We start from the raw sequence: 72,089 nt of genomic DNA on the forward strand, positions 1-72,089 counted from the left end.
GGGAAGGAGGTGTGGCCCTTCAACGCTTGACAACTGAAGGACATTCTCTCTGCAACGGAGGAGCACCTATCAGAAGTCGCAGAGGCTAAAGGAGAGCACTGGGATCCCAGAGCTCCAAACTCCGACCTGGAGAAAGCGGGCATCGATCCCACTACCTTTCACATGCTAAGCGAGCACTCTACCATTTGAGCTAATCCCCCTCGCCTCATGCTTCTCGGCATCATGTCTTACCACCTCTGCCCCTCTTACCAGGCACCGCCCACTGCCCTTGGTCTGCAAGGCAGTCTTTTCAAGTGCGATGACGATGCTGGGACCTTCGTTGCCTATTGTACGAGCTGAACTTTTGTGCTCATCAATTCAACGCTCTTTCCATCAACTCATCTTGTCTTTTGACGCTTCGTGTTTTGCGCTCCTTTGACTATCGGCATATCGGGTGACTGCAAACACTGAAATTCTTGCTTACGGAGTGTGGAACATTGTTTTCAAGTGATCGCTGTTCTGTCATGTTGACGCCGAGTGAATCTTTCTTTGGCAACATGGGCAGGCTGACAGCAGTGCGAGCGAAAGTAATGGCAAATTTCTTGACTTATTTCTGAATGTGAATGTTCTTTAGAAAAGGGATGCGGCGTTGCTTCTCGCCCGTGTAAAGGTCATGCATTCCAGACGTGGTTATGAGTGAACAGTTGCCGCAAGTGTCTGAAAAGAGCAGGAGAGGATGTAGCCCTGCCCTGAAACTCATGACTTTCTGATGATGAGATTATGAGGGTGCGAGAGGTCCCTCATTTGTAAGGAATCCAAAGTAACAGCTGCTGCCCTGTAGTCGTTGGTGAGGTAGGGGACTAAGCAGAACACCAGATGATATGAGAACGTTCCTGAATATAGTGGAAATAATATCCTCAGTCAGAAATGAACTTGCATCAGTCGCTTTAATTTTATTGTAATATTTCCCTAAAATTGCTTTAAATACATGCCAGAAATATACAAAATGAAGTTTAATTAATTCATGTTTTTTAATCAGTGCAATTTAGCAATGTATTTTAATGTCTATAAGATTCAATATTTTAGCTAATAGATGTAGAGCCTTAATATGCAATAGTAAATTTTCAGAATACCTGGGGAACAACGAGAACAAAAATTAAATAAATATTTAAATCCAATGTACAGATGCAGCCATTCAAAGTGTGCGGCACAGACACGTACCGCGCGTAATTGACTACGTCCTTGCGCATCATGACGCGCGGTGACGTGAAAGCCACTGAGACATCAGGTACTACTGTTGTATTTATGAAGAAGAAACAAAACAAAAAGTGTACTAACAACTGTGCCATCCTACTCCTTGGTTAATACATTTTATTATTTATAAACAGTAAAAAGAGATGCTTCATATTGCTTGACTAATTTTAAAACCTAAGTTATAAATGCAGACGCGATTGGTGTATTAAGTGCCCAAGGCAGAAGAACTGAGCTCCGCGCCTCCTCCTTCTCTTGGTGCAGCGCCGGGTCTAAATATCTAAACATATGTATCTACAGTATATAGCAGGTAGTGTCACTGTATTCCACTTTCTTTGTAAATGTGGAAAAACAGATTCACAACGCGACGCTGTGTCACTGTGTAAAAAAAAACGTAACACCCTATATTGTAAAGAGCTGCTGAGCTACTGTAAGAATAGGAGTTCCTGCTGTCAGAGGGGCTGGAAAGTGCCCGCGGTCATTTAATTAGCATTACAATTCGCACTGAATTGACCCATTACATTTCAGCATTTCATTCACGTCAGAAACCCTCACACCTGAAGAAGGCTTGAGTTTTCTCTCTTCTCTTTTAAAAGTGTGTACAATGCTGTAATACAGTTTAAAATAACATTTTAAACAGTATCAACTAAACTCCATTAAGGAACAAGTAATAGGTTTATTCCATGCTGAAAAAAAGAAGAAAGAGAACACAACGTTTCGGCCGTGGAACCTTCTTCAGGTGTCAAACTCCATTAATATAAGTATAGAGTGGTATTAAATAAATACATCTTTTTAGTATAAATTACACTTTTCTAAAATGTATTTAAAAAATAAAAACGATTACAATCTAATCTTTCAACGTTTGATCCCAAAATCCCAAGAAAAATAAATCTAAACGGGGAGAAAGCTATGCTGAAAGTTTATTAAGATACTTAGAAGACAAAGATAACAATTTATGTTGCATTTGTCTGATTGTGAATCAAAAACTACATATAATGAAACACACGTTTGCGATTTACTGTACTGTACTATACAGCCTCCATTTCTCTAAAAAAAAAATTAAAAGATTGTTTGTGCAGCCTAAGAGGGGGGGTCTACTCTCAGTGACAGCTGACAATCCTCCATACACTCAAGTGAAAAATTAATTATGTTAACGTCGTATTTACAATTTGCTGATAATAGAAATGTTAAGTTCTCTAAAGCTTTGTGATAGTTTACCCAGGCAGCAAAAGATCGGCTACACTGGGAAGATGCAACACAGAACATATGATTAATAACCTTTTAAATCTGAAGGGAGATGTAAAGGGATCTCTCTCACACACACACACACACACACAACACTAGAAGCAGGAAGCAGAAGAAATGTTTAAGAGAAAAGTCATGGCACCAGCTGGATTTAAACACACAACTTTGGGTTCAGAAGTCAGAAACATAGACCACAGAACCACTCAGAGCAATCACATGAAGCCAGGTGTAACAGCCCTACACATACAGAATCAACAGACATTGTACAGCGTGTATTACTGTGTTGCAGTACACAAATATAATTATATCGTTATTAATTTCTTTAGATATGTGATTCCATATTATATTAGCAGAAAAGCTTAAAACTACCACTTTTTATACACGCTATTTCACATGTTAGTTAAAGACTTTGATGCTTAAAATGTTTAGGGAGAAATGGAATACTGGTGTGAATTTTTTTTTAAAGTACCGAGACCAGCCATATACTGTATGTTTATGTTCCAAAATTAATATCGTTCATGGCCTTCACACGCGTTACAGTATGCTCCTATTCTTTTTATGCTCAGCTACTAAGACTTCCCTTCAGTGGTAAAATTCCATATAAATACTATAATACTTAAACGGGCACAGTAAAGACATTAAATTTACATATACATAATGTATACAGTACAGTTTGCATACAGTAATATGTTTATGTTCCTAAATCAATATCTTTTATGAGCATGTGAAAGGCATGGTGAATCGGAGATTCTCAAAAATTACTGTACTTTGCATGATTGGAAACAAATGCGTGATTGCGAAATGCTGTGCTGTTACTTTTACAAAGACGGTCAATGAAAAAAAGAACATGGACCAGGGCAATACTTTGAGTTTACAGCTTGTCCAAGTTCATTCATTATTAATACTATTAGTAATATCTTCGTTAAAGACTTTGATGGCGACAGCTCAAACATGAGAGGTTGGGCTTTATTAGCTCCACCTTGCAGAAATTCCGGATACTATTATGTTACTGGCGGTACCACGTGGTATCATGCGGCACTATGTGAGAATTTAGAGTTATTAATACTGTAACTTGCGGTAAATTGCGTCAAACGCAACGCAGAATAATGCGGTATCGCCCGCTTTTTTTGAATGGCTGCATCTGTACATGTGGCTTGATTTTGTTTAATGCAAGTTTTCATTTTCTTTCTGGAACAACTTGCTTTTCATGAAATTCACACAGCTTGCGAAAGATTAAATACAAGTCTTACCTTGTATATCGCAGGCTGGCAAGAAATAAGCATTATTTTCTTTTTTTTAATCAGAAGCTTGCAAATGGAGAAAAGGGACACACGTGAGTCTCTGTTAATTGAAAGGTTAGTGGTTTGAGCCCACCCAGAAATGTACTTCTCATTATTGTGATGTAAACCTCATCTCTACTTATTTGGATTTCTTAGCAAAACCTTAACCCACTTCATATTTGCAGGAAATGTGATTTTTTTTGTTAAACAATTAAGTACGTAAGTTAATATCACTGGGAATGGCCAATAATGACCAACATTCAAGGACGTCATATTCAGCCATGGCTGGCAGGAGAATTCATTTATGCTCTCGTTGCACCCTTAGTTAGAATATTTAAAATTAAAACAGAGATTTGTTGGAGAACTTGACAAGCAAAAAAGACAGTTCAACAGCATGATTATGTTAGGACTTTACATTTGTATTTTAATAGTTTTGTATATTTATCTTAATTTTAATATACATGTAAAAATAAATGCTGTGCTATGTAAATAAATGTTGTGGTATTTTATCATATTTTAGCGGAGGGCACAAGGTGGTCTATTATACCTTGATTTTGGACCAATGTTTGCATCTGAACAATCCTTCCTCCTGGAAAGAAGAAAAAAAACAGGTATGTTTTGAGTCTCTTGATGATGCTTTTCTGGATACAAAAAAACGTGCAAATTTGTTTCAGATGTATTTTGGATAAAATTATAACTGTCATCGAAGAGAAATTTGATCAGTTGAATGCAGTCAAAACTTTCGACGTTTTATATGATGACAGGATGTACATTTAGGATTCAGTACCGATAACACCGCTGCTATTGATGGAATAGAAATAAGTGATGTATTGGCAGTTTTATCTGAGGCAAGAAGTACTAGAACACCTCCCATAAAAATGTTAGGATTCAGAGCAAGAAATATTTTTCCACCTCACCCAATGATATTGCGTTAACAAGGCTGAAACTGGCTTCTTATTCGCCAGCTTCTTCTTCTGCCTTAAATGCTGCTGCTGTGATGTTATGCCGGCTTTCGCCTGTAGATGGCTCTCTACAGTAATTTTTAAAAGTACTAATCAGGATGGATTACTGTACTTATCCTCAGTAAAGGGGAATATGTAAGTAGTGACTATCCAAATAGCATTTTTGTGTGAAACACATTTCAGAAAATTGTAAACCAATTTTCAAAACTCACAATAACACAAACACAATAATTAAATAAGACAAAGGCAAAACATAAGTTCACAGGCACTTTCTGCATATTTACCACGACCTTCCCTTCTAATCATAAAAAGTCTTAAAATCTTGCATTTTGCAAGAAATTGTAATATAAATGGGACATTTAGAACATGGCATATGAGAATATACGGTTAACCGAGGATGAGCAAAGGGTGATGGCACTTTCTGCTTCTTGCTATAAACCTACCCCCTGGTTATAAAAACATCTCAAAATTCTGACACTGAGGTGTGAGACACAATGTTACAGGCTCTCTTAATCTCGAAATACAAGAAATTTTACTGTACCATTTGAACATGGCATGTCCCTCCTTCCTCATTACCAAAACATCTCAATGTTCCAACACTATGTACATTTGTAATTACAACACTTCACTGTTGCATTTCTGAGTTGTGACATTGTGAACATGGCATGTTAAAGTATATAGAAAATCTAGATCTGAACAGGCTAAATGCAATTCATAGTGATTTATCATTTTCTTACATTCTAAATGAAAAAAAAAATCAGTGATTATGACACTTCGGTATGACATAAAATATGCTTAAGTGACAGAATAAATAATCATGGAAAAGATACCCACAGTGGACATTCATATTTGTGATTATAGGAATGTTAAACATCAGGTGAGTAGCTGCATCAGCATGCGTAGGCTGCAAAGGAACAAGTAAAGGGTTATTCCATGCTGAAAAGACAAGAAAGGAAACAACTTGTTGGCCATGAAGCCTTCTTCAGGTGTGAGAAAGACAGGGCAGTAAGCAAGGATAATTTTCTTTTTATCTTTGCTTACTGCAGTTTATCTTTGATGACAACATCAAAGACATTAAGTAATTTTTACCGCTAACAGCTCAACATCATCTTCCTTTTATATCTAACCTCATCAAATCTCTCAACTCCCTGCTCTTCCAGTTTCTCACTTCAGAGAAAGATAAAAAACTCAATCGTCCTCTACAGAGAAAAACCATCAACACCGCTACCACCTCCACCAATCCTAACCTTGTTGTTACTGTACCCTCTGACCTTTCCCTTTCACCCCTTTGCACCCTTAGCTAACATATTTTAATATTACAACACAATAGATTGTATTTATGTTTAAAATTAAGGTAAATATGTCAAAATATCAAAATCCAACTGCACAGTGCTAACGTAACAATGCTTGTCAAGTTCTCAAACAAATCTGCATTGTATTTTTAAAATATTTCAGCAGAGGATGTGACGGGAGTATAAATGATGATTCGACGATCATTTTTCTTGGGTGAATATGGTTTTCTGGGGAGTTGCGATGTTGGGCTTTATTGGACATTTTTGACACGTGTTGAACACTCGCATTTCCTGTAAATATTAAAATGGCTATGGTTTCGCTGAGAAATCCAATCTACCTAAGCGAAAACAATGTTTACATCGCAGAAGAAACCCGTCCCTGGGTGGACTCGAAACACCAACCTTTCGGTTAACAGCTGAACGCACTAACCGATTGCGCCACAGAGACTGACTACTGGGTTCTCGAATCACAAGTTTCCAGTTAAAAAAAAAATCTCTTACCATTCTTTATGCCAGCCGGTAATATTTCTTCTGCACTGATAACCAAGAATTGAATTTCATGTTTCGCAAGCTGTCAAAAGCAAGTTTTCCAGAAAGGAAATGAACACCTGCATTTAACGAAATCAAGCCCTTTGTGAGTGACCAAAATGGTACGTTCTGTACTTCAAGATAGGAAGAAATACACAGCTGGGATTTGAACCTAGGTTCTTTTGTTTAATAGAAAGGCACTTTAACCAACTAACCTATGGTGACAGGACACCTGTCCCCTTTTACAGCCACTTGGACACACCGCTCTGAGACATCTGCATTCAGAAAGCACTGAACCTGCTCTCAGAGCAAATTGCCTCTTTTTCATACAGTAGCAGCCCCGACACTGAGAAACGAAGAGAACTGGCTTTTATCTGGCATTTTTCATGTCCAATGGGTTTGACATCTCCCAAGGACGACAGAGTTCTTTTGCAACACTATTTCTTCTTCTTTTTTATTTCTGTACGCTTTGATAAAAAACGAGAAATCGTGCAAGGGAAAAATGTATTTTTTTCATAGAGAAAACATGCACCAGGAAATGTTGTGTTGAGAAGAAGTGATTTAACATGATACGTGACCTAATTTATCGGAGCAAATGCTCACCCAGCAAGGGCTGGAGAGGTTGGAGAGTCTGGTGGATGTGATAAATATACGGTGTTGTGGAAGAAAATAGTCTTTGTTTGAATTCTCAATCAATCGGAATTTCAGTGTGAAACATAAACCCTTTGTCTGATTTAAAGAGATGATATTTTAAAACTCATAAAAAATCAGAAAACACATTTTTCTCACTTTGAAATTTTAGACATGGAGGTGTATTACTAGTAGCAACGCTGAGCACACTATGGGGAAATTCAGGTTATGTGAAATACCAGCGGTTTAATAAATAACGCATCTGATTTCGGATCATAAGATTATAGGTTCGACTTCTACCTGGCTCGTGTAAATTTTATTCAAGCTCCTCAGTAATAGATGTCTATTATGTAATGAACCGCACTTGAAAGCAAACGTTGGGTCTGTTTCCTTTGTTTTCCAGCATGAAATAGCAAATCGTTACAAAAAGCACCTGCTAATGTCCAATAGCGTTTTTTTTTTTTCAAATTACATTTTCAGGCTTCAGACACTATTTAATAAAAGAAAAGTGTACGAAACTCCCTAACTTTCAGGTTTGCTTGAACCTGTATTTAAAAAAAAAAATTATCTGAAACTTCCGGGATTCCATTCTCTGATGTAGCTGTCTCTAAAGTCGGACATGATGTTTAGCAGATGTGAACTGTGCCTTTTCTCTTGTGTTCAAGGATATTGGCCGTGTGAGCTCCACACTGCGTGTCCTGTACTGCTCTATTTTGTTTAGATTATCTATGTGGTGTACAGATAGAACTCAACTGCATGGTGTGAATTCCGTGTTCAGGACCAGCAGAACCTGAAAAACTAACAGCTGACCTCAACACGATTTGAACACGGAGCCTTCTGATCTGGAGTCAGACGCACTACCATTGCACCACGAGGTCACAGCTGCAGCACTTTTGAATTCCCCAAAGGAGACAAATCAGTGTCCCAAAAAAATTATCCTGTGAAGAGCACCGCTCTTCCGAAGAGAGTCTCTTCTTCCCAGACCACATTTCATTCTTCCTGCGCAGCTCTTGTGCAGGTGTTGTTCTTGATAACGATCCAGGAACACTGATTGTTTTTCTATTTTTTTTTAATTAAGTACCCCATTGTGCAACGGTAGCATGTCTGACTCTAAATCCAGAAGTTAAGTTTTCAAAGTATATCGGAGTCAACTGATACTGATCAGGTTCTGCTGCTACTGAACCCGCAGTCTTCACCTTAAAGTTCAATTCCCCAAGCCTGCTGACCTTATACTGTATATTCAATAACGAAGAGTCACAAACCATGAGGGACATACATTCAGTATACCATTCATTTATACTGTTTCGTAAATGAACTTTGATTACAACTTCTAAACTAGATACTCAAAGGGAAGTACATCACTCATAGGCATTAAATTGATATCAACTGGGGTTGAGGTAACATTTGAATTCTCGAGCTGTAATGCAGAATGTTGAATACTCATTCAATCTGTGTGGATTCAGATCTCCCACGGACACAAGAGAACAGTGACAGGCTGTTGCTGCATCCAATCAGCATCCTCTGGACCAGCGCCAGGTAGTCCTGGTCCGGTGTAATGAGTGGGAGAAGGAGGGGAGTTAGTCCTGGCTCCACTAGCAGAGACTGTGGACATGAAAAGTGACTGTGGGTCCACTCTTTCGATGGGAAGAAGACCGTTTCATTCCCAGTGTAGTGCTAGCCCTGAATAATAAGATCCAGCTATTGACATTGTAGGGAAAACCGGTTCAGGGACGCCAAATATGTAATCATAGTGGCTCTCTGAAGGCACCAGTTCTGTAGGGTTTGGGCATTTACTGAGACAATTATTAATTGTAGCAGTAAATCACAAAGTTGATTCTTTTGATGGCTTTAGAATCCAACCATGCGACATAACTCAAACAACGCGCACACACAGGTACTAATACACGAGGATACATTTATTAATACATAGAATATGCATGTAAAACTAACAGATCTTATTGAGAGGGTTATCAGAATACAAAAGATATATATACAATCAGTTACAAAGTGTTACACATATCAAGAGGACATACGTTCAGTATATCATTCATTTAGACCGTTTCGTAAAGTGAACTTGGTTACAACTTCTACATTAGATACTCAAACAAGTACATAACTCTTAGGAATTAAATTGATATCAACTGGTTGGGATAACGATTGAATTCTCGAGCTGTAATGCATTGAAGTTGAATACTCATCCAATATCTGGGGATTCAGATCTCCTGCGGGCACAAAGAAACAGTTGCAGGCTGTTGCTGTCCAATCCACGCTCTCTGGCTCCGTGCCAGGCTGTGCTGTGCGGCTTGCGACGGTGCGCTGCTGATGCTCATTGTTGGCTTTAACTAACAAAGTTTGTGCACAGGAGAAAAGATGACTGTGGGTCCCAGCAAGTCAGGAAGAGGACCGGTTCGGTCCTGATGAAGAGCTAGTTCTGAATAGTAATTCAGCTGTCCACAGTTCCGACCTGTTCACAAGGCCTGCTGCTGGTTACTCTCTGGCAACCTCCACTCTAGACTCTTAGAACAAAGGAAAGTTCTGGCACTTGGACACACTGGCCGTTCCGTGGTTGTCCGGGCTGAGTCTCAGGATGGTCAGGAGGCGCGCTGCGCGAATGTCCTGCCCTTGGGAGCCTTCTGCTCCTGGGCCGTCCTGCCCTGGAATTCTCCTTTGAATTCCCTTTAGAACAGTCCACAGAATCCTCTCCAGAATCTTACTGAATCTTGTTGAATCTCCCTTTCTGAATCTGAATCTGAATCTGAATCTGAATCTCCCAGGCTCTCTGCGTTGCCTGTTTTTACCTGGAGGAACTTCAGCTCATTGATTGGCTGAAAGTTCCATGGGCATCAGAGTCCCACGTGGGTTACTCGGCCCTACCAGTCCCTGATTGGTTGATCAAGGTGAGATATGAGTCACTTAGTCCTGACACTTAGTAATGCAGTCCAGATGTCCAACTGGCACTCCCTAGACAGATAGGCGCCAATGGATGACCATTGATCATGATAGCCAGGCTTAGCTAAGTGCATCCCCCTTTGGGAGCTGTCCTTATCAAAAGAAAACATCTTGCATGAATGGTTTCTCTGTGGCTGCACCACAGAGATGAACAGAGAAATGGGGCCTCATTTGGGAAGGCTCAGAACACTTAATTCTTTCTTATTAATAAGCCTCGCCGCTACAACAGTTCCGACCTTAGTTCACTCGTTGATCAGGCGAGTGTTTGCGGTGGGTTCATGAGGCTTGCTACTGGGCTAACCTCGGGCGGATCCTTTGGTTACACGCGAACGTTCTCCGTTCTCGACTCCATCACGTGATTGTCCGAGCTGAGTCTGAGAATGTCCTGGAGGGGCATCTTCTGGGCCCTGTGCTGCCTGTTTTATCTGGAGGAACTACGGTCATTCATTGCTTGAATGTTCCATGGGCATTCGAGACCTATGTGGGGTTACCCTGCCCTACCAGTTCCTGATTAGCTGATCAAGGTGGAGGATGAATAACTATGCTCTCTGACATTAGGGTTGTAAACAACCTGGGATGAGACTCTCCCTTGGAATCTCCCAGACAGTAAGGCGCCAGAGATGACCATTTATTAGGGTGGCTGGAGAACCTCAGACTTGGGAGTTGTTCCTTATCAGGAAAAACATAGAAAAAACTCAAATAGAAAAACACCTTAAATCTGAACCAAATGGAATGGCCTCTCTGTGTCCAGCACCACTAGGATGAGGGAGAGCAAGGCAAGGGAGCAGAAAACTTAATTCCTGTATTATTAATAAGCCTTGCCGCTACACCAGCATGGAGCTTGAATTCACAACCCTGGGATTTAGAGCTTCGTATGAGTTGCTCCACAGAAGACTGAAATATCATATTTAGTGTATGTTACATACTGCAGGTCCTGTGCTTTACATCACTGAAGAGGTTGGTCTGCTCTCCAGGTTACCAACAATAAGTTCAGACATTACTTAAGTGGGGCAGCACTTCAATTCGATGATTATTTTCTGCACATACATGGTTTCCCCCCCTTCACTCAAATAAATATAGAGGAAGCTCTTTGGCTACTGTTCTCGTAAAGGAACACCAATGACAAAGAACAGTTTCAAATAGGAACAGTGAACACAACACAACGATAGGATTCTAACCCATGCGTGCAGAGCACAATGGATTAGCAATCATCACCTTAACCACTCAGCCACCTTGTCAGGGCACTGCCACTAGACTAGTCATGAGGTGGCGAGATCAAGATGATCATCTTTTCCTTGTACTTGAGTGTCATTTTCCTCTTCCACCTACAATTTCAACATATTCCTTGGGAGATGTCAAGCTTCTGAGTCTGTGCTATGCTTCAGTGGCAGCTGTATATGGAAAGCACATTGAAGTCCTTGGACACGAAAATTCCTGGATGGTAAAAGCTTCTCTCAATAAACAGGAAATCCTGTTTCTGAAATCCTGCGGTATCTTTCTTCTTGTTTTGTCCTATAGAATGTATCATAATTATTGAAGATCAAATATGGCTTGATTTGGTTCAATGCAAGTATTCATTTTCTTTTTGGACAACTTGTTTTTCAAAAATTGCATATAACTTGTGAAAGATGAAATACAAATCTTGCTCATTAGTGCAGAAGGAATTCTGCCAGCTAACAAGAAAATCCTGGCGATTTTTTTTTTACCAAAAACCTGCGAATGGAGATGTAGAACAAAAATCCACTTGATACGTTTTTTGTTAAGTAGAAGAGGAGTTTATTGAATACATGACCAAGAAGAAGTATCCTCCTTACAGTCAGGAGAGTAGTTCTGACAAGAAGAGTTACAGCTGACTTTTTATACACTTACCTGATATGGAAGATTAACAGTTTAAGTCTCAACAAGAAAAACTTCAGTTGTATTTGATTTCTACTGGTTAAGCAGACTCCAAGGTGACTGATCACAAAATGTATATATGACTGAACTGGTATAACACCTAGAAATACAGGTACAGTTTTGGTTAAGCTCTTGCACTAGAAAAATTCTTAGAATTATTACAATAGGCATATTTCTTTTCTGCAACATTGGCTACGCTTACATTTTGGAGGAAGAGCTGTTCTGTAGAAACAGATGAACAATATGGGGCCAGTCAACCTGTTGGACAGACTGAAGATGAAAACACTGTTTATAGCCTGGAAGGAAAAATAAATCAATTTAAACAGGTATGTGGCCTTGTTGAGACATATTTCATCTAAGATAAACAAAGCTATAAGTATGGAGAGATGTGAGAGATAAAAAAGATTGGGAAAAATAGTAAGGAAGGGAAAGAGAGGTGTATAAAGAAAATGAAAGGAAGGAAAAATGTATTAATTAGATAAGATGAATTTGAGTGGGTTGTGGAGGGGCAATAGAAGAATAAAATTTAAACCTGTTAAGTTATTGTCTGCATTCCGTCCTTTCAGTTGGTCTGGCCCAGTTCAGTGACTTATTCAGAGATTGCATTTAATATTATATCACAAAACTGAGCAGAGCAGGTGATAAGTGATGTGTGCTTCGATTTAAAAATAGCTTTACATGAAATCCTGCGCTGATAATAATGTACATTATAGTGTCCTGCAAGTAAAACGTGGAAATACATTTTCTGTTTCACAAAATTCACACTGCGTAACACGCAGGTGATTCACTCGTCCTGACTAGATGGCGCTAGCAGGTGTGGTGAGGTTTATATCTGTTGCAGGGGGTACAGAAATACAGACATACGTCTCAAAATTCCTCTCCTCAGTTGTTTTGAAGCTGCGGCAGCCCTAAAGAATGACGTCATCAAGCTGCGCGACTCAACACAACAGATATTTCACCCACGAGACAGTGATTGAGTCAGTTGTTTTAGCTAAATAATCAAGAAGAAAGTTATTTTGTTTTTTTACTATGCTACGATTTGTCAGCTGTGTTGAACGGAATGCTTGAACGGAATACAGGCCTGAATGCAGGATCTGTGAAGAATCAAATAAGAACGTTTTTGCGTTTAAACTCCACAATTTAGCCTTTGTTTCTGACCGACTCTGAAGAAGGATGGCGGAGTGTTTGTTGAATCTGCAAACTGAGCTTCACTCTTTCATGCAGGTTTTGCTCAAATCGATCGTGTATGAAGTTTCAGACGTTTTCAGAAACAGGATGTCTGATTCTGAGGACGCGTTTCAAGACAAACTCCGCAGCGTCTCCCAGATCCTGGTGAGACGGGCCGTGTTTAAAATCACACAGTGTGTGGAACACAGTGTCGGGAGTGAAATGGCGCAGCTGAAGAAGGAGAACGAGAGCCTGAAGTGGAGATTACAGCTGAGGGAGAAGGAGTCGGGAGCAGGAGGAGATCAGGAACAGACAGATCGTGTTGGACACACGCTTCTCTGTGAAGTCACTGCAGAAATAAAAGAAGAAAAGGACACGAAACTGGAGCTGGCAGGTCAGTGTGGTGACTTGTATGAAGTCAGTGTGTGTGTGAGTTTAAAAACAGTGTCCTTAACTTCCTCACTGGTGAGAATATAGTGGAGAGATACAAAGTGAAGTGGAAAGACTTGTGTGATATAGCGACAGGATGCTTTACTGGAAACTAAAATTGTTATAATCCGGTTACGATGCTAAAGACAACTCAGCATCTCAGCAGATTCAGCATCTGTTTCTCTAAATCGGTGTGTAATCCGATGTTATTAGGAAATATATATACAGTATATAATATTACACAATTATTATAATACAAATACAGTATTTGTTTAGCTTTTATATTTGTTTAACATTCCAGTCCACCAGGGTCTGTCTGTAGTAATTCCTCTGGAATATTCTGTCAGGAATATTCGGAATATTCGTGTTTTTATTAACCTTTTTCTCTCAGTGAAGTGTTAATGTACTGGAGTGTCCAGTCAGTGTGTCTGTATTAACCCCCCTCTCTCTCAGTGCAGTGTTCATGTACTGGAGTGTCCAGTCAGTGTGTCTGTATGAACCCCTCTCTCTCTCGGTGCAGTGTTTAATGTACTGTAATGTGCAGTCAGTGTTTCTGTATTAATCCTTCTCTCTCTCAGTGCAGTGTTAATGTACTGTAGTGTCCAGTTATTGTGTCTGTATTAACCCCTCATTCTCCTCATCCCCTCATCTGTATTTCAGTAACAAGGCCGAGAACACATTGTTTAGACGTTGTTTAGCCTATATTAGTCAGTAACTGTAGTAAAAAATGATGAGCTACTGCATTTACATCATTGTTTCAGAATACATTGGTATCTTGCTTGTTTGGTGTTTTTTATTTTTGGAATTATGTTTGATATATTTTTTATGTATTTAACTTATTTTTAATATAATCTTGGCCAAACGTTTTTTCAGTGAGTTAGGTTTTACAAAAGCAAATAAAATCTGGAAGTAAATGTGACATTTTAAACAGGATAAAAATGGTCAATCAGTTGATAGATATATGCAATCTTATGTTTTCTATGGGTCAGGGGTTTGAGGTGCAGGAGCAAGTCAATATTGGATTGTCTCTGGTGGGCTGCAGCATATTGGGATGTTTTAAGTTTGGGGATTCTGCTGTATTCATTGATCTTGGAGGAGTGTCCTGGATTTTGGAGGAATCTCTGTTCCCAGGGTTTTTTTCTTTGTGTTTCTGTGCTACAATGTCTGGCCAGTGTTGTCTGCTTTTATTGATCAGTTGAGTACCAGCACTGTTTTCTTCCTGACCTCTTTGGATTAGGCACAGAGTAGAATGTGTATGAGTCTTCTAGAGAGAGTCGTTTCCTCTCAGTTGAATTCACTACTCTATCCAGTACAGGGTCACGGTAGAGTCGGAGCATGCAAGTGGCACAGTTTGGGATACACCATGCATAGGATACCATCAGAGAATATTGTTGACACCAATGGATACAAATGGGGAGTTTTGAAATTAGAGAAACAGCCTGAAATGGCCCAGAGGGTAAATCAACAATTAAATTATATATCTATATCACCCATATATAGAAATAATTAGATTGACAAGCACTTGATTTCTTTGTGCTCCGACAGAAAAGAGTCAGAAGTAAGACACACTGGGCTAACAAATATTTATTAACAGTGACAATACACACACTAAACTACACACACAATAAACATACAAAATGCAAGTTATGCAATTTATAAATTAGGTGACCCACAGGGCAACCTCCTATTAACCAGAAAAACCTGACTGTTGCTAAGTATTCAACTCTTAAATAGCTCCTACAAAGACCAGCAGAAGAGATCAACTGCCTTCCAAACTAAAAACAATGTTACCTGCAGTTAAATCTCTCTCCCCCTCTTAACCCTGATGTTACCAAATTAATGGCAATTTACCTGCTTATTCTCAAAATCCACCCACTAATAAGGAAAAGGTGTTTTTAACCAAGGCATCCTTTACTCTGGCAATCAGAGATCTCTAAAAATTACAGAATAACAGGCTGTCTTAACAAGGTTCAAATACTTAGCTACAGTCTGGTCTTTCAGTTGATCTGAGACAAGGAGCTCTCGCCTTCATGTTCTCTTGTCTCCTCTGTTCTTATCTCTGTCCCTTTCTTTTAGGCTGTCTTTCTGGACTGTTTATTAACACTTAATCATTTACCTAGGATTTCATTAACTAATTTAAACCAAGGGAAATATTACAATTGCTTTGATCACTGAATCTGGGGCTTCCACATCCCAGCGAGCATCCCCTTTGCTGTGAAGCTTGAAATGTTGACAATAACCAGGAGTTACCTGTTGTATCTAGATTCACCTCATAATATTATTTTATCAAATTTGATATTTGTGTTTTTTTTAGAATCTATGCCCTCCACTTTCTAATGAATCAGGTTCAGATCATTTGTGTGTTTGGATCTTTGCTTTTTTGGGGGGTCTCGAATTTGTATTGTCATGCCTGGACTGGGTCTGACCCATGTCCTACGGTTGCCAGGGGCAACATGAGAGCTCTCACATTCTTACCCTGCCATCCAAACAGATCGGGACACCTTTCTCTCAGACTGCCCGTTTTTCAATGAGAATCTCAATCTAAATCTCAATCAGTTTAATCAAACTCCTTATTGCCCCTTTCAAACCCTCACTGTACCTGTTTAATTCTGATGCCTCCTCCCACTGTGTGGCTTTTTTCCTCTGTAAAGAGCTTTGAGAAGCCCCTTTTAAAGGTGTTATATAAAATAAAGTTTCTTTAGATTTAGATTCAATCCGCTGTTGTTAATAAGTGTCACTCACTCGTGTTAGCGTTATCTTCAGTAAAGTATATTCAGAACAACCCTTTCCCCCCCTTATCAAATCAAGTAATGATAAGTAATGATAACCCAGTGGAAAATCATCTCTGGTCTCATTTTCTCCCACTGGTTATCTCTGTGCCTTTTTGCCTTTTTTCCCCTCTTTGGTTTATTTTCTGGATCACCAGCTTGCCTCTTTCTGTTTCAGCTGGGAGCCTCTCTGTAATTAAACAGTTCTGTATTCTGTATCTCCCTTCCTGCCTGGTTCATCTCTCTCCCTCTCCGAATTCACTGTCTAAGGCTTCTAGAGTTCAACCTTAAACAGCACACTGAGGACTGCGCTTGGGCTTTGACCAGTCACTACAGATGCAGCCATTCAAAGTGCGCGGTACAGACACGTACCGGAGGTAATTGGCTACGGCATCGTGACGCGCGATGACGCAAAATACCGCGGTACGTGATTGGTTGACCGACAGGGGCACTCGTGGTCCATTGGTCTGTCGTAGAAAGACATACTGTAAACGTCTTTACTGTGCCCGTTGTAGATATTGAATTTTACCACTGAAGGGAAATCTTAGTAGCTGAGCATAAAAAGAATAGGAGCATACTGTAATGCGTGTGAAGGCCATAAACGATATTAATTTTGGAACATAAACATACAGTATATAGCTGCTCTTGGTACTTTAAAGAAAAAAATACACACCAGTATTCCATTTCTCCCTAAACATTGTAAGCTTCGAAGTCTTTAACGTGATACCGGAGTCAACAAGCATACTTTTAGAATTTGATTAAAAGGGAATATAATATGGAATCGCGTATCTCAAGAATTTAATAACGGTATTGATTATATCCGTGTACTGCGGCAGGGCTGTGTAGGGCTGTTTCGACTGCCTGTTCATGCGAGCTGTCTTGTAGCCTACTGGTCTAGGTGCGTGACTACCAACTGGCAGGTTGTGTGTTCGAATCCAGCTAGTGCTGGACTTTTCAATTTTATTAATTTATTTTTTAATCGCGTAACATAAACATATTACCGTATGCAAACTGTACTGTATATAGTATGTATATGTATATTTAATGTCTTAACTGTGCCCGTTTAATTGAATTTAAAAAAATTATTTAACACGAACATTAAGCTGTTTACATCTTCCGCCTGAGAACAGTCACCCGTTGCTACCCAACGCAGAAACACAGCCACTAACTAGCAAAGAGAGGACATTAGCTACCCAATATGATAAAGAAATAAATGATTATTTTGTTTATTTCTTTTGCACATTTATTTGAACATTTCCATCGATTGTACAAGCACTTGGAAACTGTCCAATCCCTAGTTCATCAGGCATTTTCTTTTACGCTGCGGGCATTCTCCCGGTCTGTGTCTTCTAGGATATAATGCCAGCGCTTTTTTGTTAAATTTGTGTTACCAATAACGCCACAGCAAACTCTTGTTTTTATGTCCACTATAACAGATCTCCTTTGCTTTTAACCGAGCATTTAATAATTTCTTAAAATGAAAATGATTTACTTTATTTCCCTCACGGGATCAATAAAAGTATCTATCATCTGTCTAAACTATGGGACAGAATTCTGGGGTCTCCCCATACCAGAGATTATGGTAGGGCTTCAGAATGGTGATTGGCTGACACCATCTGACACCCCTCTGATTGGAGAAAAAAGACGTGCTGGTTTGCTATACATACTGTACCAGGAAGAGGATTTCTTTCTATTCAAAACGTGTATTTTAAAAGTTTAAGAAGTAAAAACCTTACAGCGTACACAGATTTCTAAACTGATCAGGATCGTTATCTTTGTCTTATGCATAATAATGTTCACCGCTCTGTCCAGCAAATTAATAATAAACTTTATTTTATATGGCGTTTTAAACGAATAAGTAATTAGATTGCTCATAAACCTAATCACTTGCTTTTTCTTTTTATTTAGGCTCAGATTTCAACTATAGATCGTATTATTAATAACCATAATAACAACCAGCCAACAAAAACAACCATATAAACATAATACCAACCAAAAACATAGATAACAACCACAATACAAAATCAAATAATCAAACCATTTTACTCTCGCAAAGTCCTCCAATTATCATAATCCCGCCCCTTATGCAAAACCAAACCTTTCTCCCATCCCAGTTTATCCTGTTTATCATAAACAAAATCCACCTCAATTTTCAACATAAAGCATTACACAGAATCAATACCTCAACACTCCATACTCAACAACGATAATTCACAAACAGCCAGAACATGTAACTACACATTCCCAAACAGACCTAATTTCCATAGCCCCGGCCCTTATGCAAAACCAACATCCCTCCCCTGTTAAATTGTTATTATTTTCAAATAAATTTTAGCAAAGTCATGTATTTTAAAAATCTTAAGATTTTTATATTTATGTCTTTATTTAGTGGTTTCATTAGTGACAAAGGCTAAACTTTCTTGGAAAAATGTCTTTTATGTAAACCATGTTTGCTATTAATTCATTCAGGGCTAAAATATGTTCATTGTCTTCTAATGAAAGAAGGGTTCCTTTCACCGCAGTCGGGAGCCTAGCCTTTAACTAGTAAGTACTGTATTTACTGATTTTTTGAGGGGGGGGGGGGTGTCTTTCGCTGGAAATCTCACCTCCTACTAAATACCCGTGAATCCGGTTCAATTCGTCACAGCCAGCACTCCTGCAGAGAGGGGGGTTGTACTTGCAGTGTATACAGTACACGCGTTATGCTCTTCGTTAATGTCTGTGAAGTTTTATTTAATCTCTGAGCCATACTGATTCTTCTGGAAGCCAGTTTCCGCCAGGGAGTAAAAAAAAAACACACTATGGTATTCTCTCCAATGCAGTGCAGTTAAAAACATACCTCTGATGCTGCTTCTAAATTAATATCATTTATGACCATCAGAAGCTTTATGCTCCTTTTCTTTTTTCCAGTGGATTGAACAGGGAGAGGCATTTCATGATGTACTTTTCACTGATGAAACAACAGTGGCTCTGGAACAGTTTTCAACCAAGTCGTTTTATAAAAAGGGGAGATATGTACACGTTACTGAAGCTAAAAGTTTAGCCTTTGTCACTAATGTAACCACTAAATAAAGACATATAGAAATCCCTACGTTACAGACTGTATATGGCTGGTATTGGTAGTTTAAAGAAAAAATACACACCAGTATTCCACTTTCTCCCTAAACATTTTAAGCATCAGAGTCTTACATGTGGTTATTTCGAAAACATTTGTACGTGCTCCTTCTGACCATGTTACTGTTTACTGTTACTGACCATATTAAGTTTAAGTGCCTGTGGGCACTTTTCCTGTCCGTGGGGGGTGGACCGTCTTTCATTAGAAGGTTAGTCTGTTCTACTCTGAGAATGTAGAGGGGGTGGAAAGTGCCCGCGGTCATTTAATTAGTATTAAAATTCACACTGATTCCCTTGCGAAGATACGGACACAGGAATATTCGTGCATGGTCAAAAAATGGCATAAAAACGACAAAGTGAAGGCTGTGAAAACATTCACAATGTACTTTATACACAAAGCAAATATACCCCCCCCCTCTCTCAATTCAATTCAAGCTGCTTTATTAGCATGACAGTTGGGTACAATCAGTGTTGGGTATTTACTTTGCTTTGAGATGCCACTTTTAAAGGTGATATATAAAATCAAGGCTTTAACTTGCTTTAACTCCACAAGTCTGAGTTCTTGTGTCTGTCCTATCCGAACCCGAAAGTATTACAATATGTATCTTTATAGCAGGTGGTGTACAGCTTTTTAGTATAGATTACACTTTTCTAAAATGTATTTAAAAAATAAAAACGATTACAATCTAATCTTTGCACGTTTGATCCCAAAATAAATCTAAACGGGGAGAAAGCTATGCTGAAAGTTTATTAAGATACTTAGAAGACAAATATATCAATTTATGTTGCATTTGTCTGATTGTGAATCAAAAAACACATATATTTAAACCCGCATTTGCGATTTAAATCAAAACGTTATTTAAATCAATATAAATGTTTATATTGTAACGCCTAGGTGACTATTCATTGTTATTAAAATGACTTAAATTCGATCATGTTGTGATATTTAGAAATATAAATTTGTTTGGTGCGAGTGAGGTTTTATTTAATCTCTGACTCAGTGATGGCCTGGCATGGTGAGGTGCGCTGGCAGCTATGTGGTGTTACGCAGTGGTGGCCTGACACGGTGAGGTGCCCTGGCAGCTGTATGATGCAGTGGTGGCCTGGCACGGTGAGGTGCGCTTGCAGCTATGTGACGCTGTGGTGGCCTGGCACGGTGAGGTGCGCTGGCAGCTGTGTGATACAGTGGTGGTCGGGTATGTAGAGGTGCACTGGCAGCTGTGTGTTGTGACGCAGTGGTGGCCTGGCACGGTGAGGTGCGCTGGCAGCTGTGTGATGCAGTGGTGGCCTGGCACGGTGAGGTGCGCTGACAGCTGTGTGGTGTGGCGCAGTTGTGGCCTGGCACGGTGAAGTGCGCTGGCAGCTGTGTGATGCAGTGGTGGTCGGGTATGTAGATTTGCACTGGCAGCTGTGTGTTGTGACGCAGTGGTGGCCTGGCACGGTGAGGTGGGCTGGCATATAATGAATATATTCATGTGCATCCAACACACAGTTCAACGCTAGCAACTACACAAAATCTAAAATATGAGCTCTACTTGCCACTTACAATACCAACAGTACCAGCTAACTTTAGTAGTGACATTTTCATGGATCTTTTTAACAATAAAATTTACAACATCAGACTTCAGACACAATTAAACAGGCCTCAAAAAAGTCTGGTACAAACATTTTCAGCATGGTGAAACATGGTGAACATTTCCACCACTGCGTCACACCACACAGCTGCCAGCGCACCTCACCGTGCCAGGCCACCACTGCATCACCCAGCTGCCAGCGCACCTCACCGTGCCAGGCCACCACTGCATCACACAGCTGCCAGCGCACCTCACCGTGCCAGGCCACCACAGCGTCACACCACACAGCTGCCAGTGCACCTCTACATACCTGACCACCACTGCATCACACAGCTGCCAGCGCACCTCACCGTGCCAGGCCACCACTGCGTCAAACCACACAGCTGCCAGCGCAACTCACCGTGCCTGGCCACCACTGCATCAAACCACACAGCTGCCAGCGCACCTCACCGTGCCAGGCCACCACTGCGTCAAACCACACAGCTGCCAGCGCAACTCACCGTGCCCGGCCACCACTGCATCAAACCACACAGCTGCCAGCGCAACTCACCGTGCCCAGCCACCACTGCATCACACAGCTGCCAGCGCACCTCACCGTACCAGGCCACCACTGCGTCACACCACACAGCTGCCAGCGCACTTCACCATGCCAGGCCACCACTGCATCACACAGCTGCCAGCGCACCTCACCGTGCCAGGCCACCACTGCGTCGCAACACACAGCTGCCAGTGCACCTCTACATACCCGACCACCACTGCATCACACAGCTGCCAGCGCACTTCACCGTGCCAGGCCGCCACTGCGTCACACCACACAGCTGTCAGCGCACCTCACCGTGCCAGGCCACCACTGCGTCACACATATTTCAGCGCCATATATTTCATGGATATTATGGAATATAATGGATGGATATCTTAGTTATCTTTCTAGTTCACAGGTTTGCATGCATAATTTAATTTTGAAAGCCACTGAGACATCAGGTACTACTGTTGTATTTATGAAAAAGAAACAAAACAAAAAACATACTAACAACTGTGCCATCCTACTCCTTAGTTAATACATTTTATTATTCATAAACAGTTAACATTGTTAGCAAAATATTTTGAATTATATTTAACCCTATTTTTCTTTAGTTTTGTATTTAACTTATTATATGATAGTCAGACTTAATGTATATTTGAACAATGAAAATATATTTTTACAAGATTTTACATTAAGCACTTAAAATTAATATGGTTAATAATAGTAAACTGTAACATGCTGTAACAAGATCGGTTAAACTGCGAAGAAAATGCTTTCAGAGAAAATGTTTCAGGTGTGAAGAACATAGATCTCCAATGCAATTTCAACCAAACCTGTTCCCACACACCCTGCCCCCACTACCATTGGAATATACACAAACATTTTAGCGTTTCATTCTGAGCAGAAGACCCTCACACCTGAAGAGTTCTGGCTGTGACGAATTAAACTGGTTTTACAGGTTTCAATCACAGACCATGTGACATGGGACTCAGTAAACTAACACACAGCGCCACTGGATTTGATAATACCTAACCAAAGTCCGCAATATGGAAACAGAACCTGTGTAATTGTTGATAGATGATGTACTCGTAACATTTTTTCAAGACGAACTACAACATTTAAAAAATGACTTGTATGTACTTGATATCGCTAATCAATCCACGGGTCCCAGCACAAAACGGAACTAAAACGCATACCGTTTCGCGCTTCTTACTAGTTGCTCAAAAGTAATTTGACCGTATGAAATGCATAATATAAACCTAGAAACATATACGTGAGCAGTACTTAAGCACTGTAGTATCGGTGTTAAGACATACCTCTCAAATACTGTAAATCAAGTTAAAAATATCTCAAGACCGATTCTGGTCGTAATGAAACCATGTTTCGTGTATGTTTTCTTTTTCATCTTGAAATAACTCATTTCTAAATACCTTTTTCACTGTTAACATCTTGCAGCAACTTTGCGACAAAATATACACTCTGACAGTTCATCCTGCTACCATCATTAAATAAAACAAATCTTAAGATTTCTATATTTATGTCTTTATGTAGTGGTTTCATTAGTGACAAAGGCTAAACTTTCTTGGAAAAATGTATTTTATGTGTTGCGGAAAAAACTGACTTGCTTTAACAAAATATGTTTACAAATCCTTTCACCTGGCATTTTCATAGTTAGAAATTATGGAACGCTCTGTTAAAAGCAAGGGAGTTTTTATGTCCGTTGCAGTTCTTTTGCAACATGAATATAATTCTATCGTTATTAATTTCTTGAGATACGCGATTCCATATTATATTCCCTTTTAATCAAATTCTAAAAGTATGCTTGTTGACTCCGGTATCACGTTAGTTAAAGACTTCGAAGCTTACAATGTTTAGGGAGAAATGGAATACTGGTGTGTATTTTTTCTTTAAAGTGCCTATTCCTGGAACACCCCTCTGAAGTGGTTCCATAAAATCTGGTATACGGAAAATAAAGCGTTGATAAATACAATTGTCTTTTAATACACTCTTTGCTGTGCTCTTGAGGATCCTTGTGATATTTTAAGCTTTAGTTGAATGATAGGTGTCGCATTTTAAATCATTTTCGTAGTTAGAAATTATGAAATGCCCTTTTAAAAGCAAGGAAGTTTTTATGCCCGTTGAAGGCTTTGATGCATAAATATTTCTGATAAAGGTAGGTTGTGTACTTTTGTCCAACTGAGCAATCTTGCTTTCATAAAATATACCAACATTTTAATAACTGATGATTAACATGCTGTAATACACAGTTCAAAATTAAAGGCTCAAATGCTGTACATGAGAGGTTAAGCTCCTCCTGGCGGTTTTACAAGGCGACGCCGGATAGTTAGTCACGTGACACACGTGAACTGCGTGATACCCCGGTGGGCGTGTCTGTTTTGAACATCTGTTTTGGCACTGTTAATAATTCTGTACTTTTCTATAAGTCTTGTTTTGAAATTATGTTTTCAAAGAAGTGTTTTCAAAGTTTCAAAACAACATTATTTTCAGTTTATTTAGTAGAGGCTTCCACCAATACTGAATTTGTAATAACTATAGAGTAATTACTGCATGAATTACTTAAAATATTACCACAGAACAGAAAAAGTAATATAAATGTTCTTTATTTCACTGATATTATTAATACATAGGTCTTTTGATGCCATAATAATTCATCTGAAAAACTGCTGTAGTGATAGTGTTAATCATGTTTTGCTAGTATTATATTAAGTATAAGTATTATAACAGGCCTGTGTTTCAGTCTATCACAATGATTTTTAAAAGGCTGGACAAATGATTTTTTAAATATAAATAAGATACAATGATGTGTTCCAGCCTAACTTAAACATTGCATGACTTTAAAAGCTATAAAAAAAACGGGTTTAGTTAAAGAACACTTTGTAAGTGCAAAAAGTGGGCGATTTTTCTTAGGAACAGCTTAGAAAATTTGTGTTTGCAGTAGGTTTTTTACTTTTTAAGTAAATGTTTTAAATAGTTGAATTTCATAAATGCAACACACATTTCTTACAGGAAAAATCACATTCTCCTTTCTTCCTCTGGTGTGAATCGCCCAATTTTTGTTTCCCAATTGGAGGCTGGAAAAATAGCACACTGCCCTCTGCGCTCTCTCAGAGAGAGGAGGTGCGGAGCTCAGCAATACAGAATGAGTGTTCTATAGCACAAGTTGTGAATGGCACCCATTGGTTCTGCATTTATAACTTAGTATTTAAAATTAAACAGTGTAAATTTTCTTTGTCTTCTAAGTCCCTAATTTCTCACCATTTAGATTTATTTTTGCAGAAGCTTATTGTTCTTCCTTATGAGTGAATGAATAATCAATGTTAACTGTTTATAAAAATCAAATGTATTAACTAAGGAATAGGAAGGCAGGTGTTAGCATGCTTTTTGTATGTTTTTTCAGTAGCTGTGTAAGCATTCAGTCCATTAACTTGATCATCTTCTTCTGCAGTCTGTAACATCCATCTATCCATTCTCCTAACCACATTATTCCATTCAGGGTTGTGGGAAGAGCTGGAGCCTAGCAACAGCAAGCAACAAGCGCAAGGCAGGGTACACCCTAGATGGAGCGCTAGTCCACCGCGGGGAAAGAGCAAGCCAATTATACAGTGTCCCTGCCATTACAGTGGGACTTAGGACCCATACAGACTGCAGGGTGGGTACCCCCTGCTGGTCCCATTAACACCACTTCCAGAGGCAACCTTAGCTTCCCAGTTAGTCTCTCATCCAGGTACTGTCCAGGCTCAATCCTGCTTAGCTTCAGTGAATAACTAGTTGAGAGCTGCAGGGTGATATGGCCACTGGTGCAGTCTACAACATCTCCTGTCAATTTGTCAAATGTATGTCTAGCCCTTTTAGGAAGTGTTCTTGTTACCAGTGCATTCTTCAGCTTTCCCAAAATTATCTTTTTCCTACCTACGTCTCTAGTTTTGCATCCTGCAATGACTCAGCCTATACTTAAATCCTCAAAAACTGCTTGTATTAATTTGTTTAACAAATATCATATGTAAATACTGGCCATGTAGCACTCTGCATTGTGGAATATCACACTGATTCCCTTGCCTTTAAAGGGCACTAGAGAAACTGAGAGTTTTTTTTCTCCTAGAATTAGTGAGTGCACATCCTGTTCACTGGGGTAATTAAATCCACACTGAGCTATCTCCAAATCTGTTCAGCATTTGACAGCCAGATTCCTGACCGGGTCGCTGGCAAACAATCACCTTACACCTGTCTTCAAGTCCTTGCACTGGCTTCCTACGAGGTTCTGAGTCAACTTCAACATTCTCATCCTCATTCAGTACCTATCTGGCTTATTATCCATCTACTCCCCACCTTGCAACCTGTTCATCTGACTCTGGTCTTCAAGATTATCTACATTCTGTGGTTAACGGGGCTTTCTCTAGCTGCACCTCAGAGCTCTGAATTTATATCCCTAGTGATATCAGAATCACCTACCCTGAGTGCATTTAAATTTAAACTCAAAACCTTTGTTTTCAGTGTATGTACTTTGTAATTTGTGGTCCTTATAACTGTTTTTACACCTATTGTATTGCTTTGAGATGCTAATTTTAAAGGTGCTATATAAAATAATAAAAAACTTTATCATTATAGAGAAACATGATCTGGTTTTCCATGGTTCAGAAAAAAAGATCTAATGTATGCTGGTTTTTCTCTCTGCTAAATGGCTTTGCATACTAATCTGATACTAATCTAACTGCCTTTATCCTGTGCTTTCTCTATCCTGCTAGATTTGTAATTATTATGAAAATCTCCTTCCTGAAATGAGACACTTCTAAGTACCTGATTTCACTCTTAAAATCTTGCACTATCTCAGCGATAAAATATACACTGACCACTGAGCCTGACAGCTGTTGAATCCAAGTTTATCTTGCTACCAGCATTGAATTAAAAATCTTTAGTTTTCTATATTTATGTCTTTATCTAGTGGTTCCATTAGTGACAAAAGCTAAATTACTTTCTTGGAAAAATGTCTTTGTGTTGCTTGGAAAAAAAAATTATGTGTTGCAAAAAGAAAATGACTTGCTTTAACAAAATATATTTATAAATCCTTTACACTGGCAATCTACCTGAATGCCCAACCGATTGAGAAGCCTTTCATGAAACCATGTTTGCTATTAATTCATACAGGGCTCTCTGAACGAAGTGCTCTGTTTGTCATGTGAGCTGATTTTCTGGCTCTCTAGCCTATCAAACCTTCATACTGCCAAACATGCACCCGAGTATTCAAGTCCCTCGCTTTCTGCCAAATCTGCTTCAGGTTTACATGTTCTTTTCTAACACAGCTTTCTATTATTTTTATTTGTATGCCTGAGCTTTTGCAAGTGTTCCTGCATCCCTCTTCTTATTATATCTAATTATTTCTGATTGCTTATTTCAAGGTAACACCTGTTCCATTTATAAGCCTTTTGCTCATTTACATTTTTATATTTTTTCATTTATTTACATCTCTAACACCAACATTCTACATTTTTATTTGCCTTAATTTTTTAGACTGAAATATAGTTTCAGCCTTAAAAAGTTCAAGTTTTATCCTCCTTTTGTTTCTTGTACTACTGAGCTTCTTAATTGTGAAGTTTCAGCATTTTTACATTACTCTATGCACATTTTAAACTATGATTACTGCACTGAATTATTGCACTTGACATGGCTTATTCCTTTGCTGAACGTCTATGACAAGCAGAGCTACTGCTGTCTCTGGTGTGATCTTAATTTTAGATTAGATTGCTCCAATTTCTATGTAAATGTAAACACAAAGTAATTGCTCTCTGAAAATACTATTTGTCTTGTTCGTTTTGATCAAACCGATTTGAGATGTCAAAAAGCATTTGTTTTCTATTTGTATTTCTTCTCCAGAAAAATTGTGGATTTCCTACATTGCTTTGTTTGTCGAGATTTTAACTTTATATTTAGGCTCAGATGTGAACTATATATTTTGTACTAAATACTGATGTTTTGCTCCCCCTTACCATAAAAATATATTTGTATTGTAGTTGTGATTCCCTTTTTTCTGTCTATCCCTACTCTCTCACACCCTCTGCGATTCAGACACGGAACAGTTGGGGGGAGGGGGAGTCATCATCCTGACTCCATTACTAAAAAGCCAAATAGGAGTGGCTTTAGCGACATACAGAGTTGTGTAACTGACAATTTAAGGTAGCCTATCGTGTAAATTATGCTTTGTTGCTGATAAGTTAAGTTTTCAAACTCGGCCCCAACATCATGTACTGATTTTTTGCCCTGTTTCATCGGCTAAAAGCAAGGATCACATGCACTGCGACGTTAACAGGAATGTGTAGTTTTTAATTCAGTTTGAATTTTAACGGTATGTACTGTCTTCATATTTGGCCAGGGCTTTATAGAAGAATTCTGACCTTGAATGTTGGCAAGCACAATTATACTCCACACACACTCTTAAGAAATTAGTAGTAAATGCGTGCACATGCTATAATACGTTGTTACAAAATATTGTCTCGTTAGCTAAATACCCAGCCGCATACACAAACTACATGTGATTAAATAACATTCTTTTCTACTGGTTATTACATGCTGTGAAATGTACAGTACACAAAAAAACATTTTACTGTCGCTGTAAACTTATGAAAATAAAATATGACCAAAAATCACATTTCTGACAGAGCACCATTATGAAGCTGAAATGCAGCACATATAGCGCATTTGACATACATTTTAAAAGCGTAACTTATCTCTTGCACAATAATCTCGATCCAAGACAGGAAGATTGTAATTTCCTAATATACAAGCTTTAAAACTGTTTATTCCTGCTTAGCTTTCTAGTTAATGTGTTGACTAGCGGCAATGTAAATGTATCTTAATGCAGTGTCTGGGTGCTGCAGCTCAGATGGCGCTTCAGATTTATTGTAGATTTCAACTCATAATGTGTCTGAGTTCAGTAATGTTGTACAAGAATTCTTTGATTATTAACGAAATACTGTCCGACTCCAGATCTTTTTCTTCCAGCTGAAAGCATGGAGAACCAGAAGCATGTCTTTTTTCTCTGCAGCTTTTATTTTTCTTTAATCTGGTTAGCTGAGTGTATACATCTCATTGTACCAGTCAATTAATACATAATAAGAATTTATGACATGAGGTGCTGAAAAGACCATCCAGAAATGGGAGACGGCTAGAACACAGAAGAAGATGGAAAATGGCACATCCTGATAACTGCGATTCTTACACATTCGTAGCCATTAGGCACCGCACAGTCCACATACAGCCTCAGACTTAGGATTGTACCCGTTACAGCCAGCCTGCTATTTGCCAGACACAAAGTTAATACACAAATGGTGAATCTCATGTTGCAAAATTAATTTCAATAAGAGTTTTACTCCAGTTTGTCTCATCTTAGTGCACTGAAATAGAAATACAAAGCAATCAAGTCTTTGTCATTATCATTGTGGATTATATTTGTGTTTCATTTTCTTTCACTAAAATGAAAAACGGGTTGCTGACAAAACCTTTCGTACTAATTTTTGTCAACTAAATTAACACTTTCGACTAAATGTGTACTATAAAAGGATAAAGTGAACATTGGGATATTTTAGTATTCTGTGGTGGTCTGTGTAGATGCTAAAAATCCTTATATCTTAAAGTTTGTTTTCTTGTATCTCCATGGTGTTATTTGCATTTTAAATTCTACTGTCAGCCCATATTAAAGGTCTTGTCCTTTTGTCCTGTATTTGCAGGCTCAGAGGCCAGTGCTCTTCCTGATGCTGGGGAAAGGGCTCCTCTTGAACAGCAGCAAAGTGAGGAGGAGTTGGGCTCCAGTCTGAGGCAGAAGACAGAGCTCACTGCTGCAGAAGGGAGAGAGAAACTCAGTGAGCAGCACACAGAGAGTAGACAGAGTGTGGAGGATCTGGACTCTGCTGTGCCCATGATGAAGACAGAGCCTGAGAGTGAGACACCTGGGTTCCTACTATCTGATGATTTTATAGAGAAGATTACCAATCCGGACACAAACAATATTACGCAAGGTTGTAATGAACTGGGCTGTGTCTCTGTACAAGAGTACAGTGAAGAACTGGATGTTGTTAATATTAAAGAGCAGGACATGGAGCCGCAGTTGATTGACCTTGCAGAGCAGACGACTGATGTACCTGGTGAAGAGATCAGTACTGAGTTACAGAACCGAGAGGAGAGTCAGGACAGGGAGGAACAACAACCGCTCCAACAGGGCTTGATAATAATTAGGCCTTGTTCTGTTAAAGTGGAGAGACTGTCATTGCAGAGGTATTTTAAACAGTCATATGATCCCTTTGTATCTGATGACTTTACACACAGGTTTAATAATCTGGTTTCTAAGAAAATTGTTGAATTTAATGAACTGGAGTCTGTGTCTGTTCTTGGGCACAGAGACGAACAACTGAATGAACTGGCTGTTTTTAGTCTTAGGGAGCTGGAGAAGGAGCCCCAGGTGATTCACACTCCTAAGCAGCACACTGAGGGACACGATGGAGAAAACAAATCTCAGTTTCAGCACACAGAGCAAGACCATTCCATGGAGCATTTGCAGAATAAGAGACCACAACACAATCAGAGGATGAGGAAGAATCATTCAAGGCCTTGCTCAGAAGGAGTGGACAAACTACCATTACGGCAAAGACAGGAGCAGCGTTTCTGTCAGTCTAGCATTTCAAAACCCTATCAGCACCTTCACACAGGAGAGAGACCTTTCAGCTGCAGTCAGTGTGGGAAGAGTTTTAGTCAGTCACACCTCTTAAAAAGGCGCCAGCACATTCACACAGAAGAGAGACCGTTTAGCTGCAGTCAGTGTGGGAAAAGTTTTAGTCAGTTAAGCAACTTAAAAAGACACCAGCACATTCACACCATTCACACAGGAGAGAAACCATTTAGCTGCAGTCAGTGTGGAAAGAGTTTTAGTCGGTCAAATACCTTAAGAACCCACCAGCGCATTCACACAGGAGAGAGACCATTCAGCTGCAGTCAGTGTGAGAAGAGTTTTAAAGATTCAAGTTCCTTAAGAGCCCACCAGCGCACTCACACTGGAGAGAGACCATTCAGCTGCAGTCAGTGTGGAAAAAGTTTTAGTCAGTTAACCAACTTAAAATACCACCAGCACATTCACACAGGAGAGAGACCATTCAGATGCAGTCAGTGTGGAAAGAGTTTTAGTCAGTCAAATACTTTAAGAGCCCACCAGCGCATTCACACAGGAGAGAGACCATTCAGCTGCAGTCGGTGTGGGAAAAGTTTTAGTCAGTTAAGCAACTTAAAAAGACACCAGCAAATTCACACAGGAGAGAAACCATTTAGCTGCAGTCAGTGTGGAAAGAGTTTTAGTCGGTCAAATACCTTAAGAACCCACCAGCGCATTCACACAGGAGAGAGACCATTCAGCTGCAGTCAGTGTGAGAAGACTCAAGTTCCTTAAGAGCCCACCAGCGTACTCACACTGGAGAGAGACCATTCAGCTGCAGTCAGTGTGGGAAAAGTTTTAGTCAGTTAACCAACTTAAAATGCCACCAGCACATTCACACAGGAGAGAGACCATTCAGATGCAGTCAGTGTGGAAAGAGTTTTAGTCAGTCAAATACTTTAAGAGCCCACCAGCGCATTCACACAGGAGAGAGACCATTCAGCTGCAATCAGTGTGGGAAGAGTTTTAGTTACTTAAGGACCTTAAGAGACCACCAGCGCATTCACACAGGAGAGCAACCAGTCAGCCCACCATTCAGCTGCATTCAGTGTGGGAAGAGTTTTAGTGAATCAGGTAACTTAAGAGCCCACCAGCACAGTCACACAAGAGACCTTCAGAGTCCACCAGTGCAGTCACACAGAAGAGAGATCATTTAGCTACAGTCACCTTGGGAGGAATTTTATTCAGTCAGTTGACTTAAAAACACACCAAATTAGTCACCAGTTTTTGATTTAATCATGTCTTATGTCTAAAATGTCTTATTAGTTCAAGTAGGTAGATGAGTCAGCATGTAACACCCTCAGAAGGCTTCACAGCCGAAACATTATGTTTCCTCTCTTCTCTTTTCAGCATGGAATAAACCTTTACTTGTTCCTAAAATGTCTATTAGTCATAGTCACTTTGTAGTCACCCACTTTTGATTTTGTACCCTTACTTATGGTTAACTAAAACATAATATATGTATAATAGGACATAAGTTCTAGTCATGCAGTACTGTGTATAATAAAATGTATATAAGTTTTCGTTTTATTCGATTTTAAATTGAATCAAGTCTAAATTGAATTAATTCTTTATTTCTTTGTAGTCTTGGGATGTTAAGTTTAATCCTGTTTAATTTACAGTTAAGACTGTTCTCTTTGGATAGGCTCGTAATTGTGTAACAACTTTTAAGCATGAAACGTATAGAACAGAATAGGATCCTAAAGTATCACACTTAAGAGGAAAAAAAAAACAAATCTCATTAAATTCTACCAAAAACCTCAAAGTCTTTGTTGCACAATCTAAAATGTGTTTATACCCAGAGAGGATAAAAATTAAATACAATAAATATATCTGAACTAAAGGGGAAATAATAAAGAATCAAGAGATATTGTATGAATCTGTCCTAATATGAAAATCTATTTTGTCAGCATTAACATAAAAATATGGAATTATAAGTAAGTTTTGTTTTTTTCAATGCAACTATTTTTTTTTGTTTAATCTGGACAGGACAAGCAATATATATATATAAACTTTACCAACCACATAAACAAAATGTAATTAAATATTATTTCCTGATAATCTCTTAGCAATATGATTCGCAGTTCTCGCATAGCCAGAACCTGTCATCCCCACCTTAGTGAGCATCTTCGCTTTACTTTTAGATACACATCCACTCCACAAATAAGATGGATTATAAAAGCTGACACATTTGTTCAAAGTTTTAAATACTGGTGTCACTCTGGAGGTACGGGTTTGAATCCCACTCTTGACAAAGCTTGCTCTGTGGTCCTTCTAGTATCGTTCAAATGAGAAAGGCACTATGATGTAGATAATACGTTGACATATGCACAAACACACAAAATGCCCCTTTCTTATCCTGTTTCAATTTATGCTTAATAGGAGTGGAGCAATTCCTCCTTTTTCTCATACAAATATATCCTGACCACCACATAACAGATACCTGTGTAGCCTGACTCTGATTCAAGAATGACTCGCATGTTCAGCACTTTTTTTGTTTGCTGGAGATTATGATCAATAATGAACTTTTTTTGGGAAAAACAATTATCAAACACATAGGCATCATTTTAACCACTCGGCCACAACTACAGAGAGTGCCCCCACTCACAATGCTGCATTCTTGCTGCAATCCAACATGGAGTGCAAGGTGGCATCTGAAACCTTTTTCATATTTGATCTCTGTTTAAAAACAAAAAAAAATACAAAATACATGCTAGGACAGATAGGCCTCAGAGGATTAAAGGGTGACTTAAAGTTAGAATTATAAAGTCTCCAAGTTCGGACATGAAATGGAACTTTGTTAAAAAAAACATCAATAACAGAGAAATGTGTACAAGGATTTTAGAAGCTGCACCACACTGCAGTTTGAATAGCTTTTTTATGCGTTTTAGATGAAGGAATTGTCTTTGATTTAAGCTCTTACAAATTAGATGGAAAAAAAAACACCCCTGAAGTCCTGCAGTTGACTATAATGCCATTACATGTTAAAGCAGTATTTTACTTCATCCTACTATTCCAAAACAAGGAGTGTGTGGAAATGATCATACGCTATGATACGTCTCTGATCAGTTGTAAGGCACCTTGAAGGTACACCCCCATGATTAATATTTGTGCATCAGTGAAAGGTACACTCTTGGACAACCTTGAAGGAAACTAATGCTATTAGACATTGGAAGATCTAAAGAGTCTCTTTACACCACTGCTAGCAGCAAACTTAGTTTTTCCCAGGAAGTCTCCCCCATCCAGGTACTGACCAGGTTCACAGCTGCACAGTTTCAGTGCATTTTCAGTTGTGAGTTGCAAGGTGATGTAGCTGCAAAAAATCTTTAATTGGCTGAGAATCAAACCCAGGCCTCCCCCATGACAGGCAAGAATTTTACCACTGAACCACCATGATGATCTGTAAAAGGTTGTACTCAGACATTTTTTACACTCAGTCCTGGATTGTGGGGTCCAAAGGGAACTTTTGGACGAGTGAGAATATTCTCCTATCTGTAAATTTTATTTTGGATTCTTTTTTTTTCCTGCTAGTGTTGTATAGTGCAGCATTCGGGAATATTCCAAAACTGAGATCTAATGGTTTAAGAAAACCTGTTCAACTGGAACATGGAAGATGAAAAATAAAACAGTTCCTATGTTAAAACTGAAACAAAACAACAACAACAGAACTGCAGTACATCACACTATAAGCAAAACAAAAACAATAACGTTATGACAGAAAAGAAAACATAGAAGCTTTTAAAACATAACAAAAGAACTGGTATGTAACATCTTTGCTATTGGAATCACATAAAACAGAACCTAACATCAGTTCGGTTTCTTTCTTTCTGGGGTATCAAGCCAGTCACTGGTTGGTGCTTTTCAACAGGGCTCCATGAATGGTAGTCTCATGTGAAGTCAAATCAACACAGGTGACTTTGATCTGCCCAGCACAAGAGCAGGCCAGGTTTTCTGAAGCAGCACTGGGTTACAAGGAGCGATGCTGTTCTGGCCCAAATCGGTATCCACTTGCTCATGTCGGTACTGCAGTGTGAACTCCCAGATGAGTTGAAATTGGTGCTATTGTAACTTGTTGTTTGGATTGGGAGAAATGGCAGTGAGGCCGTTGCTTTCTGGAGAAAAGATGGATTCAGTGTTTAGTCTCTGCTCCTGCTGCAGTGAGGGGGATCGTTCAGGGATGAAGTCTAGTCCTGGCTTTCCCTTGCAGAGCTTCAGTGGAGAGGCTGTGCAACCCTGCATGTATGGTGAGACAGACAGGTTGTCAGTGCTGCAGACAGAAGTGTATTCTTGAAGAGGCATATATGCAGTGCTCTGATGCAAGGAAAACCTATCCCTGCTGTAGCACACTCTAAAATGACAGAGTAAGCCTAAGAGCTGTTGCCCTGCTCTTGCAGTGTCTCACAGCTCACCCCATCGTCATCTGTAGCCAGGATGTTGAATGGGCTCTTGTTTGGTGAATACACAGGCCTCTCACAGTGCACCTCTGCATCTAAATTATTGGTCACTACTGTCAGCATAGGCACCCAGGGACTCAGGTTACTGACACTAGTACTGTCAGCACAGCTGGCTTAAGGCAGAATTCTTATGCTGCTGCTGTCCTCTGTCAGCTGGGGCTCTTCCTCCTCTGGCAGTCTGTGGAAGCCAGCTGGAGATGGAGGAAACTGAGATTGTCTCTGAGGTGGTGATGTCCCTTCAGTTGTAGAGGACACTGAGGTGGAGGTCCTCTTTAAGCTGTAGTTGTACGGTAATGTGCTACTGGAGCAGTTATTCATGAGAGCATGTGGGTCTTTCACAGAGGCTCAGGACAAGCCCCCTGCCTGAAAGTCTCCTGTGTGCATTCACAGGTCAAGAGCCAGGGGACAATGGACACAACAAAATAAAAATAAAATAACTACAGTGGTACTAGAAGGTTTGTGAACCCTTTAAAATGTCTGAATCTCTGCATACATTTGACCTAAAATGTGATCAGATCTTCATCTAAGTCATTAAAATAGATAAAGACAACCTAATAAAACAAATAAAATATACTAAAGGATATACCTTTTCATTTATTTATTTATCAAAAAGTATTTTAGATTAAGCGGCGTGGGACCCTATGTAAAATATTTCCACTGGCCCTGATCATGGTACAAAATTTAAATGAGCACCTTTAAATGCATTTCAAAAGCTGCAACATCTGACAAGCTAATTTTCTGATTCTCTGAAAAACCCAAATCGCAGTGTAATTGCTCAGCCCCTTGTAACTTTTCCTTATTGCTACTACCAGTATTCACCAAGCCGTACGCACAACCTGCAAAACAGATTCCTGTCCAGATAACGTAAGGCGATAAGGTGTGCTTATTTCTGTTCAATTACCCTACTGTACAAAACGGATTTAAACCTTCTGCGGTCACCGCCCTCCATATTCCGTACCACTGTGACCACTGTGTCATCTGTAAGAACTTCTGTGTGGCTCTGTAAGAGGCCTGAGATGTAATTTAAAAAATCAGCAGCATTTATTCTCCGGGCTGCCTTCTGAGCGAGAAAAACAGGTTATTATAGCTGCCGGAAGACAAACGCAACTGTATAAAGTCATAAGGACCTACAGTACACTTGGCAAACATTCATCCAATATTCTTTGGACTGTTCCATGCACAGCATTTATAGCCTGTACATGAGTCTATTCTGTCAAGATTAACAAAACAAATTCTTCATAGTGCCCCGTTGCTTTAAAATAATGAATTACTAATTATTATTAAATTATATGTCCTATCATAACGTCGCACAAGTTCCAGCCACTATCCTGATTCTCATTGTTCATCATAACCAGCTCTCGGTTTTCAAAGTTATCTTTATCAGGTTCTACTACAGTACCCCTGACCATTAAATTATTTTCTACTCCAGCATTCTCATTGTGTGGATCGGATTGGTCATGTGGAATGTTGTGTCTCTGAATCTTTTGTGTCTCAACAAAAATGCTTTTGCAAGCTAAATTCTTTTATTAACATACTGATGCTTGATGTTGGTAAGGGGTCGGTCTTTAAACCACTTTTAAAACCGCATGTTTAGTCATTTACACCCATCAGCATTCGGCGCATTTGTACCATAAAACACCATTGCCAGGTCGTGAAATGCTGCCTTTAGAGCTGCATTCTCTGTAGAAGTTATGTCAAAAAGGAAAGTGGTAAACGACTGGACTTTTTTTTGGTAGATCGGTTGTACATCTGGATAAACAGAATTTAGGCGCTCAAATTCTCTCTTTTTACCCATTTCATTAGTGCTCACCATAGCTAGTAACTGAGCTATGCAGCTCATACACTTTAAAACATTACCATTTGGCAACTCTCTAAACGCACTACTAGTTCTATCCAAAGGTCTGGCACGTTTTTAATAACAAAAGTGTTTTGTTAACTACGGCCTTCCATGAAGAAATGCTCTCCACTGGGCCTAGTACCTGCTCCCCCATTTCTCCCACATCTTTTTCCACTCTCGAAAATGCCACATCTGTGTGATTAAGAAATAGGTATTAAGGATTAGTCAGCAATGCTGAATATATCAAAAACAGAAAACTGAGTTAACTAGGAACTTTTAATTATGTTAACATTCCTCCAAAAGAAGTAACTGTTTAATTGATATGGAACCAAGTTCATGTTTGTTTTGGGGTAACCTATTATTGTAACTGATGAAAGAGGTGTTTTAAAATACAACTTGCCACCGCTTAAATAATACTAACCTTTTTTCATGGTTGTGACAACACTTTGTTGCAATACTTCTTCTTCTTAATCTCACATAATGGTATTTTGGCGGGGCAAAGAAGTGTAGCCCTTGTACAACTTTGATAACTGATTAGAGCTTTAAGTTACAGCAGCAGGAGTAGCAGTAATGGCAAGATCGTATTTGGAGTCCAGCATTTCTCATTTCTTATGCAGAGCCGTCGACTCGGAAAGCACTGCCGAGTGCAATAAGTAATTGTGGCTTCAGATCGCTGTAACTTAGAGCTGCCTTGGTCTGTTCATGCTGCCTACACACTTTGAATTGCTGGCCTTTTCTGCAAGCATTCCATTCTGAGGTTTCATGAAATTTCTTCCATTTGAGACGACACTAAAATATTTCATTTGGGTTACCTAATACATAGTGCAAACTGTATCTGCACGGGGATCCTGTGGCTCATGAAGCCATTTGTTATTCTGTTGTGAGGTGTGAGGGGCAGAATGCAAATTGAGTTGGTGAATAGAAAATGAAACAGTAGTCACTTCTTGAGCTACGAATTCCAAAAAGTATGAAAACCAATGGATTTTAATAGTACAGAATACTCTGCAAATTGCACTGAGTTGCTTGCTTACTTCTGCTGCTTTTACAGTCATTCACTGTCAGCAAGCACTGGAACAATTCAAGAGAGGTAAAAACAGAAGCTGTCAGGAGTGGGAGTTGAACCCACCCCTCCATTTGGAGACCAGAACACCCAAGCCAGCTAGAAAGACACACATCCTTGAGCTTGGCACCTTAGACCACTCGGCCATCCTGACAAGTGAGAGGAAAAGGTGTGCTGAATGCACCAGTAGTTGACTAAACTGAATTTCTTCCCTGAAATGATTTGCTTGTGAAGAGCCAAGTTGCTTTGAACGGATCCTGGAAATCAAATATGCGGATGGATTCAGAGTGTGCTTTCCAAAGTTTGTGTAACATTTTCCTTTGCTAGGGTACAGTTATCTTCCCAATCCTGATTATGTAAAACCGGGTCCCATCATATAAAACAGCTTTTCTTCCTGGGGAACAAAGGTTGTTTTCAATATTTCTAATTTTGGTTTCAAGATTGCAATTTAGTGTTATTTTAAGAAATTATTTAACATCATACGTGATCTAATTTTCCGGAGCAAATGCGTTTTTCTATCGTAATCTCTTGTGAATGTGTGCATAGGTTTCATGGTTTCAATATAAGACTATAAAATGTCTTCTTTGTATTATTCTGTAGTAATTTGTGAAAAGACAATAAAGTTCTTAACAAATCCCATATATTTGATTTCTGCATTCTGTTAAGGCTATAACAGATAACTTTTCTCTACAATTTTGAGACAGAGTAACAAGTAGAGACGTTTTGCAAGTTACTTTACAATCTAGATAAAATAACATGGCGGTGAATAAGGAAGGCACAGTAGGTTTAGAAGATTGACAACTTAGCTCTTGGCCACCATCCCATTGCATTCAAAGTCTCAGCCTACTAAACTATGTTGTATCAACGCTAGTAATATTACTGTTGTAATAGAGGAGAGCTGGCGACCCTTAAGTTCAAGATTGTGGATTCAAGGGTTGTTTGTGTCCTTTCTGATCCTTCTAAGCTTTTAGTTGGACAGTTCAAGCAGGATGTTATAGGGTACAGTGACCCCGAGTGCCTTATGACCTTTGCCTGATTCAGCTTTCTTTCCATTTTGAGCCTTGATTCAGATATTGCTCTGAAAGCATCGGGCGAGCAAGAGTGTGTCTGACTTGAGGAAGATCTGCTCACAAGTATTAAATACTTCAGCATTTACTGTTCAAATACCACACTTTGTTAAAACACGGCTGCTTCTTAAGCTAATGGGTAGCGGTTTTTGAGCAGGCATTGTATAGTTAATGCTGTTATTAATAAAACCTTAAATTCACATAATGGAATTTTGATGGCGCAAAATAGTCTAGCTCCTGTACAACTGTACATGCCCGCTGATTAGAGCTTAAAATTACAGTAGCAAGAGTAGCAATAATGGCAACAACGAGTTTGGCATTTCTCATGTCTTCTGCAGAGCCATCTTATTGGAATGCACTGCCCGAGATAAAAGAGGACATGTGACATGTTGCTCTGTTCATGCAGACTACACGCTTTAAATTTATGACATTTACTGCAAGAGTTGATTTTCCAGGGTTTTTTTTAATTCTTCGCATTTGAGCATGCACTAAAATATTTCATTCAGGTTCGCCGAATATATCATGAAACCGGTATTTCCAACGGTCTTACATGAAACCTTTTTGTTATTTGGTTCTGAAGTTTGAAAATGAAAATGAAAAGGGGGTCACCTTCATAGGCTTGAAAGAAGTCCAAGCCACATAAAAACCCGCGAATTCTCACAAATTGCCTTGTGCTGCACCTTTCTTCAACATTTGAATGCATACCTTACTGCTGCTAATCACATTCACGTGTTTACGAAGCTTTTTTCTGTCCGTTATGTTCTTGCTAAGCAGTTTCTCCGTTTTCCTCCTATTGTGATTGTCAGCGAGCACAACAAGACTGGAACAGTGTAAGACAGGGTAAAACGCCTTACTGTGGGGGGTGGGATTTGAACCCGCGCCTCTATTTGGAGAGCGGAACACAAAGCTAGACGCGAATCTATGAAATAGTTATTTTAAACCATTCGACTATCCTGAAGAAATGTATGCTGAATGCACCAGTTGCATCCGATTTTCCGTAACTTTAGGACGATTGACACAACTGGAAGAACACAATTTGTGACGTTTAGCATGACAGTCTTGCAGGCAGACAATGTTTTGTCCCACTACTTATATAATTTTATCATTTACTCGTTTAAAAAAAAACACGGTCTTCTCGTTCCTAAGTCAGATTTTAAGAACCTTACTTCCAACCTAGACTGACAGCTCACCCGATCTGTTTGTGATCAGACTGTGGAGTGGGGGCTGTACCAAACGCACGTTCCTTCCCAATGCTGAGGCGATCATTCGGAAGATGGGTGTGAAGAGAGACAAGCTTTGTCGACTAAAAAACAGGGCAGGATATGCAGGAACACTAATCACTGGCGACAGTTATGTTCTTCTTACTATAGAAACTTGTACATTGCAAATTTTTTAAAGACTTTGAAACTAAAGGAAAGTGGTGACGAATGAAACAGACACAGGTGGGGCTTGAACCCATGATTATTGGTTTACAAGACCAACACCTTACCACTTGGCCACCGTGCAACAACAAAAAAAAGTGTTTTTTAACAAGGAGATATGCAGCAGTGGTGTAATCCCAAAAGATGCCCCCGAAGAGACTGGAGCTTTAATCCAGCTCCTTAGAGCGCTCGGCCGCGTTACTCTCGACAGCGGCTCTTCAGCTCTTGTTGTCTGACCTAGTGGTGTTATGATGCATGGAAGCGACTGCAACTTCGTTTTCTGAAATGCTTTCTCTCACGAGGTGAAACCTTGACTTCTTTGGCACCTCTGGATATACTTCTTCTGTAGAGCAGGCTTTCACACCTTAGCTTATAGCACCCTTCAAGTCATTTTATTTTTATAGAAAGACGCATTCCTGTTTTAAAAATGCCTTATGAGGCGTGTTTGATTAAACGGACAGTTTTCTAATTGTAGAATGCAGATCTGTGCAGCAATTGTACTGGATTTGACTGGGATTCTGAAATACTTCTTGCAAAGGTATTTAGACTTTCATGAACCTATAATAAAAAACAGACCTGAAACTCCCTAGCTTCCAATCTCTGATGTTACTGTCCTGAAACTCCGACGTGATGTTCTGCAGACATGCAGTGTCCCTTTACTCTCGTTGTTTTCAAAACGACCTCCGTTGTCAGGCGCAGTTGAAGTGGAACTGGTCTGACTGCACAGGAAAGTACGGAATGATAAAATGTTTCTACGGCTCAAAATGTCGCTAGAATGAAATTCTAATATACGTATATCATTATAAGTCAATTAGACATCTCTGATTATATAGTTTGTCCATTATACATAAATGGTTGGAGTTCTATTATACGGATACATTAAGAGGACTATTATACCTATATAGTTAAAGGTATATTATACATCAAAGATAGGTCTTATAGGTGTAGAAACGAGTAAATCAAGCCAGTGATTTGGTTTAGAATTTTTTTCTGAAAATATACAATTATTCACACCTGAAAAATATGTAGTTCAAATTATGCAGTTTTTATTACGATATATCATAAAAAACACAACTAGTAAACTTGAGCTACAAATTATAGTAACATGGGAATATATATATATAGTAATGACAAACACAAACTAATTACATTAATACGCTAATATTTAACTCAAAACCACATTTCGATTCAAATATAAGTTTTAAAAATCACAACTTCTATATTTCCACGAACATATTTTTAATGTAGCACAAACACTACTTTCTAATAAAGACAGAATTAAACTGTTCTGTGTCTCATGGTGATCCTCCTCGTGATACTAATGAAATGTTTAATATGATCCCTCGAGAAAAAAAGGTGTCAATATCCGCCTGGAACGATTGATGCCCCATCAAACATTTTGTAATATCCCCGGAAGTTCATACTGTAGAAACCTGATTCGTGGCTTAAATTCAAGGGAAACAATGTCCCCTATTTCCCTTCGATGGCTCAGTTGGTAGAGCGGAGGACTCTAGTAAAAATGGTGAGGCATCCTTAGGTTGCTGGTTTGACTCTGGCTTGAAGGAAGGTGCTTTTTGTGAACTTTAATCAATGAGATAAAAGAGCAAATCTTTTTCACTCAGATGTTGATCAAAAGCTCAATAAACCATGAAGCAGAGGCTCTTGTTCTGAATTAAACTCCCGTCTGATTGTCTTGTTTTGGCCAAAATCTGATCTTTGAATTAAGGGACTACTCTGTCTGCTTTGTAATTCAAAAGTATATACAAATGTCACGGTTTTTTTTTATATAAAGGTGTTCTCTGTGTTCAAAGGAAAGGATATGTACTTAATTAGCTTTATGATTTGGTATTGATTTTGTATCGTTATATTATTAAGTTTGTGTTTTTTTGTGTTTTTAACGTATTGTGGACTTTTTTTTTTATTTTTGAAACAAATTCTTACAAAGGCAAACAAGGCACACATCTGTTTATACCAGCGGTGAATTGTACATTTTTATTTACAAGCTACTCTGCACTTTTGGGAGTATAACAGCTTCGATATAAAGTGGCAAAAATAAAAAAGGGGAAAATACCCCGGACTGCGTGTAAAGCCCTCGTTGTAACTGTTGTGTTATTGTTACATACGGCGTACTGTGCACGAAATGTTGCAGAAACACAATCTGATATTTTAATAATTATTATTTTAATAATTTGATAAGTATGAGGCCCCGGATCCAAATATTCAGTTCTGATTTTTTTAAAGTGATATCTTCCCTTCCTCTCGTGGAAATCACACGATGTGAGCAATTGTTTTTGTTTCTTTTTTTTTTCACGTTGCGATCCAAAGAGCCTCAGACGCCCAGTCTGACAGTAACCAAACCAGAATGGATTCTGTTGGGAGCCGGACTGAGCTCATTCTCTGTGCTAAAAACAGAATCAGCTCTTCCCCGAATACCATCTACAGCTGCTGGATGGTACTCTACGTCCTGCTGCTCCAGCAATTATTTTGACGAAAGACAGATCACTTGTGCGCTTTTAACGTTCTCGCAGTTACAGGTAAGACTGAAGCTGGCGATATGAAGGCACATATCTAACTTTCACAATCGCGATAAACATTTTTTTTAAAAGACCTTTGAAAAACTAGATATAGATATAGATAAAACTAGATAAAAAAACATGAGCTTTATCGGTTTTTACATTAATCGATTTTGAATCAAATTTGATCTTTTTACATTGCATTTTACATTGAAAAAAGCGTGCATACCTAATCCACCAACAGACAGAGCAATATTTTACGTTGCCTTCCAGAGCTTCCAGCGTGTGATGGATTTGTATGAGCGTCTGTACGATACCACTACAGCACTGTCGCAGGTGCAAAATCCACTTTCTAAAGACTTTTTCAGTGTCTTCTCCTCTCTCAAATGGACCGAAGCACAGGACCCAATATTAGAGAAAACGACAGGTGTTTAAACAGAGTATGTCCCAATGTCTGCGACAACGCATTGTGATTTTGTATAAACGCAAATGGTTTATCATTTAAAAGCCAATATCATTATTTTTATCCCTGACGCTAATACGCTACCACACATGCGAGCTGTTCATATGTGCGTAGGAAGGCAGAATAAAATCCAGAACTGTATTGGTGATATCGATAAACAGGGCTCATGTTCACAATAAAACTTTATTGTATAAAACGTTAAAATTCGTAAATATTTGTTTTAATCATGCAAAGTGTCTGTTAAACCATTCATGAAGGATTCTTAGACAAAAAAAACACACCATTATATGAGAAAATATATTTACTATATGTGCAATTAACTTACTTTTTAACAATTTTAGTTTCAAGGTCAATGAAAATTCTTTCCCTGCTTTTTTGTCATAAATACACAAGCTTGTTATGTCTTGTGTCAGAAATAAACCGCATGAAATTTGCTAAAGCAACAAAACGTAAGTGCAACAAAGAAGACAAACATTTGCGTTTATAGTGCAATGTTATCTCGAGCCTTTAAAATTACTTTAAATGCAATTTGTTTTTCTCTGTAGCTCTAAGGCTTTGTCATTTAGGTGTGCTGTTTTTTTTTTACATGTTGTAAAAAAGTCGCTAAATCATACGAAACATAAAAACTCCAATTGTAAACAATTGACCATTCATATTCCTGAATTTTAAACCTATAGAGCATTTATATAGATATAGATTAGTATAGATTAGTGGTTAGGTTTCCTGTTTTTTTAACCAGGTGGTCCAGATAAGACTCTTGGTATAGGAGCGCGTCTGTGTTGCCTTCTGGATTTCAAATGAGCAGCTCAGTGCAGAAAAGAGCCCTGTAGATCAGCATGTACATTTGCATGGACAGTAGATTTTTCAGAAAGTGTAATTGGATTATAGCACGTGCCCCTGATGATGTTGTTGATACGTCATATGTGTTCTTTTTTGTATTCTATGTATTTTTGTTGTTCAAATAAAAAATATTAAAAAAACCTTTCAAGGTGCTTGCTGATGTAAAAATAAAATGACATCAAGGGAGCTGTACGCAGAGGTCTGAAACCTGCTCCACAGAAGAACTTTATCCAGAAGTGTTGAAGAAAATTGATTTATTTTCCTGACTGCAATGTGAAGCATAAAATCTAGCTGCATAAATCTCTATTACGTGTCATTTATGAAGGCGTTTCAAATAGCAGCCAGTGAAGGATTAACGTTTTTGGAGCATGTATTATATTCTAAATACTCTTATTTAAATAAGCTTAAATTTGCATACTGTTATTCAGACATCGCAAACCAGTCTGACCTCATACAACATTCTGTGTCCGCTGAGTAGATCTTAAAGCAGCTACAGCCAGAGTAGCAGTAATAGCAACACAGTGCCTGCAGTTCAGCTTTTCTAATTTCTTCTGCAGAACCACTGGTATCGGAATATACTGATCCGCATAAGAAGCGCTACCGGTTTCAGATAGTTTTTATTGAGCGCTGCTCTAAACTTTACATTTGCTCAGGCTTGTTTTCCCCATGAAAAAAGACATTTCCCTAATTACATTTAACTTTTTTTTCCCTTATCATCAAGTACAAATAAATAAAACATCATTCCATTTAAGAGCCACATGCAGGATGGCTGGTGGTCCAAGGCGTTGCGTTCAGGTTGTAGTTTCCCCTAGAGATGTTTGTTCAAATCCCACTTCTGACAAAGAAGTTAGAGTAGAAACGATAACATCCCTTTAAACCCCACTGAAGCTAAGCAGGTGTGAGCCTGGTCAGTACCTGGATGGGAGACCTCCTGGGAAAAACTAAGGTTGCTGCTGGAAGAGGTGTTAGTGGGGCCAGCAGGGGGCGCTCACCCTGCAGTCCATGTGGGTCCTAATGCCCCAGTATAGTGATGGGGACACTATACTGTAAACAGGCGCCGTCCTTCGGATGAGATGTAAAACCGAGGTCCTGACTCTCTGTGGTCATTAAAAATCCCAGGGCGCTTCTCGCAAAGAGTAGGGGTGTAACCCCGGTGTCCTGGCCAAATTTCCAATTGGCCCTTACCAATCATGGCCTCCTAATAATCCCCTTCTATGAATTGGCTACATTACTCTGCTCTCCTCCCCACTGATAGCTGATGTGTGGTGAGCGTTCTGGCGCACTATGGCTGCCGTCGCATCATCCAGGTGGATGCTTCACATTGGTGGTGGTGGAGGGGAGTCCCCATTACCTGTAAAGCGCTTTGAGTGGAGTGTCCAGAAAAGCGCTATATAAGTGTAAGCAATTATTAATTATTAATTATTATTATAATTAATAGAAAACATCTCACATTTCATGTGTTTAATGTTACTGTAAGTGTCTTAGTGGTTGCCTCGGTGGTTGATGGCTCTTCTTTCTTGCAGGCTGATGGCAAACTTCTTGAGAAAGGGAGTCTCTTACGTAAGGCTGCTCTTCGTCAAGAGCGGAGACAACAGGAACAGACTTCAAACCGACATTAATTACTGAGAGCAGGCGAAAATGTCTTTGGAAAAGAGGAAATGACTGCTGACCGTAAACAGAGCTCACGCTCAGCTCCGGACAAGCGCTCCTCGTTAGTATAGTGCTGAGTACCCCTGCTTGTTGTGCGGGAGAACGGGGTATGTTTCTGTGACAGGGCGCTGGTTTCATTTTTTTAAATTGTTGAATCATATTTAAATGTTAAACAACTGAGCAGTATATTGCTGTAGACCAGGATGGCCGAGTGGTTAAGGTGTTGGATTTAAGATCCAATGGACAAATGTCCATGTGGGTTCAATCCCCATTCATGGTAGGGTTGTAATAAGTTTTAAGCGACAGAACACTTTGATGATTTGCACTCTGTGGCTCTGTGGCTAAGGATCTGCATCTGTGACTGGAAGGTTGCCGGTTCAAATCCCGCAGCCGGCAGAGAAATCCTACTCCGTAGAGCAAGGCCCTTAACCCTAACTGCTCCAGGGGCGCCGTACAATGGCAGACCCTGCGCTCTGACCCCAGGCTTTTCTCCCTGTCTCTGTGTCTGTGTCTCCATGGAGAAAAGCTGGGGTATGCGAAAAGACGCATTCCTAATACAAGAAATTGTATTGTATCGACTGTAGTGGGAACAGTAGGGAATCCTTAGGTCACTGGTTTGACTCCGGCTCGAAGGAAGGTGCTTTTTGTGAACTTTAATCAAAGAGTTAAAATAGCTAATCTTTTTCACTCAGACGTTGATCAAAAGCTCAATAAACGATGAAGCAGAGGCTATTGTTCCGAATTCAGCTAACATCTGATTGTCTTGTTTTGGCCAAGATCTGATCTTTGAATTAAGGGACTACACTGTCTGATTTGTAATTCAAAAGTAGATACAAATGTCACTGTTCTCAAAGGATAGGTACTTAATTGGCTTTATGATTTGGTATTGATTTTGTATCGTTATATTATTAAGTTTGTGCTTTCTGTGTTTTTTATCGTATTGTGAACTAATTTTTTAAACAAATGCTTACAAAGGCAAACACAGCACACATCTGTTAATACCAGTGGTGAATTGTACATTTTTATTAAGTACAATCTACTATATTTTACTGTACTTTAGAAAAAAATGGCGTACTGTGCACGATATGTTGCAGAAACACAACCTGATATTTTCATAATTATTATTTTAATCATTTAACAAGTATGAGGTCCCGGATCCAAATCTTCAGTTCTGATTTTTTTTAAAGTGATATCTTCTCTTCCTCTCGTGGAAATCACAAGATGTGAGCAAATGTTTTTTGTTCTTTTTTTTTTCATGTTGCGATCCAAAGAGCCTCAGACGCACAGTCTGACAGTAACCAAACCAGAATGGATTCTGCTGGGAGCCGGACTGAGCTCATTCTCACTCCCTGTGCTGAAAACAGAATTATCTCTTCCCCGAACATCGTCTACAGCTGCTAGATATTGCTCTGCGTCCTACTGCTCCAGCAATTCCTTTGACCAAAGACAGATCACTTGTGCGCTTTTAACCTTCTTACAGCAGTAGGCTCTTTGATAGCTCATGCTGATCGTCCTCTGGATCCAAGAGAAAATTTTAAAGCTGATACATTTTCGTTTGTTATTTGCATCTAGCTACAACGTCCCTGGAAAAAAAATATTGTATTAGTTGTGTACAATCGGTATCTTTTACTTTACAGATGGTAGTGGAAATAGTTTTAAAAATGTTTTCTAAAGAAGATTGTATTGCCAGGACCTGCCTTTAGCGCTCAGTAGCGATTACGCTGTTGATATAGATGGAGAAGAAATGTATGATGAATTAATGATCTAAGCTAAAATATCCCTAACACGCCTCCTGTAACAGTGTTTGTATTCATAGCAAGTAATATTCTTTTTCAAACCCGAACGTTGCTTCTGCATTAAGTGTTATGTAACCATTAGCGGTTTCGGTAGCTTCTGAAGAGCGCACTTTTCCAAACTGAAGGCTATAAGAACATTATTCAAGATGCACCATGGCCCAGAATCGTGTATCGAGACAAGGATTAACATCAATTGAAAGTACTCCCAAATAAAAGACTTGATGGAAAAACTGAAAGAGTAGGCAAGTATTAAAAAAACACCATAACTTCTCGACTTCCAATCTCTTTCCTGGTTCAGGCCATGTAAAATGACATGATCAGTGGAGTCATGCTGCGGTTGTGAGTTCAAGTCTCACCTGGAGCAGCCTGGTTTTCTGTCTTGACAGGTAAACAGTGTTTTGTGTTATTTGCTAAATGGAGAGAGGATTCTGTGTTACTTGTGCTCCTCCTGGGAGAGGTCAAGATGAGAAGTTCACAAGGCTGGTGGTAAATATCCTGTCCAGGAATATCAGGGCTGTAGAGGGTCAGATCTATAGATGTAGTAAACACATCAGTGGAGACGGTGTGTCTGCTCTCTGTGAGAGAGCCGGGCGGAAAGAATAATCTGTGGTCTGGGAAGAAGAGACAGAAACCCTCGTTGGAAGAGCGGCGCTCCTCACAGGAGAGTGAAAAAAATCTTTTTCAGGGACGCTGATTGTTCTCTTTGAGGGAATTAAAAGCACTTGCGGTGAGTGACCTCGTGGCGCAACAGTAAAGCATCTGACTGCAGATCAGAAGTTTGTGTGTTCAAATTACGTCAAGGTCAGCTGATGTGTTTGCGGGTGCTGCTGGTGCCGAACCTGGAAATTACACCACTTAGGTTATCTGAACGAAATAACAGAACATGCAATAAGGAGCTTATGCAGCGAATAATCTTGAACACGATGAGAGAAAAGGCACTGCACCTCCATGAAACATCACGTCCGCCTTTAGAGACAGTAACATCAGAGAATGGAAGTTTCAGACCTTGTTTTTGTTACAGGTTCAAGCAAACCTGAAAGTTAGGGAGTGTTTGGTCACTTTTGTATGAAAAAGTGTCTGAAGCCTGTAATTATAATTTGCCCTTTTTTAATTGTGGTTGAAATCCAATCCTACGTACCAAGACCTTACAGTATATTCATGTTTACTTAAATGACTAACGCTATTGGACATTAGTTGGTGTTTTTTTTTGTAATGATTTGCTATTTCATGCAGGAAAGAAAGGAACCCAGACCCAATGTTTGCTTTCAGGTGCGGTTCATTTACATACCGGACATTTATTTTTGAGGAGCCTGATTTAAATCACACAACCCCGGTAGAAGTCGAATCGATAATCTTGTAAACCGAAATCAGACGTGTTATCCATTAAACCACTAGCCCGTCACGTAAATGAATTGCACCATGGTGAGTTCAGCGCCGCTACTAGTAATACCCCACCCCATCTTAAATTTCTAAGTGAGAAACGTGTTTTCTACATTTTTGTCAGTTTTAAAACTAGGAGTATACGGCACTCTGCACAGTGTACGAAGTAAATTATTTTCGCAGTAATTAATTTATTTACACGTGTATAATAAATGTAGTAATAAATATAATAAATTAATTAATTACTGCGAAAATAATTTACTTCGTACACTGTGCAGAGTGCCGTATACTCCTAGTTGGGGCACACACGATACATACAGTAAAAAGCCTCAGGCACTGTGTTAGATGTGTTTTCGACGTTATATATGCGTTTATCAATGTTGTCGATTTTACGGTTGCAATTCGACGTTAATTATATGTTGCGGCGACGTATATATACGTATAGCCGTATTTTCGCCGTGAATATACGTATATTCGACGAATCACTGCCCACTGGGAATAGGTTTATTCCATGCTGAAAAGAGAAGAGAGAAAACATAACGTGTCAGCTGTGAAACCTTCTTCAGGTTTGTTTTCTCTCTTCTCTTTTCAGCATGGAATAAACCTACAGTATTACTTGTTCCTTTGCAGATACGAATGCTGACCTAGCTACCCACCTGAATATATTAAATGCTTCATCTAACTTGAACTTGAACTTGAACTTTATTGCCATATGTAACCGGTACTGGTACAATGGAACTCTTACTTACAGAAAGTCTCTCAATTGTAAAACAAGTGTAAAAAACAAGACAAAGTGCAAACAGTGCATCAAGACAATGTACAAACAAACAATAGACAATGTGCAAGTAAACATGTAGACAGTTTGAATGTAAACAATACAGATGTGTAAACAATGACTGGAGATGTGCAATAGATAAGAAATCATAAAGAGGTACAGATGCAGCCATTCAAAATGGGTGAGGTATTTCGCAGCATACCCCTGTGGGCGTGTAGCAGTATCACGCGGTATCACGTGGTTAATCGCGCGTCATTTGACGCTCTGCCGGAAACTATCCGGCGTCACCTTGTAAAACCGCCAGGGGGAGCTTAAACTCTCATGTACAGCATTTGAGCCTTTAATTTTGAACTGTGTATTACAGCATGTTAATCATCAGTCATTAAAATGTTGGTATATTTTATGAAAGCAAGATTGCTCAGTTGGACAAAAGTACACAACCTACCCTTATCAGAAATATTTATGCATCAAAGCCTTTACTGAAGATATTACTAATAGTATTAATAATGGATGGCTTTGGACAAGCTGTATACTCAAAGTATAATTTCTTTAGCACATTTGTACAAGCACTTGGAATCTGTCCAAGCCATACTTTGTCAGGCATTTTTTTTTACTTCAATGGGCATAAAAACTTCCTTGCTTTTAACAGGGCATTTCATAATTTCTAACTACAAAAATGATTTAAAATGCGACACTTATCATTCAACTAGATCTCAAAATATCACAAGGATCCTCAAGAGCACAGCAAAGAGTGTATTAAAAGACACTTGTATTTATCAACGCTTTCTTTTCCGCATACCAGATTTTATGGAACCACTTCAGAAGGGTGTCAGCCAGTCAGATTCCAGGAATCGGTACTTTAAAGGAAAAATACACACCAGTATTCCATTTCTCCCTAACGATTTTAAGCATCGAAGTATTTAACTAGCATGTGAAATAGCGTGTGAAAAAGTGGTAGTTTTAAGCTTTTCTACCAATATAATATGGAATCGCGTATCTAAAGAATTTAATAACGGTATGATTATATTCGTGTGCTGCGACAGGGCTGTGTAGGGCTGTTTCGCCTCCCTGTTCATGCGAGTTGTCTTGTAGCCTACTGGTCTACGTGCGTGACTAACAATGCACAGGTTGTGTGTTTGAATCTAGCTGGTGCTGGACTTTTCTTTTAACAAACATTTCTTCGAAAAAATAGAATAGTGATATTATGGACAATCAATTGACTTTTATATTTCAAAATATCGCAACATGATCGATTCTAAGTCATTTTTGATAACAATGAATAGTCACCTTCTTCCCTTCTGACAACGGTCCCTGCTTCTGCTTCCCGCTTCTATTGTGTGTGTGTGTGCAACAGAGTAAATTTTTATAGAGAAATGGAGGCTGGACAGTATGCGTTACAATATAAACATTTATATTGATTTAAATCGTGTTCTGATTTAAATCGCAAACGCGTGTTTAATTATGTGTTTTTTAATCATAATCAGGCTAATGCATTTCTACATTTCTGTATGAACCAGCTTAGAGGTTCATACAGAAAGACAACTTGTGTTTAAACTGAGTGTAAGGTAATTTATGCTTCTAAAGTCATGGTCAGCATTTATTATTGTACTGTGCTGTAAACTTTTTCTGTGCCTAGTCACATTATTATTATATTATATTATTATAATTATAATTATATTATATTATAGTCACATATTATTATAGCGTTTTTATTGCGTTATTAAATCCGGTGGCGCTGTGTGTTAGTTTCCTGACTCCCATGTCACATGGTCTGTGATTGAATCCCATGGAACTATAACTTTATTTTTTAACAAACATTTCTTTGAAAAAATGAAACGTTTCCCTTGGTCAGAGATTAAATAAAACCTCACTCGCACCAAACAAATTTATATTTCTAAATATCAGAACATGATCGAATTTAAGTCTTTTTAATAACAATGAATAGTCGTCACCTATGCGTTACAAAATATACATTTATATTGATTTGAATCGCGTTTTGATTTACATCGTAAACGCGTGTTTAAATATATGTGTTTAAAGGCGATACACTGTATAAAAGCGCTGATTCCTATGGAGTGTGTTCCGCCGGGGATTCAAAAAATGTATTTTAAATAAGCTGATAAAGCTTAGACTAACTGTATTCTAGCCTGTACTACAACAGAACATTGGACAATGCAACGTAAATTGCAAAAATGCACTTGGAATCTGTCCAAGCCCTCCTACAAAAATTATTTAAACTGCGACACTGATCATTCATCTCTAAATAAACTTTATTTTATATAGCGTTTTAAGCGAATAGGTAATTAGATTGCTCATAAACCTAATAGCTTTTTCTACATAAACACAGCGTGATTGCTCTCTGAAAATGCTTTTCCTTTATATTTAGGCTCAGATTTCAACTATAAATCGTATTATTATAAACTTTCTTGGAAAAATGTATTTTATGTAAACCATGTTTGCTATTAATTCATTTAGGGCTAAAATACGTTCATTGTCTTCCAATCGAGTCAAGTTGACATTAGCACGTCAAAGCCCATTGAGGGTATTGAGCCAGTATTGGCTTTAGTATTCCCCCCCTCTCCCCTCAATTCAATTCCATTCAAGGTGTTTTATTTGCATGACAGAGGGGTAGAAGCAGTGTTGGGTATGTATATTGTAACGCTTACGGCCGACAGGCACTGTGTAAGAGCCGGTGTACCAGTGCAGCGCACCGAGGGAGCGTCTACATTTATGACTTAGTTTTTAAAATTAGTCAAGCAATATGAAGCATCTCCTTTTACCCTTAAATACATTGAGCACAGCTTTCTCACCACTTAAGATTGCTTTTGATACTATCCTTACACAAAGCAGAAGGGAAGCAGAAGGGAATCTTATATAAATGCAGACGCTCCCTCGGTGCGCTGCTCTGGTACGCCGGCTCTTACACAGTGCCTGTCGGCCGTAAGCGTTACAATAATTAATTTACACGTGTATAATAAATATAGTAAATATAATAAATTAATTACTGCGAAAATAATTTACTTCATACACTGTGCAGAGTGCCGTATACTCCTAGTTGCGGCACACACGATAATAATAATAATAATAATTGCTTACACTTATATAGCGCTTTCCTGGACACTCCACTCAAAGCGCTTTACAGGTAATGGGGACTCCCCTCCACCACCACCAATGTGCAGCATCCACCTGGATGATGCGACGGCAGCCATAGTGCACCAGAACGCTCACCACACATCAGCTATCAGTGGGGAGGAGAGCAGAGTAATGTAGCCAATTCATAGAGGGGGATTATTAGGAGGCCATGATTAGTAAGGGCCAATTGGAAATTTGGCCAGGACACCGGGGTACACCCCTACTCTTTTCGAGAAGCGCCCTGGGATTTTTAATGACCACAGAGAGTCAGGACCTCGGTTTTACGTCTCATCCGAAGGACGGCGCCTGTTTACAGTATAGTGTCCCCATCACTAAACTGGGGCATTAGGACCCACATGGACCACAGGGTGAGCGCCCCCTGCTGGCCCCACTAACACCTCTTCCAGCAGCAACCTTAGTCTTTCCCAGGAGGTCTCCCATCCAGGTACTGACCAGGCTCACACCTGCTTAGCTTCAGTGGGTTGCCAGTTGTGAGTTGCAGGGTGATATGGCTGCTGGCCGATACATACAGTAAAAAGCCTCAGGCACTGTGTTAGATGTGTTTTCGACCTTATATATGCGTTTATTAATGTCGTCGATTTTACGGTTGCAATTCGACGTTGATTATACGTCGAGGTGACGTATATATACGTATAGCCGTATTTTCGCCGTGAATATACGTATATTCGACGAATCAATGCCCACAGCTTGGCATACAAGGGTTTTGCTGAGGGGGTCTTGCCACCTGCCTGAAAAAAAAAAACAGTAAAATGTTTGAGTGCCTATAGAGTTTCTATTTTTATTTTCTTGAGAAAAGTTGATACCATTTCCTGGACACCCCGTCCCCCATCAGTGCGCGGTGCCCGGGGAAAAAGCTGTAGGGGGGCGTCTGAAATTCTGAGGGGGGGTGATATTTCGGTTGAAATGGAGCTGTACGGTGCAGCTACCCAAATGAAATCTCGCAGCTATGCCATTGATTAGTGCTTCATGATAGAAGATAACGACTAGCAATCTGGTATTTGCGATGAAGTTCAGGTTCACATTTTTCGTCACTCTCACGGTTTGTATTGCCTGGAGCGAAAAGTACCATAAGCGTTCATTTTTGCAGCTAAATGGACGTTCTGAATCGTTAAGAAAAAAATGTTGTAAAACCAACAGAAAGCACAGACTGCTATAACTAGTCAGAGTTATATAACGATTTTAAGTATAATGATAAACGACTGCAAGGAATTGGTCCACCTGAGCAAACAGGATCGTAATGTTGACACTCAATAACCACACTGATATGTGCAGTTTCTGGACGGATAGCCCTCCTGCCCATCAAAGAGACTGAGTGACTGTTCGTGTCATTTAGTGTTGTCTGACCATTGACAATGTACAACTATTTTTTTAGGGCGCAAATTAAGTTAGGTAAATCTTTTTGCCCAAAACTGAAGGGGCGACATTCATCCCTCCCCCCGTGATGCCAGGCCTGTCCCCATCCTATTCCATAATGTCATTATATATAATACCATACAACAGTGACTGATCCTTACTAACTGCATGCGTTAAAATTGCACATCAGCTCATAGCAGGGGGCACATAGCTGCGATGTATTATCAATGTTAAATTTCAACCATAATATCGACAACATTAATAAACGCATACGTTGAGAAAATCTCGAACCCAGCATATTTTCCGGTTATATACCACAATGCATTGCTAGTATGCGTTGGTCACCATTTTGGACACGTTTTTCAAACGTAGAAGTATATCCGCAAATATCTCAGCAATCCTCTTTTGACGTGTAAGTATGAACAATAATAATAGTATCTGAATACATACAGATCTTTCTTAATATTATTTTGATTAAATAGTACGTGAATAAGCAAAAAATGGCACATAAAAACAGTGTGAATGGGGAAGATGACACAAAATCGTTTTGCCGTTTCTCTATTCTTATTCTATGTTGTACTTTCAAACTTTGGGTACTCTTTAATTAGGACAGACTTTATGCTCAACTGCTATGATGCAAGCCAAATTTTATACATTTATTTCAGCTTTGAGCTTAGTAAACCATTCATTTTTTAGATTATACTAAAAAAGATATTAATCATCATTTATTTGGGAAGTAATATTATATAATTTTCTCCTAGCTGCGGTGCTGAAGTCCCACCCTACATCAACAGAAAAATAAATAAAGGAGCACGCAATGTGTTACTTGAAGAATGCATATGCAAGGCAGGGGGCCAGGAGATCTGAACACTGAAAATAATAGGTTTTTGGTTCTAACTGTTAGGACAATTAGACAGGGTTTGCAAATAGTGGACAAAAATCGTCTTAACTTCCATTGTAATATTTTTTTTCTTGGAAATATAGAAGTTGTACATTTTAAAATGTATATTTGAATCAAAATGTGGTTTTGAGTTTGTGTGTTAATGTAATTAGTTTGTGTTTGTCATTACTATACTGTATATTGCCATGTTACCAGAATTTGTAGCTGAAGTTTAGGACTAGTTGTGTTTTTTATGATTATTGCCCATATGTTGATTGTTAATTGATCGCATACAGTGTATAATTTGAAATACATACTGTATGTTTCAGGTGTGAATGTGTATTTTCAGAATAAATTTCTAAACCTAATCATTGGCTTGGTTTACTTGTTTCTACACCTGTAAAACCTATCTTTGATGTATAATAGACCTCTACCCATAAACGTATAATAGTCCTCTAAATTTATCCGTATAATAGAACTCCAACCATTTATGTATAATGAACGTCTAAACATAGACGTATAATTGACGTATAACTTTAGACGTATATTAGAATTTCATTCTAGACGAATTGCAGACCACATTTAGACGTCTAAGGTATGCATTTAATAGACGTATATTATACGTCTTTTGTCCACTGGGATGATTTAAAAAAGTTCCACAAAGGAAATTAATACATGCATTAAACCAAATCAAGCCCTCTGTGAGTGTCCCAAATGATCTGTTCTGTAAAACAAGACAGGAAGGAAGGTACCACTAGAATTTGAACGCAGGACTTCCTCTTTATTAAACAGGTGCTTTAACCAGCTAAACCACGGCGCCGGCAGAGCGCTATTCTTACAGCCACTTAGACACACCGCTCTGAGACATCTGCGTTCGGTGTGCGCTGAGCCTGCTCGCCGAGCAAGTTGCCTCCTTTTCATGCACTAGCAGCCCCGATACTAAGAGAGAGGATGAGAAATAGCTTTTATCTGGCACTTCATATCCAAAGAGATCAATGTGCTTTCCGTGTACAACAGTGTGTCCTCTATACTCGCCACTGAAGCAGAGGACAAGCCTGTTGGATTGACATCACTCAAGCAAAATAGTGAAATGGCAGGTGGAAGAGGAAAATGACTATCAAGAATGAAGAAAGATGATCTTGAGCGCGCCAACGCATGTCTGAAGAGACTGGCTTTCTTGACGAGGTGGCCAATTGGTTAAGGTGATGGACTGCTTGTCCATTGTGTTCTGCACACGTCGGTTCGAATCCTATCCTTATCGTCTAGAGCTTTTGACTTGTGATCCATTTCTAAGTCAGGTTTGTGCACTTTTGCTACTGTAGTAGAGCAGTAATATTTCTAGCGTTGGCCGAACATGGCTTACAGCAGTAGGGGACAGACAATAGTCTCTTAATATTTAGGTTATATTTATGTTTTGTACTGCTTTTACCTGATAGTAATAGTAGTCCTGATGATCAATTTAGGGACATGGTGCATCTTGAAAAATGTTCTTGTTAATTTCAATTTGGAAAAACTGCACTCACCAGAAGCTGAAACAGGTCGTGTTTACATAATGCGCAATGCAATAGCAACGTTTGGAGTTGAATCTTGCTATGAGTCCTTACCTGTTACAGGAGGCGTTTTAGGACTTTTTTAGCTCAGATACAGCTATCAATTCATCTTACATTTCTACTACATCAGTATAAGCAACGTTATCTTTACCTAGCGCTAAATGTAGCTTAAAATAAGAGTAAATCTTAAAATATATGTAAAAATAAATGCTATTCCATATATTGTAACTTTGTGGTATTTATAATGTTTATCTGAGGATGCAAGGGAAAGTATTATACCTTGCGATACATCCAAGACAAAGGTAAAAGAGGCTCATATTTTAATACAATTTTCGATCAAAAGAAAACCACACTCTGTATGATATCATGGTTAATATCCCAAGATATCAACGTTCAGTTGAAAGATTTGAAGAAACTCTCCAAGAAGCAACTGCAGTAGCGGAGTTTTGATTTGAACCGATGTTTGCACCTCAATAATCCATTAGTCCTCGAAAGAAACAAAGACAGGGATGTTTTGAGTGTCACCATGATCCTCTTCTCAATCCAAAAGAAAGATTTTGTATGATCCTGATCCCACTAGAAAAAGAGTCAATTTCTGCCTGCACTGATATCCCTTCAAACGTTTTGTAAGATCTCTGGTAGAATATACAGTAGAATCCTGGTCTATTTCTTCTACTAAAAGAAACTATGGGAGTGAATATTTGATGTCGAACTGGGATTTAAATAGACAGAAACACTACACTACATTGGGCTACGCGTATGACAAAACGTGGGTGTTTTGAGTTGACCTTTCCATAGCTCAGTTGCTAGAGTGTAAAACTGTTTAAAAAAGCAGCGGGCAATTGTTATGTCGCTGTTTTGAATCCGGCTCGAAGGATGGTGTTTTCTTGTTCCTTAATTAAAATGTGAAAATATCAAATTTGTCTTTCACGTTTTTTACGTTCACCAAAAGCTCAGCAAACAGAGAAGCAGAGGCTCCTGTTCTGATCTATCCTCACATCTGATTGTCTTGCTTTGACCTTTAAAATGTGCACTGTTGACTGTTCACTCTTCCTAACACAATTAAAGACCTGTGGAAAAAAGTCGGTACCGGGAGTTTAGTTCAGTGGTAGCACGCACATACTCTATGAAGCTTCGTTTTCAATAGCAGGCGTCTCCACTCTGGATTCTTTTTAAACGCGATATTTTTCCTTCCTCGTGTGACTTCCCTCGTGTGTGAATTTCAGGGAGACACATAAAGCCTTTGTCTGATTTAAAGAGACATTTTTTTTAAAACCAGACAAAACGAAAGACGTAGTAATTAGACACATGTAAAAAACACATGAATCTAATTGAGAACATGTGGACCGGGGCGATGCTTTACTAGTAGCGGCTCTGTGCTCACTGTAGTGCAGTTGAGTAAGGAGCTAGTAGGGCCAGTGGCGCAATGGATAACGCATCTGATTTTGGATCAGAAGATTGCAGGTTTGATTCCTGCCTGGCTCGTGAAGCTTTTAAACCACGCTACTCAACACTGTCACCTAGTGCGTGCGGTCCTACACAACCTTACTATTGACTGGATGAGTCTCCAGTTCTTTCCACACATTCTGCCTGTTTCACCACCATTATTGTAGGACAACAGCCACAGATATGAGAAGAGATACTGTTCTGAACAACTGTCTTAAATAATCACGTTGATAAAGGTGACAATAAGTTTTTTTTCTTTAACGTAACCTTACATTTGCCTATAAAGTTCACATTATTTTCTGTAGCCACAGATCGCCAATATTTCTGCTGTCTCCTGAGAAACACAAGTATAGAGTTCAAACACAATAAATAATACCACAAATCTATTCAGTTAACACCCAGATGAGACAGAACGGATGTAAGACTTACACCCCCTTAAAATATGTATTTCCTTAATTTCAGTTCTCTTCCCTCCCCAGGATACCTGCAAATTCACTATCACATATTAAAGGCTGTACATGCATTACCTGTAATAGAGCTACTAATAAAGATATACGTTAAAGTTAATTATTAATAAATAATACTATTATTCATAAAGATGTGTATTCATTAGATTCATTGTGAATAGTTGTGGTGTCTGGAAAGCAACGCCAAGGGGCAGTGATTCATCAAATATACGAATTGTAACACCCTCGCCCGGTGGTGAAGAGGAAGTGCCCCTAGACACTCATAGTACTGCTGGGCAGGCTGGGAGTTGTAGCCGGGGAGAGTCTGAGGGTCAGCTCGATGACCAGCAGCTGACCCTGCATATGTAAATAGTGTTATAGTAGTTCTAGTGTCCTGTGTAGTCTTATAAGTGTATAGCTTGTTGTTAAGTAATTACCACCCTAAAGATGTTTACGTGCTCCGTCAGTCTCCTCATGTGTGTGTATATTCTGTGTTTGGTTTTGTGTGGTTGATAAAGAATAAAGCTATCGCTTGGTTCATTTATCTCGTCTCCATTGGTCCTTTGTCCTGAAAAGAACCTGTAAACGCTACATTGGTGTCAGAAGCGGGCAGGATGGACAAACCGTGGCAGACATTAACCGATTCTGTCAAGCGCTGGCTGACTCTAAAAGAGACCGAACCCACCGGCAGCGCACATATGGAGCCTGAGCAACTCCTGGGTGCGACAGGTGGCCACAGCCCTTACCAGGGCTACTCAGTAGTGGTTCTGCCGGTAGAATTGGGGCAACTGGCCAGCGGATACCCCTGAGAGAAGATATCCTCAAGCCGCAGCCATCCAGCAATACCCACACTCATCGGTCTCTACGACTGGGAAGCGCCTTATTAAACCTAAGGCAGTTCCAGCTCGCGGCCCGAACAAATGGCTGGAACCGGGCGGAGGTAGCCAGCCACTTGGCTGTGGTGCTGGAAGGAGCAGCCTGCCAGGTGCTCCTGGATGTCCCGGAGGAGGACCGAGGAGAATATGCTGCACTGGCAGCAGCTCTCCGGCTGCTCTTCAGCGTGGAGGAGGCGCCGGACCTGATGCAAGAGAGACTGGCCCTGCGGCGGCGCCGACCAGGAGAGCGACTGGGCTTGGTCGCCTCTGATGTCATGTTCCTCGCCCGCCGAGGATACCCAGCTTTCCTCCAGGAGGTGCAGCGGGAGATGGCTCACCTGAGGAGCTGCAGCGCCACGTACAGCTGGCCGCGCCGGCCTCGCTGGGGCAGGCCTTGGCCCTTGCTACATGGGCTGAGGCCGTGTTTGGGGTGGCTGGGTGCTGGTTTTGGTTTTGCCAACGCTGTGGAAAGAGGGGACACCGAGCCCGGGACTGCCGGGCCCTAAAGCCTCGCACACTTAGATCGGTATCAGGAAACGGGAACGGGGCGGCTCAGCGCGGGGATGGCCGCCCTTGGAAGATCTCAACCCCAGCTCCGGAGAGCACTGTGAAGACCGGCGCCCCTCACGCCACCGTGGGGCGAGTTGGCTGTAGCCGGGGCCTGTACCTCCACTGCCGAATCGAGGACCAACCCTGCCTGGCCCTGCTCGACACCGGTTCATTGGTAACCCTACTCCGGCCTGGCATCCTCCCCGACACCGATGGCACCACCCCCCCCAGGATGGGAGGCCTCCGGCCTGCGGCTAAGGACCGTGACGGGACAGCTTGCCGCAGTCCGGGGGAAACAGGTGCTTGCCTTCCGTCTAGGTGCAGCGATGGTGCGCCACCCCTGCTACCTCGCACCCATCCAGGAGGACTGCATTCTGGGGCTGGACCTACTGCAGCGAGTGGGGGCCAGTTTGGACTTGAGCCGGCAGGAGTTGGTGTGGCAGGGGGAGCGACTTCACCTGGTGGAGGGCAGGCCCGGCGAAAGCCGAGGGACGCTGGAGCCGGGGGAAAAAGAGGCAGTGGCGGTGGCGGCAGACCGGGCCTGTGAGCTGGGGAGCGAGCGTGCCAGATCCTGCTCCTGAGTCGGCCGGGAGGCCAGACAAGGCGGCGGCGGTTGCGAGAAAGGGAGGCGCGCCGTTGAGGAACTCTACCAACACGACATCGAGACTGGTGACGCTCTGCCCATCCGCATCCCACCTGGACGTATGGCTCACACCAAGCGGACTGCCGCCGAGGAAAAGATCCGGGAGATGGCCGCAGCGGGAGTGATTGAGCCCTCTGTGCCAGCTGTACTGGTCCAAAAAAAAGAAGGCTCGTGGAGGTTCTGCGTAAACTACCGCAAGCTGAACGAGGTCACCTGGAAGGATTCCTACCCCCTGATAAGGATAGATGATGCCAAGGACTACATCACCGGGTCGACCTGGTTCAGCTCCCTTGACCTCCGCTGTGGCTACTGGCAGGTACCGCTCGCTCGAAGCCTCTGGCAGTTTACTGCCTTTGGCCTGTGCAATGCCCCGGCGACTTTCAAGAGGCTGATGGAGAGGGTGCTGGCATCGGTCCTGTGGAACCAGTGTGTGCTGTATCTGGACGATCTGCTGGTTCATGCCCAGGGTTTTGACAAGGCCTTGACGAACCTCCAGGCGGTGCTGGCCTGCATCCGCCGTGCTGGCCTGAGGCTCAATCCCTGCAAGTGCGAGCTCCTGAGGCAGGAGGTGACCTTCCTGGGACATGTTGTTGGACTGTGAGGGGTGGCTACAGACCCAGGTAAGGTCGCCTCAATGAGTGGTTGGCCGACCCCCCGCACTGTCGCGGAGCTGTGCAGCTTTCTGGGGTTTGTCCGGGACTTTGCCAGCATCGCTCCCCCGCTGCACCGCCTCACCGACCAGGGCCGCCGTTTCGACTTGGACTCGGGCTGCGAGACGGCTTTCAGCCGGTTACGTGTAGCTCTGGTGGGGGCCCCTGTGCTAGCCTACCCCGATCCGTGGTTACCGTATATCCTGGATACCGACGCGAGTGACTTGGGGGTGGGCGCGGTGTTGGCTCAGGAGGGGCCAGATGAGGAGCGTGTAGTTGCCTACTACAGTCGGGCTTTGACTAGGGCTGAACAGAACTACTGCGTGACCCGTCATGAGCTGCTGGCGGTGATGGCGGCGGTCCACCACTTCAGGCCGTACCTGTTCAGGACCCTGTTCCGGTTGAGGACCGACCATGCGTCCCTCACCTGGCTGCTCCACTGTAAGGAGCCAGAGGGGCAGATTGTGCGATGGATAGAGGTCCTGCAGGAATCCTGCAGGATGTTTTCCAGGCTAGGGGTGCCGGAGGAGTTACACAGTGACCAGGGGCGTAACTTCGAATCCCAGGTCTTCGCCAGAGTGTGCCAGTGCCTGGGGATCTCGCGGACCACCCCACTGCATCCCCAGAACGACAGGTTGGTGGAGTGGTTTAATCGGACTTCAAATGGTTTGACGAGTTCTGCTGTGTTTTTGTGGTTAAGGCAATAGACTTGAAGTCCATCGGGGTCTCCCCGCGCAGGTTCAAGTCCTGCCGACTACGACAATCTCCTTATGTCATCGTGTGCCTGCATAAAAATGGAAACGCACTGCTATACTTTTAAAATGCAAAATTGCTTGAAACCGCTGCCTTGGAAACAAATTCTTCAGCGTCCACGAATGACATTTCACAGCTGAAAACAGATAAGGATGCTTTTAGCATTCGTGTGTCTTGTGCCCTACTTCCAGCCTTTAAAAACCTAATTAGTAAAGCTGAAAGAACCGACTCCATGGGTGTTGGTTGTGCACAAGGAGGAGCTGTGACAATAGCAGAGCAGGAGTGAGGATGGCGCAGATGGAAACTCGTTTTCATGCACTCCTCTGGAAGGAATTAAAATAAAAGTCAAAACCCGAAAAGTAGTAGCCATAAGAGTAAATGCCTCCTAACAGCTAGCAAGCGCTCCTAGTTAGTGTCATGGTGTGTATCCCTGCCTGTCACGCAGGAAACTGGGGTTTGATTACCGAGGGGGAGACAGGTAGTGTTTTTACAATCAGATTTCAATCTCTAATGCTGTGTGTGAGAGTTTATGTAACTTTCCTTTTCTCACATTTTCTGACAACTATTCCAAATGGGCGCCCTGTCAACTCCTAATACTTTTCAAAAACCTACCTGCATGTTTGATTATTTTTATTTTAAAAAAGTTCAATATTGATCATATCTAAAGAAATTAATGATCACGAACAAAAAAAAGGGCTGAAGATGGGAGTCGCTCTTGAATTAGAGCTGGGTGACACGGGCTTCTGTTCTGATATGGTTGTACGAGAAGAAGAGGAATCGCCTTTCTCCTATGGAGCATGAGCTGAATCAGGAGTGAGACATTTCGCGTGTTCATGCATATGTCAATGCATTAACCTATATCGTGTACCGGCGAGGCTTATTAATAAGGCAGAATTAAGTGTTTCTGAGCTTCCCAAATGAGGCCCCATTTCTCTGTTCATCTCTGTGGTGCAGCCACAGAGAAACTATTCATGCAAGATGTTTTCTTTTGATAAGGACAGCTCCCAAAGGGGGATGCACTTAGCTAAGCCTGGCTATCATGATCAATGGTCATCCATTGGCGCCTATCTGTCTAGGGAGTGCCAGTTGGACATCTGGACTGCATTACTAAGTGTCAGGACTAAGTGACTCATATCTCACCTTGATCAACCAATCAGGAACTGGTAGGGCCGAGTAACCCACGTGGGACTCTGATGCCCATGGAACTTTCAGCCAATCAATGAGCTGAAGTTCCTCCAGGTAAAAACAGGCAACACAGAGAGCCTGTGAGATTCAGATTCAGATTCAGATTCAGTAAGATTCAGTAAGATTCTGGAGGGAATTCTGTGGACTGTTCTAAAGGGAATTCAAAGGAGAATTCCAGGGCAGGACGGCCTATGAGCAGAAGGCTCCCAAGGGCAGGACATTCTCGCAACGCGCCTCCTGACCATCCTGAGACTCAGCCCGGACAACCACGGAACGGCCAGTGTGTCCGAGTGCCAGAACTTTCCTTTGTTCTAAGAGTCTAGAGTGGAGGTTGCCAGAGAGTAACCAGCAGCAGGCCTCATGAACAGGTCGGAACTGTGGAAAGCTGAATCACTATTCAGAACTAGCTCTTCATCAGGAACGAACCGGTCCTCTTCCTGACTTGCTGGGACCCACAGTCATCTTTTCTCCTGTGCACAAACTTTGCTAGTTAAAGCCAACAATGAGCATCAGCAGCGCACCGTCGCAAGCCGCACAGCACAGCCTGGCACGGAGCCAGAGAGCGCGGATTGGACAGCAACAGCCTGCAACATTTTCTTTGTGCCCGCAGGAGATCTGAATCCCCAAAGATTGGATGAGTATTCAACTTCAATGCATTACAGCTTGAGAATTCAATTGTTATCCCAACCAGCTGATATCAATTTAATTCCTAAGAGTTATGTACTTGTTTTGAGTATCTAATGTAGAAGTTGTAACCAAGTTCACTTTACGAAACGGTCTTAATGAATGATATACTGAACGTATGTCCTCTTGATATGTGTAACTCTTTGTAACTGACCGAATACACCTTTTGTATTCTGATAACCCTCTCGATAAGATCTGTTAGGTTTATATGCATATTCTATGTATTAATAAATGTATCCTCGTGTATTAGTACCTGTGTGTGAGCGTTGTTTGAGTTATATCGCATGGTTGGATTCTAAAGCCATCAAAAGAATCAACTTTGTGATTTACTGCTACAATTAATAATTGTCTCAGTAAATGCCCAAACCCTACAGAACTGGTGCCTTCAGAGAGCCACTATGATTACATATTTGGCGTCCCTGAACCGGTTTTCCCTACAATCGTAAAACTAAAACTAAATTAAAAACTAACATTAAGTTATCAGAGACTTTAAATTATATACAAAAAAGAGACAGGCAAAGTAATAATTCTACATTAAGTGTCCTAACTAATTGAAATGACCAAACTAATTGAAATGGTCTGATTCAGAGCATGTGCAGTGCACGTGCTAATTAGAACGACACCAGTACTGAACCCTCAGCACCATACTGAGCACAAGTTGAGCTGCTCTCCAACTTTGCAACCCACGGGATTTCATTCCAATGGAGCTCAGAGAAGGAGCTGATCTCCAGACAGTAGTGTTAAGTTGTCTGCAGCCTCATGCGAATTTCGACAATTTACCCAAAGTGTTTTCTATAGCTTTCAGTTGCAGTTAATTTATATAAAGGAAGGTAAATCGTTTTAACGCAACAAAAGCCAGGCAGGAGTCAAACATACAATTTCCTGACCTGAAGTCAGACGCGTTATCCATTATGCCATTGGTCTTACATCGCTCAATTGCACCATAGTGACCTCAGTGCCACTAATAGTAACACATACTGTTTTTCTGATTGAGCGCTGAGTGCAAAGGTTGAATAAGCTTTGCTCCTGCCAACGATTCGGCGTGAAAAAACACAGCATTAAAATTTCACAGACAAATGCAGCATGCCGACAAAACCAATTTTAAAAACAACTACGGCACACTACGATTCGCACTGACTCTGAAAAGTGATCACGGCAGATGTTGTTACCTGCATAACGCTGAAGGGACCAAAGAGCATTGGTGTTGGGAAGACAAAATGAGGCTTTTTTCTGCCTTGATGTTAAGCTAACAAAGTCTATCTTGAAACACCTAGTTCAGTCTCTCAACAGACTGTCAAGCAAAGTCTTTACCCATTGAACTCGCAATAGAAGGATGGTCTTAACCCACAAACGCTTAGCAGCAGCGAAATCCAAACCTATCCCTGCGAAGAAATTGGAGCACAAACCCAGCCTTAGACCACCCAGCCACACTCCCAACACCTTAGTTTTTTCAGAGAACGCTGGGTTCAGCTCTTGGTGTGCGACGCGTGAAATGAACTGCACCTTCGTTTTCCGAGATGTTTCCTATCACTTCTTTGTCAGCTCTGAATATTGTTCTTCTTTGGAGCAGGCTTCAGACCTTTTATTTAATGTATAAAGGAGGGCGTATTCCTAAATGTGTAATTCCTGTTTTAGAAATGTTTTGGGCGGTGTGTTTTATGTAACACACAAACAGTATTCTGATTGTATTCTGTAGACCTCAGTAGCAATCGTACTGGATGTGACACGGATTCTGAAATGTTTCTTGAAAAGGTATTTAGGGTTGCTTGAATCTATAATAAAAAAGTGACCTGAAACTTCCTACCTTCCAATCACAGATGTCGCTCTCCCTATACCTGTACCTGATGTTTTGCAGATGTGCAGTTTGCCTTTACTCCTGTATTAAAAATGACCTCCGTTGTCGGTTGAAGTTGAAGGAGAACTAATTGCACAGAAAAGTATGTAACGATAAAATGTTTCTACACTTCAGAATGTCCCTTTAAATCCCTGCTCACACACGTCAGTGTGGGGAGCGGGCAGGTAGAGAGCGTTTACAGATGCTCATGATGTTTCTCACGGGGTGTTACCTGCGGTAGTATCTCTTTCTGCACCTTTGGAAAGAAAAGAGCAGTCAGAACAGCCGGTCTTCTTGTCTTACAAAACAAGAAATTAAAATCAACAGGGAAATTGAACAATACAGAAATCAGCGCAGTATAAAATAGGAAGCAATCAAACAAAATGCTCAGCAAAAATCGTAGTTGAGTAAATTGGTGTAAAAAAAATATTTGTAAGCAAAGGAGAGCTCGCGCTGCACGTGAAACACATCAATCATTCAGCATTTTTGAAACGTTTAATTGAATGGACAAAGAAATCCTCTCCTTAAACTTCGAAAAGGATTATCTGTTGAGCCAGCAGGCGTAACGCTGCAGTTGCCCGTTTCTCACAGGTGTTTGAAGTTGTGGATAACATTTAGCAGGTTTGGCGCCGTGGCTTGGCTGGTTAAGATGCCTCACTAAAACCAGGAGACCCTTGGTGCAAATCCCAGCGGTATCTATTCGTAGACAACAGGCCACTCATTGTCAATATTTATGGAGCTTAATTTAAAGACAACAGGAGAAGCATGAGTTACAGCTTTCTGTAGCTCTTTTATAGCGCTATGTATCGGTTGGCTCTGTGGTGCAATTGAGAGCACAGTGGACTTCTAGGCCATGATAGAATGAAATCCTTCAAAGGTTGTGGGTTCAAGCCCCACCAGAGTTATGTATCACTTTGATTCAACCTTTCAAATTCTCTAGGGATTAATGTTGATCAAGTTGATCAAGTCAAATAAAGGACTTCTTAAGAGTCCACAGTTGAAAATGAACCAGCAGCCACAAGAAAGAAATTAGCACTGGACTGTGATCACATTACTCCTGTCCTGGAGTCCTTGCACTGGCTTCCTGTCAACTTCAAAATTCTCAAGCTCACCTATAAGGCTCTCCATAGCTTGGCACCTCAGTACCTGTCTGGGTTAACGCCCTACTCCCCACCTCACAACCTTCGCTCTTCTAACAGATTTCCTATCTGTCCCCCAGTCCATCTACACTCTATGTGTGACAGGGCCCCCAAGGATATCAGAGAGTCACCTTCTCTAAACTCCTTCAAATCCAGACTCAAAACCCTCTTCTTTAGAAGAGCCTTTAATGAACTATTCTTTACCCCTCTGTTCCTACTGTATTTAATACCACCATCTATTGTCTCCTCAAACTGTGTATTCACATCCTGCTTATCTTGTGTATTTTTTTTTAAACTTTATTGTTGTCATTCTGTAAAGCGCTTTGAAAAGCCACCTTTAAAGGCACTATATAATGTAAAGATTATTATTATTAATAATGAACAGTGTATTTAACACTGAGCACATGCGGTCCTTCTTTGGAAAGGATTGCAAAGGTTGGGAATTAGATTTTCACTCGTGTTGTTGAAGACCGTATCCTGGCTTTGTTGCAGGAAATGTCTGGATGCCATCACCGGATCAAGGAGAGAATCAGGGTTTTGGGAAGTCTTTTTGATGCCTGACACTGTGTGTTTCCTGGTTGTAACAGGTGTCATTCTGGATCTAAACAACAGAGAACACCGTTGAAATCGCTGAACTGCCTAGCGGACACTTTGTCGCCTTCTTCTGACCTGTATTTAATGCGATTCTCTGAAAACTTGGCACGTTATATCTGTGCTACCTTTATGGAGGGTACACTCATAAGAATCATAGATTCGATCACAAGCGTCAAAAAATGAGCATGAGAAAATGACATCACGCTATAAGGCTGAATGGCACAAATTCTCCTGTTACTTCTGCAGCAAATGTGTGTTTTTTGCTTCTTAACACTGAGATAGTTGGAGATATTTGGCAGCAGTGGGGTTCTAACTCACACCCCCAAAGAGACTAGAGCTTTAATCCAGCTCTAAATTAAAAACTGGGTGACTTGTAAGGGCTGGTAGGAGAGGAAAGGAATAAATGCTTCTTTTTTGGACAAAGTCTTTATCTACTAAAAGAAGGAAAGAAATATTTGATTATTATTTTTCACCAGTTGTTTTGATCAAATTATTGTAACGCAGTGCCATATTAAGGTATAATATGTACATGAACGTCATGTCTGAGTCGATGATGGCAGCTGATTATCGCTGGAGGACAGTTCATCATGAGTGGGTAAGCCTGCATAATGAGGGAGAAGAGATCGGCCTCTCTGACGCAGCGTCCAGTGACACTAACCTTTTGTCCTACTGTTCTCTGCTAATGTAGAGGGTGAATGTTGATTTAGGTGAATGTAAGGTTTCATTCTTGTTTCAGAGCACTTTTTTTGTTGCTGAAAATTAATCTTGTGCATTTGAATGAATTCCGATATTATCACCTAAATCTATACATTGTTTCATCAGGCTAGAACATTTAGAGGAGCTCAATTGCATTTATGAATTGCATAGTGATAGTATTTCTTTCCGTTTAAATACTTCAGTCAAAAATGTAGAGAAAGTGCTCCTGTTTTCACCATTATAAGAACTGTGATGCACCAGTAATATTTACTCTCACAAAAGTATTGTAATTGTATTGTTCTGTAACAATCCTGAGTGACACAAACCTTCTGTTTTACTGCACTACACTTCTCCAGAGGCCAGTTCAGCACACAAGGATCCTCAGTCAAACAAACACTGCAATCGCTTGATAAACGCCATTTCTCATCCTTTCTCTAAGTGTCGGTGCTACTATTGTATGCAAAGGAGGCAACTTGACAATGAAATCTTATTGAGTCTTCATGAAGGTGTGCATCGGCAAGCTGGGCAATTGACTGGGCTTGTGAAGAAACCAATCTCATTCAACAACCATACTAATTGCACATCTTAAGGCACATGAAGCAAAATCTGTGAGCTGATTGACACAAAACAATGTCACTTCACATTATCTACAAAGTTGTTTTGCTTGTCTGACCACCTCTTCCTACTTTACAGTGAGCACATATATTTCAGTTTCTTTCCCCCATGTGGAGATGTATCCACTGCCAAAACTGCTGTCTGATTATTTAAATTATCTGTAAAACTGTTACATGACTTCATCTAATTGTAAATTTATAAGTCTGTCTATGAGACATTTATGAGAGTAGCTGAATCCCAGGGCTGGTATGGAATCACAAAACAGACGGGTGTTCTTCTGTGTGATCTGAGTCCCACTGCTCAGAGCTACAGACTGGTCAAATGGTCACTATTGTAGACACTACCATCGGACCATCGGCTACAAATAATCAATATACTGATCATAGTGTCACTGCTGGTGTTTATTACATAAATACTATATATAAATAATAAGATAATTCCACACTCATATGTGTTATAAAACATTTATAAACATTTTGGGAGGCTGACATACAGTAAAGAAAGTAATACTGAAGGGCTGGAAGTCCTGGAAAGCGTTAATAGAACATTCTTGCTTCCGACCTGGAACAGAGCCCACAACTGCCAGATCAGTGACCCCTGAGCCCAGTTCACAGAGAGGAGAACCAGGAGCTCTTTTATGTCTCTAAGAGGGCTGGGAGGAAGGATAAAAGGGGGAAATGTGACATGAGTCCAGGCTGTTCTGTCTGATATTGTTCATGTAGCAGCACTGATTGTCTGAATATCTTCTGGTTCTGGATTGTGAGGATAGAGAGCAGTACAGAGTTGAGATCCTGTCTGAATGTGAGTCTGAGCTGTGTATCTGACTGAGAAGAGAATAATGATTTTTTATTCTGCCTGAGAATTTTTACTGAGAATTTTTCTTCTTTTCCAAGTGGTGTTACATCCCCTTCAGATACTCTGCACAGACTGCCAGAGAGAAGAGGAGAGAGAGATGGACAGATAAGAGCACACACAGCAAGAGACACATATGTCTTGATTTACTTTGAAGCAAGTGTTCATTTCTTTTCTGGAACAAGTTGTTTCTGAACTTCAAGAAATTCATACAACTTCTGAAAGATAAAATACAAATCTTGCTTCTCAGGACAGAAGAAATGCTGCAAAAAAATGCCAGTGATTTGTGAAAAGCAACAGGAATGTGTCCCTGTGCAGCTGTTAAACAAAGGGCTGGTGGGTCAAACGCACTCAGGGATGCGCTTCAGATTGTGATGATGTAAACATAATCTCCGCTAAAAATTGAAGGGATTTCTTCACAAACCCTCTTGAATGTGGCAGGAAATCTTTGTGTTTTACTCGTGTGCAACTACAACAAGTAAACAAATAAGTACCTAAGTCAATGTCCAAGAAAACCATCTTCACGTGTGGAATTTTTCTTTAACTGGCTGTTTGGAGAATTCATTAATACACCCGTTGTATCCTTAGCAAAAATATTTTAAAATTAGAACACAGATTTGTTGGAGAACTTGACAATCCTTGACAATCATTATCAAATGAGCATTATACAAATGTGCGTTGATATTTTTAATATGTACCTTAATTGTAATATATATATACATAATTGCTTTGATATGGATGTTCATTTGAAGGAATTGAGGAAACTATGAAGGATCGCAGAACAACCAAAGATACATTTGGGCATCTGCTATTGGTAAAGATGAAAGAGTACCTTAAGTGTGAAGCTTTCATACACACGAGAGAAAAAAACAGTTTTAATGCACTTCATTAAACTGATGGTATGCTTATCAATCATGCATAAAGTGTACATAGCAGAGGATGGTTTCAATCCATCGATCTCTGGGTTATGGGCCCAGCACTCTTCCACTGCCCCACTCTGCTGACAGTTGTCATAATGTGATTCAACACAACTGCTCTATCTTTGCTTTCTAAAAGTGCGCCCGAGATGAAAAGTCTAAACGGTAAATGCAGGCATCACTTTGAGCACTTGGTCTTTTATAGCACAAATCATCACCCGCTGCTCTACATGGGCGTGTCTTCAATATCGATGAGAACCAAACCTTCTGCTTTCCGAGGCAACTGATTCTTTCGTCGTTAATTCCCAAATCTTCAATGAGAATCAGTGAAACGAAAATCTTACACATGTACACACTCACGTCCTAACCTGAAATAAAAATCTACACCCACTTTATAATACTGAAAATGATTCAGGAAGTACAGCAAAGTTCTAAAACCAGCGAATGCATCTGCATACATAAAATGTCAATTTTTCAAAAGTAAAATCTTCAGCTTTGAAAGATTACCATCCATATATTTTCATTTTTCTCTTTTTTTACATAACACGCTTTCGAGAAACAAACTGTCTTTTAATTAAGGCTTCATTAGAAAATGTGTATCTTGGTTTGCCAAGTTAAAATTGGCACATCCCAGTGGGCAAAAGATGTAGAATATATGACTATTAAATGCATACCAGACGTGTAAATGTGCCCCGTAACTGGTCTAGAATGAAATTCAAATATACGTATATCGTTATACGTCAATTAGACATCTATGATTATATGTTTATTATACATAAATGGTTGGAGTTCTATTATATGGATAAATTTAGAAGACTATTCTACATATATAGTTAAAGGTCTATTATATATCAAAGAAAGATTTTTATAGGTGTAGAAACTAGTAAATAAAGCCAATGATTTATTTTAGAAATGTATTCTTAAAATATACAATTATTCACACCTGAAAAATATGTAGTTCAAATTATACATTATATACAATATTGTAATCAACAAATGTCTAACCATCATAAAAAAACACAACTAGTAAACTTCAGTTACAAATTCTAGTAACATGGCAATATATATATAGTAATGACAAACACAAACTAATTACATAAACACGCTAATATTTAACTCAAAACCACATTTCGATTCAAATATAAATTAAAAAATTTACACCTTCTTTATTTCCACGAAAATATTATTAATGTAGCACAAACACTACTTTCTAATAAAGACAGAAAGAAACTGTTTGTTTTGTGTCTCATGGTGATCCTCCTCTCGATACTAATGAAATGTTTAATATTATCCCTCGAGAAAAAAAAGGAGTCAATTTCCACCTGGAATGATTGATGCCCCATCAAACACTTTGTAATATCCCTGGAAGTTTATACAGTAGAATCCTGGTTCGTGGCTTAAATTCAAGGTAAGCAAGACTAAGGAAACGAGTTGGAAACTTGATGTCGAAGTGGGATTTTAATCACCTGGAACATTTCACTACATTGAGCAGTATGTGCCAGAGAGCCTACCACCATCCATTTGATAGTTCAGTTGGTCAAGCGGGGGAGTGTAGTAGAAACAGCAGGGAGTCCTTAGGTTGCTGGTTCGATTCCGGTTTGAAAGAAGGTGCTTTTTGTGTACTTTAATCAAAGAGTTAAAAAAGTGAATCTGTTTCATTCAGACATTGATCAAAAGCTCAATAAACAAAGAAGTAGAGGTTCCTGGTCCGAATTCAGCCCA

General features: G+C 40.1%; 1 protein-coding gene and 2 non-coding genes across 4 annotated transcripts; all 3 read left to right on the forward strand.

Annotated features, from left to right (window-relative positions):
* Positions 1-12,941: 12,941 nt before the first annotated feature.
* Positions 12,942-46,540, forward strand: LOC148665524 (uncharacterized). 2 transcript variants are annotated; one of them, XM_088632346.1, is made up of 3 exons: positions 12,942-13,573; positions 29,327-29,870; positions 45,476-46,540. In XM_088632346.1, exons 1-3 carry the CDS (start codon positions 13,186-13,188, stop codon positions 45,576-45,578), a joined length of 1,035 nt encoding a protein of 344 aa, XP_088488472.1. In that variant the 5' UTR covers positions 12,942-13,185; the 3' UTR covers positions 45,579-46,540. The 2 variants fall into 2 exon arrangements, with proteins under 2 accessions (XP_088488472.1, XP_088488471.1); XM_088632345.1 differs by lacking the exon at positions 45,476-46,540 and having other exon boundaries at positions 29,327-31,171.
* On the forward strand, positions 45,800-45,882 carry trnal-uaa (transfer RNA leucine (anticodon UAA)). Its single transcript has one exon. It is a non-coding gene; the product is annotated as a tRNA-Leu (tRNA).
* Positions 46,541-57,901: 11,361 nt separating the features above from the next.
* trnaq-uug (transfer RNA glutamine (anticodon UUG)) lies at positions 57,902-57,974 on the forward strand. Its single transcript has one exon. It is a non-coding gene; the product is annotated as a tRNA-Gln (tRNA).
* The last annotated feature ends 14,115 nt before the right edge of the window (positions 57,975-72,089 follow it).

The sequence above is a fragment of the Lepisosteus platostomus genome, chromosome 5 (genome assembly GCF_059453375.1).
Source record: "Lepisosteus platostomus isolate fLepPlt1 chromosome 5, fLepPlt1.hap1, whole genome shotgun sequence".
Lineage (NCBI taxonomy): Eukaryota > Metazoa > Chordata > Actinopteri > Semionotiformes > Lepisosteidae > Lepisosteus > Lepisosteus platostomus.

What these genes read in the sequence shown, in the direction of transcription:
- LOC148665524 (XM_088632345.1), top strand. Translation starts at nt 13,186, where the DNA reads ATGGCGGAGTGTTTGTTGAATCTGCAAACTGAGCTTCACTCTTTCATG. An exon ending in CACGAAACTGGAGCTGGCAG is followed by an intron (nt 13,574 to 29,326) that starts GTCAGTGTGGTG and finishes CTGTATTTGCAG; the next exon opens with GCTCAGAGGCCAGTGCTCTT.